The sequence below is a fragment of the Neoarius graeffei genome, chromosome 20 (assembly GCF_027579695.1).
Source record: "Neoarius graeffei isolate fNeoGra1 chromosome 20, fNeoGra1.pri, whole genome shotgun sequence".
Taxonomy (NCBI): domain Eukaryota; kingdom Metazoa; phylum Chordata; class Actinopteri; order Siluriformes; family Ariidae; genus Neoarius; species Neoarius graeffei.
Window position 1 is genome coordinate 54,473,862 of NC_083588.1, and position 57,788 is coordinate 54,531,649.

The following is a 57,788-nucleotide window of genomic DNA, read 5'->3' on the forward strand; positions in this document are numbered from 1 at the left end:
AGGCTGAAGAGTGAGTGTGAAGGGTGGGAGATGTCACCAGCGATGCTGATGGCTCTGCAGGTGAGACGGGAGTGATAGATGTCTGTAAGGGAGGGCTGAGGGGTACCGATGATCTTGCTGGCCGTGTTCACTATGCGTTGCAGAGTCTTCCGGCAGGAGGCACTGCAGCCTCCGTACCACACAGTGATGCAGCCAGTGAGGACACTCTCAATGGTGCCCCTGTAGAATGATCACATGATGGGGGGTGGGACTTGTGCACTCCTCAGTTTGCGGATAATAATAAGCATCCTTATGTGATCTCTCACAGGGGCGTAGTTGGGGGGGTCTTGGAGTGCCCATGACCCCCCCCCCCCCCCCCCCTTGTCGGACCATGCATTTTTTCAATAGCCGCATAAGAATATTAGAAAAGCGCCCACTGTAATTTTTCTAACATTTTTTAAAAACCAGATTGTCACCTCAGCCTCATTAAGGTTTCTATAAACTTGTATGGACTTCCTGTGTTTTGGACGCAAAAAACCCAGTTCTGTGCAAGCGCAACACGATCGCACTAGAAAGCATGGTCAAGCTGCCAGTGTCGCTGCAGTCTTTTTAGTTGCAAATTATGAGTATTTTCTCTTGTGTTAATAATTCGCCATGTCAAAACAAGTGAAACTTTCCTCCTTCTTTCGACGTGAAGAGGTAAGCAATTTATTATATATTTTTTTTCCATCAAAGTTGCATTTTGTGGCTTCAAAGCTAAGTTTTAGTGTGCTGTTTCAAGAACACAACATCAAGAAAACGTGGAAGAAACAGAAATAATGGAAGAGCCGGTTTCTAAGCTACCTAAAACTAGCAATGGTAATTATTTTTTTGTTACATATTTTTCATAGTTCTATTCTAGTACTAAGTCAATTTTTTGATCTGCATCGGTTGAGATCTGCATCGGTTGTCTAGGGTAAGATGTCGAGCTGCTATCCATACACTGCCGGATAAAGCTGATTTGGCCTAATCATTGTCCGACATCTCAACAGCTCACAACATGAGATGAAAGAATGATGCAAAGACCACGTTAATTTCTCAAATGTATTCAATGTATTTTTTCATTTACAAACCTGCAGGTATGTACTCAGACTGCCAGTCAGTGTGTGAACCCCCCCCCCCAAAAAAAATCCTAGCTACGCCCCTGTTTCAATCAATCATATTTTGATATCCTGACATTAATATTCTTGTGTTAAGGGGCAGTGGTGGTTCAATGGGTTAAGCTGCCAATGTTGGGCCCTTGGACAAGGCCTTTCCCTGGTGCAGGGAAAACAGCCTGATCCTGAACGTGGACAAAACTAAAGAGATCATTGTTGACTTCAGGAAAAACCAAGCCAGCCACACTCCACTTCTCATCAACAACGTGGCCGTGAAGGTGGTCAATAGCACCAAGTTCCTGGGGGTGCACATCACAGACAACTCGACAAAGGCTTGACAACATATCTGTTTAGTCAAGCCTTTTGTTAATAGTGTTTATGACAGGGGTCTTCAATCCTATCCACAAAGGGCCAGTGTGGCTGCAGACTTTCATTCCAACCAAGCAGGAGCTACACCTGATTTCACTTGTTTAATCATTTCACCCTCGTCTCCAGTCAACAATCAAGTGAGCCTCCAATTTGGCTGTAATGAAAGCCTGCAGCTACACCGGCCCTTTGCGGATAGGATTGAAGACCCCTGGTTTATGAGGTAAAGGTATAGATCTGGAGGGTCCTCAGACATAGAGTGTTTTGGTAAACTGGGATGTATGGATGCTGTCAGTCCCCCACTCGCTTGCTCATTCGAGTTTGTTGACAATGTACAGTAGTGGCTGCTGCTTTATGTCCCGGGGCTCCCTCATGCCCGTGTTACCTTCTGGCGCTCCCCTTTTAGTTATGCTGTCATAGTTAGTTTTGCCAGAATCACTGCTTGTACTCAGTGCAATATGTACACTGTTCCTACTTATTCAGGTGACAATGGGCATACCTAACAACCTGTGTTTTCTCTCTCTCTCTCTCTCTCTCTTCCCCCCCCCCCCCCCCCCCAAATCTGTCCCTCTGAGTTACATGTCAATCCTGAGATCGAGATGCTGACCTCTTCCGCTCCTCGGACCTGCCTGATCCATCCTGGTGCCCTGTGTCTGGTTGGAGTCTCATCACATCGCTCCTGTGGAGGATGGCCCCATGTGGACAGCTGAAAGTCACGCTTGGAAGATGCTCTGGACACTTACAGTAATGCTTTTATGGCTGAGGACTACAGTTGACTTGCTAACTTTAGGACTGCAGTTGTCATGAACAGTTTTGCACTCAAGTTTCCATCAATGAAGAGTTATAACATCAACGAAACTGTCTTCATGTTAAAACTATTAATGTTATAGTCATGTTGTCTGTTGTTGCCCAAATGAGGATGGGTTCCCTTTTGAGTCTGGTTCCTCTCAAGGTTTCTTCCTCATGTCATCTGAGGGAGTTTTTCCTTGCCACCGTCGCCGCAGGCTTGTTCATTGGGGATAGATTAGGGATAAAATTAGTTTGTGTCTTACGTCATTCAAATTCTCTAACGCTGCTTTGGGAAAATGTCTACTGTTAAAAGCGCTATACAAACAAACTTGACAACTTCACCTGGTCTGTGAACACCGCGTCACTGGTCAAGAAGGCACAGCAGCGTCTGCACTTCCTGCGTAGGATGAGGAAAGCCCACCTGCCCCCGCCCATCCTCACTACATTCTACAGAAGCACCATAGAGAGTGTTCTAACCAGCTGTGTGGTGTGGAGGCTGCAGTGCCTCTGACTGGAAGTCTGTGAGGAGAGTGGTGAGGACAGCTGAAAAAATCATTGGGACTTCTCTTCCCTCCATTCAGGACATTGCACCAAGGCGCTGCATGTCTCGAGCCAGTAACATCATCAGTGACCCCTCACACCCTCACTATGGACTGTTCTCCCCTCTGGCCTCTGGAAAGAGATTCCGCAGCATTCGGTGCAGGACCACCAGGTTCTGTAACAGCTTTTTCCTCCAGGTCACCAGACTGATGAACTCCAAATCCAAACTCTAAACTTCTATTTATAACTTGAACATTTCCTAATTCCACAGGTCACTTTATACGATTGCACTTTATAATATTTTTGCTGCTGCATAATTAAATTTAACACACTTCATATTTAATTCGGGCGGCACGGTGGTGTAGTGGTTAGCGCTGTCACCTCACAGCAAGAAGGTCCGGGTTCGAGCCCCATGGCCGGCGAGGGCCTTTCTGTGTGGAGTTTGCATGTTCTCCCCATGTCCGCGTGGGTTTCCTCCGGGTGCTCCGGTTTCCCCCACAGTCCAAAGACATGCAGGTTAGGTTAACTGGTGACTCTAAATTGACCGTAGGTGTGAATGTGAGTGTGAATGGTTGTCTGTGTCTATGTGTCAGCCCTGTGATGACCTGGTGACTTGTCCAGGGTGTACCCCGCCTTTTGCCCGTAGTCAGCTGGGATAGGCTCCGGCTTGCCTGCGACCCTGTAGAAGGATAAAGCGGCTAGAGATAATGAGATGAGATGAATTTCATTCCATGTACACTTGTTGCATACTGAATGGCAATAAAGGTTGTCTAAGTCTAACACTATTGATTCATCCTATCCAGATTGACCCCAAAGGAGAAAGATGGTTCAAGTACTTAATTGTTGTTGTGTTACACAATGAAATTACTTTTTGTGACAGCCCTCAAAGGTGCATTTAAGAAATGAAAGTGAAAGTGACAATTTAAAAGCAAGATTCAAATAGTTAACAAGTTCAAGTTCAAAGTGTTTATTGTCATATACACAGTAAGGACATGTCCTCTTGCATAATGAAATTCTTAGTTTGCTGTCCACCATGAATGCCAATTACAAATAAATAAATAGGCGGAAGAAATAATACAAAGTAAAGGCAATATAGTGCAAAATAAAAGCAACCCCCCCAAAACACCCAGTATAGTACAAAATAAAGGTAAATGTAGTGCAAAATAGTTAGCGTAATACAAAAATAAGGCAATGATCGGACGTAGCAGCAAAAAGGGCAGTAATGTGCAAACAATGCAATATATATTTTGTATTATTTATTGTAACAATACAATAAATAATACAAATAAGATCTAAAAACAGAATAATCATACAAAATATGTTCAAAATATTAGCAACAAAGCCATATACAGTATTAAGTGTTCAAGTAACCAGGACATTATTATTGCACCGATATACAGCATCATAGATTATTGTTGCACATATTAGTAAACAGTGTATTGCACATTACTAACAAAAATCTTATTGTGCATGTTCAATAAGACTAAGGAGATTCAGAGAAGAAGAACATCCTTCTAGAATATCGTTATTTATTCTATCCACAGGGCGGCACGGTGGTGTAGTGGTTAGCGCTGTCGCCTCACAGCAAGAAGGTCCGGGTTCAGGCCCCGTGGCCAATGAGGGCCTTTCTGTGCGGAGTTTGCATGTTCTCCCCGTGTCCGCGTGGGTTTCCTCCGGGTGCTCCGGTTTCCCCCACAGTCCAAAGACATGCAGGTTAGGTTAACTGGTGACTCTAAATTGACCGTAGGTGTGAATGTGAGTGTGAATGGTTGTCTGTGTCTATGTGTCAGCCCTGTGATGACCTGGCGACTTGTCCAGGGTGTACCCCGCCTTTCGCCCGTAGTCAGCTGGGATAGGCTCCAGCTTGCCTGCGACCCTGTAGAACAGGATAAAGCGGCTAGAGATAATGAGATGAGATGAGATTCTATCCACATTCACTGGATATAAGCAATCACGTGCTCTGATTGGCTACTCTACTACTCGGATATCAGCTCATATACCGTGAGGAGAGAAAAACAAAATGGTTCAGCAACAAAATGGTTGCTGAACCAACCGAGGACGAAATAAAAACTACTCAAAAACAAAAGCCCCAAAAAAGCAACAAAATATGGAATAAAAGTATTTGATGGGAAGAACATACAGTATATATATTTTTTTATTTTTTTGAAGAATTATTATTATGATTAGATTGCATTTTTCACAAATTGCTACTGTCATTTCACCAGTTTGTTTACATTCTAACCGGAAATGATTTTGTCGGATGTTTTGTATGAAGTTTTTATTTACTGAATTTGCAAAAAATAAAAGTAAAAATGCTCTATTTCTCAAAATCCAGTGAATGTGGACATAATACGTGCCTCGTCAACTATCATGTACGACTTGATTTTGTGGAATAATTGTTAAATATTGATGAATACTATCCTTGTGATAATCTTCAGTTTTATCCCCAAAGAACCAGTGAAATCAATCTGGAGCCGCACCTAATTCCACCTGTATTATCAATTTATTTTTGCCTTCAGTTATTATTAGCAGTTATTGTGTGGCTCCTGTTTGGTTTGAATAAAAGCCTGAAGCTACATTGCAGATAATGCAAACCATTCACTGGAAGAAAAGACTAAAGTCTGACATCCTCTCACACCTAAAAACAACGTGTTATTAGTCACAGAGTTATGCTGGCCTTACACCAAATGACTTTTCAAGGGATTATCTAGAATTTTGCAAAGACTGGGGATCTTGCTGGGGCACTGTTTGTATGAGCCAAGACTAAAGCTCAAATGACATTTCAAGAGATTTTACTACGCAGACAAATTTCCAATGTCAGAATAAAATCAGGAGAGTTTTGCTGGAGTTGGAACGTGCTCCTGTTATCTTGAACTTTTGGTGTAAGGTCATCAGGATAGCTGTCTCAGGATAAGTCAGTCTTTTTCTCATCTTGACGTTCCAATAAAATCAGCTGTGTTTAAAAATATCTTTAGTCTTGGCTCATGCAACTAGGGATACTGCGAGATCCCCATGCTTTGCAAAATCATAGATAATCGCTTGAAAAATAGTTTGGTGTCAGGCCAGCATAACTCTGTGACTAAGGACACCTTACTTTTCTTTAGATGTGAGATGGTGTCAGACTGTAGTATTTTAAAAGCTTTTTCAGCCCTTCAAAGTCTTCTAGTGTTAGCATAGAGAAAATATTAAACATGGTTGATTTTATCAGACCATCACAAATATCTTTTTGGTTTAAAAATTGTTGACATCCCTATGTATGTTTGGTCATCTCATTGCATCACCCATCATCTATTTCAGTTCAGGCGATGGAGCATTCGTCAGACATTTTCCTGTAAAATATCTTGATACAATATTTAATTTACTGTTTCGGTAATAACCGCAAGCAATCTGCGCCCTGATGCAAAACAACAATCCCACTGCAATGTATTTATTCTTTAAAATGTTTATTTATAATAACTGAGTGCAGGAATATAATTTAAGTGATCTGAATTAATGATTACTCCAAAGTATCATGCATGACAAATGGCAACAGCCAAATGAGCAAATGTAAATGTAAACTCAAACATTTCTCAGAAAAAAAAGTCGAAATTTGTATTATAGTATTAGAGCTAGCACTTGACATACACCAGCAACAGAATTATAGATCATTTTAGCAAAACATTTTATTAATGGCGACTTGTCCAGGGTGTACCCCGCCTTTCACCCGTAGTCAGCTGGGATAGGCTCCAGCTTGCCTGCGACCCTGTAGAACAGGATAAAGCGGCTAGAGATAATGAGATGAGATGAGTATTAGAGCTAGCACTTGACATACACCAGCAACAGAATTATAGATCATTTTAGCAAAACATTTTATTAATGGCGACTTGTCCAGGGTGTACCCCGCCTTTCACCCGTAGTCAGCTGGGATAGGCTCCAGCTTGCCTGCGACCCTGTAGAACAGGATAAAGCGGCTAGAGATAATGAAATGAGATGAGATTTTATTAATGGGTCTGTGCATTAAATTTAAATTTATCCCACAATTAGTAATAGTGCCTGTTCCACTACAACTCTTTACCACTAGGTGTCACCACTGGGCCCTGTGAATGGAGCTTCGGGTGAATAACAAGTCAATAATATAATGCATTCTGAGAAAAAGAATGTAGTTATTATGGTGTGTTAATGGTGTACCATTCAAAAGTTTGGGGTCACTTTGAAATTTCCTTATTTTTTGAAAGAAAAGCACTGTTCTTTTCAATGAAGATCACTTTACATTGATACATTGCTAATGTGGTAAACGACTATTCTAGCTGCAAATGTCTGGTTTTTGGTGCAATATCTCCATAGGTGTATAGAGGCCCATTTCCAGCAACTCTCACTCCAGTGTTCTAATGGTACAATGTGTTTGCTCATTGCCTCAGAAGGCTAATGGATGATTAGAAAACCCTTGTACAATCATGTTAGCACAGCTGAAAACAGTTGAGCTCTTTAGAGAAGCTATAAAACTGGCCTTCCTTTGAGCAGATTGAGTTTCTGGAGCATCACATTTGTGGGGTCGATTAAATGCTCAAAATGGCCAGAAAAATGTCTCGACTATATTTTCTATTCATTTTACAACTTATGGTGGTAAATAAAAGTGTGACTTTTCATGGAAAACACAAAATTGTCTGGGTGACCCCAAACTTTTGAACGGTAGTGTGTATATATATATATATATATATATATATATATATATATATATATACATTTTTAACAGGTTCCAGAAATTACACAATATAAATCAAATAAATCCTAAATTATGAAATCAAAATTATGAAAATTATGCAATCTTTGCAAAACATCTGAGTAGAACAGAAATTCTCACTCATAATCACAATACAAAAGTCCTTCCAAACTACTGCTAGAAGTGATTATCATGTTACAGACAGAGCACAGTCTCTATATCCGAAGTCATTATATTTAGATCCAGCTTGAGTGCAGAAATCGATTGCATATTTTATGACACTGTTTTTTTATTACACATTTTTGTGTGAACCTTCCAATGATTCCAGATAACCAAAACGACTCCTATAATTCTATCTAAAGTTGTGTTAACTGGCTGTTTTTCAGGTTGGTTGTGTTTGTTTGTTAATGTTTGTACTAATAGTGAACTAATCATGTTTGTAATTAGTTTTTAGCAATATATTTGTACTATATGGGTGGTACGGTGGTATAGTGGTTAGCACTGTCGTGTCGCAGCAAGAAGGTCTGGGTTCGAGCTCAGCGGCCAATGAGGGCCTTTCTGTGTGGAGTTTGCATGTTCTCCCTGTGTCTGCGTGGGTTTCCTCCGGGTGCTCCGGTTTCCCCCACAGTCCAAAGACATGCAGGTTAGGCTAATTGGTGGCTCTAAATTGACCGTAGGTGTAAATGGTTGTTTGTCTCTATGTGTTTGCCCTGCGATGACCTGGCAACTTGTCCAGGGTGTACCCTGCCTCTCGCCCATAGTCAGCTGGGATAGGCTCCAGCTTGCCTCTGACCCTGCACAGGATAAGTGGCTACAGATGGATGGATTTGTAATATACATTTAGCATATTTTAGTATTATTTTTTGTAGCATGTAGTAGTTAGCATATTTTAATTCAACTTATAGTTGTATAAATTATTTTTAATAGATATATTTTTGTGAGGCGGCACGGTGGTGTAGTGGTTAGCGCTGTCGCCTCACAGCAAGAAGGTCCTGGGTTCAAGCCCCGGGGCTGGCGAGGGCCTTTCTGTGTGGAGTTTGCATGTTCTCCCCGTGTCCGTGTGGGTTTCCTCCGGGTGCTCCGGTTTCCCCCACAGTCCAAAGACATGCAGGTTAGGTTAACTGGTGACTCTAAATTGACCGTAGGTGTGAATGTGAGTGTGAATGGTTGTCTGTGTCTATGTGTCAGCCCTGTGATGACCTGGCGACTTGTCCAGGGTGTACCCCGCCTTTCGCCCGTAGTCAGCTGGGATAGGCTCCGGCTTGCCTGCGACCCTGTAGAAGGATAAAGCGGCTAGAGATAATGAGATGAGATGAAATATTTTTGTGAAGCGCTGAGAACAATTATTGGTATAGGCACTATATACAACCCCAATTCCAAAAAAAAAGGGACACTGTGTAATAAAAACAGAATGTGAAGACTTACACATCATGGAAACCCTATATTTCATTGAAAATAGTACAAAGACATATCAAATGTTGAAACTGAGAAATGTTTTTGTTTTTTAAAAATATATGCTCATTTTGAATGTGATGTCAGCAACACGTTTCAGAAGAGTTGGGACAGGGGCAATAAAAGACTGAAAAAGTTGTGTAATGTAAAAAAAAAAAATTTGGTTAATTGGCAACAGTTCAGTAACATGATTGGGTATATAAAAAAATAGTATCCCAGAGAGGTGGAGTCTGTCAGAAGTACAGATGGTGAGGGGTTCACTGCTCTATGAAAGACTGCATGGGCAAACAGTGCAACAGTTTAAGAATAACGTTCCTCAATGTAAAATTGCAAAGAATTTGGGTATCACATCATCTATGGTCCACAATATCATGAAAAGATTCAGAGAATCTGGAGAAATATCTCTATGCAAGAGACAAGGCTGAAAACTGACAATGGATGCCTGTGATCTTCAGGCCCTCAGGCAACACTGCATTAAAAGCAGACACGTGTCTGTAGTGGAAATCACTGTATGGGCTCAGGAACACTTCAGAAAACCATCATCTGTGAAAACTGTTCTTTACTGCATCCACAAATGCATGTTAAAACCAGATATAAACAATATCCAGAAACACCGTCACTTTCTCTGGGCCTGAGCTCTTTTACGATGGACTGAGGTGAAGTGGAAAATTGTCCTGAGGTCTGACGAATCAAAAGTAGAAATTCTTTTTAGAAATCATGGACACCACATCCTCCAGGCTAAAGAGGAGAGTGACCATCCGGCTTGTTATCAGTGCACAGTTCAAAAGCCAGCATCTGTGATGGTATGAGGGTGCATTAGCGCACATGACATGGGTAGCTTGTACATCTGGGAAGGCATCATTAATGCTGAATGAGAAATAGCTGCCATCCAGACAAAATCTTTTTCAGGGAAGGCCTTCCTTCTTTCAGCAAGACAATGCCAAGCGCTTTCTGCACATATTAAAACTGCATGGCTCCATAGTAAAAGAGTCCAGGTGCTAAACTGGCCTGCCTGCAGTCCAGACCTGTCTCCCATTTAAAATATTTGGTGCATTATGAAGCGCAAAATATGACAAAGGAAACCCCGAACTGTTGAGCAACTGAAATTGTATATCAGGCAAGAACGGGAGAACATTTCTCTTTCAAAACTACCACAATTGGTCTCCTCAGTTCCCAAACGTTTAGTGTTGTTAAAAGTGCAACACAGTGGTAAACATGCCCCCGTCTTCACTTTTCTGAAACGTGTTGCTGACATCCAATTCAAAATGAGCATATATATTTTTCAAAAAAATAATTAAATAAATAAAATCGCAGTTTCAACATTTGATTCTGTTTTTATTTACAGTTTACACAACGTTCCAACTTTTTTGGAATTTGGGTTGTAAATAAAGCTTATTATTTCAGGGAAGGGGTCACTAAAGTCACAATCTCCTCACTGCTGCACATCAGTGAAAATCTGCTTCTAATCCAAACCCTGTATTAGAAATTTAAAAAAAAATTCCAGAAAAAATATTTCAGAAGAAAGAATCCATTTATTAAATCCTGGTACAGTCGGTCTGTTTACAAATGTATTCAAAGACGTAAAAATAGCACGCATGCGCAGTACAGATCAACTCAGGAGACGCGGTTGGGCAGAATAAAAAAAAAGTACGCATGCGCTATAATAGCACGCATGCGCAGTGAGAATAAACGCAGGTCGCTGCAGTTAGAGGGCGGAGCCTATTGATTTGGCTGTGGTTTGTTTACTTCCTGGATCTTGCAAGTGTTTTGGGAGTGTTGTGATGACACTAGTGTTAGGAAACTGGGCAGGATCGGTGCATATCGCTCTGACACTTGTGACATTACCGTTTACCGTTCGTGCGAGTGGATTGTGGTAAGTTTGTTGAATGAAATGCTTGGTGTAGTCCTGTGGAGCAATGCGACGTGGCTTGTAGATCTTTATCTCCTGTAGTGAAACACAACAGGGCGTGCTCTCACAGGCAATTAATCAGTGACTGATGGATGTGATCCTGAGGATGATTTGGAGTTGATATTACATTCATCTTATAGCCTAATATAGCAGTTTGCCCATGATTACAATTAATTAATTAATTACATGCCACCATGAACCAAGTTAGTTCCTGTCATCAATATATAGCAGCTATAAACAGTCGTTCTCTTATTGGTCTGTCTTTATCTGTTTGTATATAAAGCTATAAAGTTATTTGTGTTTCGAACATGCGAACAGTGTGATTCGTTCCTTGCAGAATCTGAAGCTGTAATTAGTCAAGATTATCACAGCACACACACAAGTAATGCATACAAAAATATATTGGATATTAGGGTGCATCAGTTGCCCTCACTTTCATAAAATCTGATGCATTTTTGTTTGGGTGTTCCTTTTCACCAATAAAGACATCCTGTAAAATTTTTTGACCATATTCAAAAGTCTAATGGTGGCACCATGAGGTTCTTTTTTTTTTTTTTTTGCCAAAAAACACTTATTTTATGTTTTCGCGTAAGGTTTGAATCACAATGTTGGACTCCATTTATTGATTTCTTGTGACCCAGAAATCACGTTATGAACCTTTGCAAGGGATTGAGAAGCATTAATGTGATTTCATAATACATTTGTATTGTTTAAAGGTAGTTGAACAATGATTCAATGAACAGCTAAAACTCAAACTGTGCTTGATAATATATTTAGAATATGTACTAAAAACGTGTATCTAAGATATTTGGTATACTCCTATAAGGTCCCATAATCTTTCATGAAAAGTGATCGAAATTTTGTCATAAAAGTCATAAAATAGCAGCTTTTTCCATAACTTTGAGCTCCTGGTGCCACCATTAAACTTTTGAATTTTGTCAAAATATTTCACCCAGTGTGTTTTCTTACCAAAAGGAACATAAAAACAAAAATGGATCATGATCGGAGGAACTTTTCATTTTTAGGGGGCAACTGATGCACCCTAGTGGATATTCTTTTATTCCTTCTTTGGCATGCTTTAATCTTGACTGATTTATATCTCTGTCTGTGCACAGTGAATCCTTCAGCACCAGAGCATCAAGTGTCTGTACGTTAAGTTCTGTCTCCATGTCGTCTGCAACACACATCAAGGCTCGTTGTGCAGTGTACCCAGGCTCAGACAAACAGCGCTTCCCTGTTTCAGATAGTAACGTGAGCTGGATGAGACTTTGGGCTGAGTACAATCCTGTGAACTACACTGCGCCGTCTGTGCTGAAGACACCTGCCTGGGCTGATCCAGACATCGGGTGAGTCAGTGTCTCTGCTGTATGCTTTTACGGTAGCTCGATTAAGTGTGCTGAAAATACAGAGCCTGGGTTAATGGAAAGGTTTGTACTATTGGCATTTCTGTCACTAATGAATCCATTTCACTTCCAGTTCTTTTTCTCCAAGGTTTAATGCACTTGATGGGTCTGTGGATAGGCGGAGCCATAACGGAGATTACAGTATACAGGATGGTCGTCCTCTGTAAGCCGAGCACTTAATCGTTAGTCTGTGCTTTTACACAAGCTCATGTTCCTTCGCAGCCATCTCAGACTCCATTTCCATTTTAACCTCTTTCAGTAACCCTAGAGGAAGGACTGGCCTGAGTGGACGGGGCCTTCTTGGCCGGTGGGGCCCTAACCATGCTGCTGATCCCATAATTACCAGGTACAGTGTATTTTTAACATAAAAGTACCCAAATTTATCAAAACAATTCATCGATTTCTTCACGAGTGACATGTAAAGATTTTTGTCACGGTTTTGGTTCTACATGTCCTGACTGGTGGACTTGTGTATTCAATTAATTTTGCAAAACATTCATTTGTTTTGCAAAATTAATTGAATAAAATTATATTTCCTTTGTTCCCTTGTCCCGTGTCAGCCAGTGGGCTCGAACCCAGAATCTTCTTGCCGTGAGGCGACAGTGCTAACCACTACACCACTGTGCTGCCCAAGTAATTGAGCTTTAAGAACATAATAGCTAAATCATGACTATAACAGTAGTACTTGATGATGATTATGATCATAATTATCATTAGATTAGATTCAACTTTGTCATTGCACATGTCACAGGTACAAGGCAATGAAATGCAGATTGCATCTAACCAGAAGTGCATAGCAGTAAATAACAAGTAAATAACAAGTAAATAACAAGTGTAATTCCTGTACATTTATACATAAATATAAATGTACAGGAATTACAGGGTATGGAATGATATAATGATACGATAGATGTTTACAGTACAGGGTGTCCATAAAGTCTCTTTACAATTAAAAAAAAATTATTACAAAGGCAGTTGTTGAGATATTGTAACTAGATTTATTTTATTTTAATTAGTGTTTATTAAATTTTTTTCAACTGCAGTTAATAGACCTCTATATGGGCACCATTAGTTGCACGAAGCACATCAAGACGGTACTCATCAAGACCAGGATACACATTGTGCCTTTTCTTGAGGAGTAGCCATTTTATAGGGGTTCCATCAACACAGTATCTGAAACACAAAATTGTAATGTGAATAACAACTTTAATAAACACTGATTAAAATACAATAAATCTAGTTACAATATCTCAACAACTGCCTTTGTAATAAATTTTTTAAATTGTAAAGAGACTTTATGGACACCCTGTATGTTCAAAATGTGCAATATGAATGAACTGTAGTGCAATGGTATGATACATAGATATTTGCAGTATATACAAAACACGGTATGAATAATCAGTAGTGCAAATAGTGATAGTGCAATGAAGTCAGTTCAAGTCAATTCAGATTGTTGGGGAGGGGGGGTTGTTGATGAGTGAGTGTGTGTGGGGGTGGAGTTCAGCAGTGAGACAGCTGAAGGAAAAAAAACTCTTCCTGAATCTGGTGGTTTTGGTCCGAAGGCTCCTGTAGCGCCTTCCAGAGGGCAAGAGAGTGAACAGTTTGTGTGCTGGATGGCAGGAGTCTTTGGCTACATCCACACGACAATGGCAACGAGATCTTTTTTTTTTTTAAATATCGCTGTGGCAGCGGGGGCGTGGTCAAGCACCGGTCTGTGACAGGAGGGCGGAGTTGGGGAAGGTAAGTGGCAGAATCGCTTCACCTGAGTGTCATTAACCTGTGTTTTGTGTGTTCTCCCCAGTAAACCGCCCTATTTAAGGAGGGAGAGCGAGAGCAGAGGAGATCATCCCCGGACGAGACGCTGTGTGTGTGTGTGTCTCTCTTGCTAGTTGAACGTTATTGTAACCCTGAAAAGTGTGGCAATAAAGCCGATAGTCAAACCTGATCTCTGTCCTGCCGTCCTCTGTGCTCCACCCACACGCGATTCTCGCTACAGTGGTGCCGAAACCCGGGATCGTGGAGCACCTGTCCTGCAGCCCCATGGAATCCTCCCCGTTCGCGGACTTGGTCCACGCCCTCGCCACGGCTCAGCAGAGCCAGCACCAGGCGCTCGTCACGCTCCGGAAGGAGCAGGAGCGCTGCTTCGAAGCCCTGGTGCTGGCTCAACAGGAAGACCGTGAGGCGTTCCGGCGCCTCCTCGCGTCGGCGGGGTCCACCAGCGCCCCGGCCGCGGGCCCATCTCCCATCACCTTGACTAAGATGGGCCCGCAGGATGACCCCGAGGCGTTCATCGCATTGTTCGAACAGGTCGCCGAAGCCTCGGGGTGGCCGATGGAACAGCGCGCGGCGCGCCTCCTCCCCCTCCTGACGGGAGAGGCGCAGTTAGCCGCACTACAGCTCCCCGCTGACCACCGGCTGGCCTACGCCGACCTTCGCCGGGCTGTCCTCCAGCGCGTGGGGCGCACGCCGGAGCAGCAGCGCCAGCGCTTCCGCGCGCTGCGAATGGAGGAAGTCGGCAGCCCGTTCGCGTTCGGCCAGCAGCTCCGGGACGCCTGCTGGCGGTGGCTGAGGGCCGAAGATCGCGACGCCGAGGGGATCATCGACCAGGTGGCGCTGGAGCAGTTCATCGCCCGCCTACCCGCCGGAACCGTGGAGTGGGTCCAGTGCCACCGCCCGGCGTCACTGGATCAGGCCGTAGGACTGGCGGAGGATCATCTGGCGGCTGTCCCGGCGGCAGGACAACGGATGTCATCTTCTCTCTCCTCTTCTCTCTCTCTCTCTCTCTCTCTCTCTCTCTTCCCCCTCCTCCCGTGTCCCGTCCTCGCCCCATTCCCCCACCACGGAGGCGGGGGCCGGCCCCACCCCAGCCGGCCCGCCGCACCCGTGGTGCCCTCCCGTTTCTCCCTTCTGTGTCTGTCTCTCCCCCCCCCCTCAGGTGAGTGACCCTCAATCCACAGCTGCAGAGGGGAGGCCCGGGCCGGTTTGCTGGCGCTGCGGGGAACCGGGCCACCTGCAGCAACAGTGTGCCGCGATGGAGGTGGGGGCGGTGGTGCGGATCCCCGACGCGCCAGAGGCTGCCTTCGATCAGGCCGGAGCATATCGCATACCGGTAAGTGTACAAGGGGCGACCTATCAGGCGTTGGTGGATTCGGGTTGCAACCAGACCTCGATCCGCCAAAGCCTGGTGCAAGACGAGGCATTGGGGGGAGCACAAGGGGTGAAGGTGTTGTGTGTGCACGGGGATGTTCACTGCTACCCGTTGGTGTCGGTCCACATACATTTCAGAGGGGACAAATCTATAGTAAAGGCGGCGGTTAATCCTCGCCTTACCCACTCTTTAATCTTGGGGACTGATTGGCCGGGATTCCGGGGGTTGATGGCACACCTAGTAAAGAGTGGGTCCTGCCGGTTAGCCGGGGGGGGTCCCGGTGTCGTTTTGGCTGGAGCTGCGGTCGCAGAGCCGTCTACGTCATCTCCGCGACAGAGTGAGGAGCCCCCGGCTCCTCCTCTTTCTATTGGGGAATCCCTCGCGGATTTCCCACTGGAACAATCGCGAGACGAAACTCTGCGACACGCGTTTGACCAAGTGAGAGTAATCGATGGTCAAACGCTCCAGCCGAATGCCACCCCGACCTTCCCCTATTTTTCCATTTTAAAGGATAGGTTATACCGAGTGACGCAGGACACTCAGACGAAGGAGCGTGTCACCCAGTTGTTAATTCCAAAGAGCCGCCGGGAATTGGTATTCCAGGCGGCTCACTTTAATCCCATGGCGGGACACCTCGGGCAGGATAAAACACTCGCCCGGATAATGGCCCGATTCTATTGGCCGGGGATTCGCGGCGACGTCCGTAAGTGGTGTACGGCGTGCCGCGAATGCCAGTTAGTAAATCCAGCGGCCATTCCAAAAGCGCCCTTGCGCCCCCTACCATTAATCGAGACCCCGTTTGAACGAATTGGGATGGATCTCGTTGGGCCATTAGATCGGTCAACATGAGGGTACCGCTTTATATTGGTTCTGGTGGACTATGCAACGCGATACCCGGAAGCGGTGCCTCTTCGCAATATCTCCGCACGTAGTATTGCAGAGGCCCTCTTCCACGTCATCTCCCGGGTCGGAATCCCGAAAGAGATTCTGACTGATCAAGGCACCTCGTTTATGTCACGAACACTGGCCGAACTGTATGGGCTACTGGGTATTAAGCCGATCCGCACCAGCGTGTATCACCCACAAACGGACGGTTTAGTCGAACGGTTCAACCGCACCCTCAAGAATATTATCAAAAAATTCGTAAGTGAGGACGCACGTAACTGGGATAAGTGGCTCGAACCCTTGTTGTTTGCAGTGCGAGAGGTCCCCCAAGCCTCCATAGGGTTCTCCCCATTTGAATTACTGTATGGGCGTAAGCCGCGCGGCATCTTAGATGTACTGCGGGAAAATTGGGAGGAGGGACCTTCGCAGAGCAAAAATGAAATTCAATACGTTATGGATCTGCGCGCAAAACTCCACACGCTCACCCACTTAACTCAGGAGAATTTGCGGCAGGCCCAGGAACGGCAAACCCGCCTGTACAACAAGGGCACGCGCCTTAGAGAGTTCACTCCGGGAGATAAGGTACTCGTCCTGTTGCCCACGTCGAGCTCCAAATTAATCGCCAAGTGGCAAGGGCCCTTCGAGGTCACACGGCGAGTCGGGGACGTCGACTATGAGGTTAGGCGAACGGACAGGGAGGGGGCGCTACAGATCTACCACCTCAATCTGCTGAAGCTCTGGAATGAGGAGGTCCCCGTGGTGTTGGTGTCGGTAGTTCCGGAGAAGGCGGAGCTGGGGACGGAGATCCAAAAAGGGTCATTGGCATCTCGCACCTCTCCGGTCCCCTGTGGAGACCACCTCTCCCCGACCCAACTCACGGAGGTCGCCCAGTTGCAGGCCGAGTTTTCGGATGTGTTCTCGCCCCGGCCCGGACGCACCAACCTCATAGAACACCACATAGAGACGCCCCCGGGGGTGGTAGTGCGTAGCCGTCCTTATAGATTACCCGAACACAAAAAAAAGGTGGTTCGGGAAGAACTTCAGGCCATGCTCGAAATGGGCATCGTCGAGGAGTCCCACAGTGACTGGAGCAGCCCGGTGGTCTTGGTTCCCAAGGCCGACGGCTCGGTCCGGTTCTGTGTGGACTATAGAAAAGTCAATGCGGTGTCTAAATTCGACGCGTACCCAATGCCTCGTATTGATGAGCTGCTCGATCGACTAGGCACGGCTCGCTTTTACTCGACACTGGATTTGACGAAGGGATATTGGCAGATCCCCTTGACTCCATTATCCCGGGAAAAACGGCCTTTTCCACACCGTTCGGCTTACACCAGTTCGTCACACTTCCGTTTGGGCTGTTTGGGGCGCCCGCTACGTTTCAGCGGCTGATGGACCGGATCCTTCGGCCCCACGCCACCTATGCGGCCGCGTACTTAGACGACATCATCATTTATAGTAATGACTGGCAGCGGCACCTGCAACACCTGAGGGCCGTCCTTAGGTCGCTGAGGTGGGCGGGGCTCACTGCCAACCCGAAGAAGTGTGCGATTGGGCGGGTGGAAGTACGGTATCTGGGCTTCCACTTGGGTAACGGGCAGGTGCGTCCCCAAATTAATAAGACAGCAGCGATTGCGGCCTGCCCGAGACCCAAGACCAAAAAGGGGGTGAGACAGTTCCTGGGGCTGGCTGGCTATTATCGTAGGTTTATACCTAATTATTCGGACGTCACCAGCCCGCTGACTGACCTCACTAAAAAGGGGGCGCCAGATCCGGTCCAGTGGACGGAGCAGTGCCAGCGGGCTTTCTCTGAGGTAAAGGCTGCACTGTGTGGGGGGCCACTTTTGCACTCCCCTGACTTCTCTCTCTCCCCTTTTTGTTGCAGACGGATGCGTCGGACAGAGGGCTGGGGGCCGTTTTGTCCCAGCAGGTGGGGGGAGAGGACCGCCCAGTGTTGTACGTCAGCCGGAAGCTGTCAGTGCGTGAGGGGTGCTACAGCACTATCGAAAAGGAGTGCCTGGCCATCAAGTGGGCGGTCCTCGCCCTCCGTTACTACCTGCTGGAGCGCTCTTTCACCCTCTGTTCGGACCACGCGCCCCTCCAGTGGCTCCACCGCATGAAGGATGCCAACGCGCGGATCACCCGTTGGTATCTGGCGCTCCAACCTTTCAACTTCAAGGTGGTCCACAGGCCGGGGGCGCAGATGGTCGTGGCGGACTTCCTCTCCCGTCAAGGGGGGGGGGGGGGGAGTCGGCTGCGGGCCGGACGGGCGCCCGGCCTGAGTCGGGCGGTGGGGGTATGTGGCAGCGGGGGCGTGGTCAAGCGCCGGTCTGTGACAGGAGGGCGGAGTTGGGGAAGGTAAGTGGCAGAATCGCTTCACCTGAGTGTCATTAACCTGTGTTTTGTGTGTTCTCCCCAGTAAACCGCCCTATTTAAGGAGGGAGAGCGAGAGCAGAGGAGATCATCCCCGGACGAGACGCTGTGTGTGTCTCTCTCGCTAGTTGAACGTTATTGTAACCCTGAAAAGTGTGGCAATAAAGCCGATAGTCAAACCTGATCTCTGTCCTGCCGTCCTCTGTGCTCCACCCACACGCGATTCTCGCTACAATCGCGTCCACATGGGCAACGGATCAGTAAAATATATCAGGTACATATGGCAACGCAACGCTTGCTGAAAACGATGCAATACACATGCCACACCTCTACGTGCGCTGTAAGACGGTCCCAATGGAGACACCAGAACAATAGAAGAAGTAGGACACATGCGCATAAACCACTTCTTCTGTAGCATCAGCCACATAAAGTTTTGATTATTAATCAGTAGCGTAAAACGAAAGATGCGGAAAGAGGAATGAATGGGGGTAGATGGAAGGCAGTACGCCAACATTCTGATATCCTCCAGAATTCTTTAATGGTCCGGAATAAATTGAATGCTACACGTTGATGGATTACTTTGTTCTTCTATGCCCTTTTTGAGGAATGTATTGTCGGACTTAAACCAACATCTGAAGAGGTGAGATCGCTCCTTTTTTTTCCCTATTTTTGCTGGCAGGATTGTTTGTTTTTGGAAAGCAGTGAAAATATTTTGTAAGTGCGTTTCATGAACCAAGTTATAGGATTTGTTGACAACTCGCATCGAGTTCGTTACACTTCTACCCGGCGTGAAGCACTGACAGTCATGTGGTTGTGATGTCATCGTAAACAAATCCGTTCTACTCATCCAGACGACTTCGCAACGGCGCCGTTGCCAGATTTTTCCACTCTGGAACCCATTCTCAAAAGATTTCGTTTTGGGGCACCCAAAACGCCGGTGCCGTGTGGACGCCAGGCCGAAACGATAAACAATTTTATCAGATTCACCTGAATCCGTTGCCGTGTGGACAGGGCCTTTGTTGATGTTTATGGCTCTCCTGAGACATTGCTTCCTGCAGACATCCTCAACAGCAGGAAGCAAGGCTCCCACGACACACTGGGCGATCTTCACCACCCTCTGCAGTGCCTTCCAGTCCGAGACACAACAGTTCCCATTCCACACTGTAATACAGTTGGTTAGGATGCTCTCGATGGTACAACGGTAGAAGGATATTATTCTCGACAGTCCATAGAGCTAAATTCCTCTATCGACTGAATGGATTATCAGAGCATCACCATCAACCTGTCCAAAGTTCACTAAACTACAGCTTGTACAAAGATACAGTGAACAAGAGCCAAGAAAAAGACTGTTTGTTTGTTATATTAGAATTATTGCATTGGATACCCGTGTCTTTGATGGAAATGTGGTGTTTTTGTGTAGTAGCAATTAACACAATGAGTATATGGAGGATAATGAACTTTTTTTTTTTTTTTTAAACGTGATGTTTTCTGTAAGGAGACCTTTAGTTAGCATTTATAGAAGGTCGCTCTAGTTTTTCATCCTGAGGCTCATGCGTAAATTTCTCTCTTGTTCTCTGTCCCAGATGGAAGCGGGACTCTGCAGGCAAGCCTGTTTCTCACGCTGTCTCTAAACGTCCTGTGCTGCAGTTTGTGTCCATTAAAAGGAAAGACTGTGGAGAATGGGCCATCCCAGGGGTCAGGATGCATTTTTCAAACTCGTTCATATAAAATTCAGTACAGATGGTGGTAATTATTTTTGAGCGATGAGTTGTGTATGTATTCTGGTGTTTCCTGATCTGTGTTCAGGGAATGGTCGACCCAGGAGAGTTGGTGTCTCAGACTCTGCAGCGTGAATTCGCAGAGGAAGCTTTGAACTTTCTCCAGGCTTCTCCAGAAGAGCGCAAACAGATCCATGAGCGGATCTCAAAGCTGTTCAGGTCACCTAGTTTTGAGGTTAGAAACTTGCCTTTTTTTTCCCTTAAAGAAAAAGAACAACAATAGAACTATTAAAATCTTCTTGTGTCGTATTGTCTTTTATTTTTCTTTTTTTTTGGGGGAGTAGGTGTATAAAGGTTACGTAGATGACCCAAGAAACACAGACAATTCCTGGATGGAAACTGTTGCTGTTAACTTTCATGATGAAACCGGTAAGAGACAATTTGCCTGTGAAAAAGTCTTAGGCACCCTGTTTTTTATTTCCCATCTAAACTTTATTATAGAGTTCTATTTTAGGACTTCTACATTATTGAGTAGGTACAAAAACATTTTCGAGTTTCAAACGTTCGTTTTCCAGCACAAAATTAAATGTTTAAAAATCTATCTGACTAGCATATTCCATAAGAGAGCACTTTTCAGATGAAAAAAACCCCAAAAAAACAGAACGAAGGCTACTGGGTTTTGGTGCAAAATGAAGACGCGAGTGGGACAGTCAGTGTCCAGAAGAACTGTGGCTGGTTCTGTAAGATGCTCAGTAAAACCTACAGCTCAGTTCCTTATAAAACGGCACTCATTGGACCCGAGACTCATCTCATCTCATTATCTCTAGCCGCTTTATCCTGTTCTACAGGGTCGCAGGCAAGCTGGAGCTTATCCCAGCTGACTATGGGCGAAAGGCGGGGTACACCCTGGACAAGTCGCCAGGTCATCACAGGGCTGACACATAGACACAGACAACCATTCACATTCACACCTACGGTCAATTTAGAGTCACCAGTTAACCTAACCTGCATGTCTTTGGACTGTGGGGGAAACCGGAGCACCCGGAGGAAACCCACGCGGACACGGGGAGAACATGCAAACTCCACACAGAAAGGCCCTCGCTGGCCACGGGGCTCGAACCCGGACCTTCTTGCTGTGAGGCGACAGCGCTAACCACTACACCACCATGCCGCCCGGACCTGAGACTATTAAAAAAAAAAAATTCTTTTTAGAGCAAAGGGTCGTCTTACACCAAATATTGACTTTGTTCCATTTATTATGGCTTACTGCTGTTTTATATTTAAAAAAAAAAATTTTTTTTGAAGCCATTTTTGGCCTACAACATTTCTTTACACGTGTCTAAGACTTTTGCACAGTATTTCATAATAGGGTGAAAGATATAATCACTACCCCGCCTTTCGCCCGTAGTCAGCTGGGATAGGCTCCAGCTTGCCTGCGACCCTGTAGAAGGATAAAGCGGCTAGAGATAATGAGATGAGATTTTTTTTTCTGTTAAATACTGTACATTTCCCATTATAATTGCTCATAAAGGTTTTAATATTTTATTAAATAAATACTGCATGGTTGGTTGACTGAAAATAGATCTGATGTACTGTTTTTGTTTTTTCCCCCAAATATTTAAATAATAATGGCTGGCGTTGAGTGGTATATCAGATATATTCCATTCAGCTAGCATGATATGGAACGAGTCAAAGACTCGTTCCATATCATGCTAGCTGAATGGAATATATCTGATATACCACTCAACGCCAGCCATTATTATTATTATTATTATTATTATTCACATTCCTTTTGGGTGTTCAACGCGTCTTTCTCTTTCAAAATTCTCTCAATCTTCCTTATTTAACAAAGCAAACGTGGTGGCCATGTTTGTTTCCAAATTGTCACAATCGCTCACTAGCGCGGAAGTTTTAGGTCTCCGACGTGTGACGTCATGTTGTCTTGACAACCATGCAATATCGTCAACCATATTCGGCGCTCCTTCTCTATTGGGTAGCGTGGCGTAATACACATAGGATAAGCGATATGCAAACAATATTGCATGCTATCAAACCAAATGAAGGGAACAAAATGTGTTTTTATTCTATCGAAAAAGTGTCCTGTATGTAAAATAATCAACAATAAGTGCTGAATGGCAGTTTGATTGGAAATAAAAATGTCTGACCTTTGCATAGTATCAGGCTTTCGTCTAAACAGGGGTACAGGGGTGCTGCGCCCTCTTACTCTTGGCGTGCGCCCTCTTACTCTCGGCGTGCGCCCCCTTACCGACTCCGTGAAAAGATCCCAGCAACACTACGTGACAATGTGTCTGATCATCAAATACGTTATAATTGCTCCAAAAATATTCCAATCATAGTAGATACACCGCCAGACGGTGCAAAAACAATCCGAATTGGCGTTTTCCAGACTGAGGCGCCATGTTGTTTAGTTGTTTACTTGTCGCGGCTGCTCTCACGAGATTTGACATGGGTTACATACAAGGTCAGCTGACTTGTAGAGCGAGATTTCTCGAGACTGAATGACCTTTCACCCACCGGCGCGGGAGCTTTTGACAGAAGTAGTTCGCGAGTTGTTTTTGTTGACACTTGGGCATTTAAAGATGTCATCCCGCGGCACGAAGCGGAAGAAAGCCAAAGACTGTCCGGGGCAGAAGAAGATTACTTCTTTCTTTTTCAATGTTGACAGACAATTAGTTACAATTTCCCTCTCAGATAGCCTCAGAATGTCCCATTGGAGCATTTTTCAAAGGCTTTGCACGGCGGGGGCACCATCTCCCCCCCCCGCTTCGCTCCCTCGCCATGATGAGCGCCCTCATACTAAATTTTTCTAGAAAAAACCCTGATGGTATGTAGCATGGGTGTATATGTGGCCGAATTCTGGCAAATAACCAAAAATAATGAAAAAAAAAAATCAGTTTTTGGCAAAAATGTGATTTTTCTGCTTAGTATTTTCCTACACACTTCTAACACCACTATCACGTACTTATCCCACTTTAGCTTTGAGAAACCATAAACGGGCTGTATTTCAACAAAATGATCTGGAAATATTTTTATTTATTTGACTACTTCCCTGCAAAGCTCCTAGCCGGTCAGGAGACAATTTAAAGTTGACAGCTCCGAGTACGAACAGCCATGTTCATTGTTTGCTTATTCATTATAGCCCCTTTTGCATACGAAATCCATTATTGTATGAGGTAAAGACAACGTGGAAAAGAGAAATTTTCATTCCCACTCAGGCTTCCATAACGGAAAACTAATGGATCTCACGTAGTCCCACCTGACTGTATTTAATGCTACAGGGTGCCAACCATGTTTGACGTATAATTCACAAGGTGGCAAGTGCATTGTTGTGAAAAGCCCAAGCCAAGACGTTAGCGGAGTGGCATGATTTGAGCTGCATCACGTCTCTGAGAATTCACTCTTCCTGTTTCTGAACATTTTTGTTCAAGCAAAGGTCATTCCTGACAGTTTTGCTTCTACAGTATCTGCTGACTTACTCAAGCATACAAGAATGACCCAAGAATGTTCCCACATAACCTCACACACCTGCTTTCACTTATTACTCCCCTTATTTAAAACCCCAACAACTTTTAGTTTGTCTTGTGTTAACCTCGGAGACAGAAACCATCTGGCAATGATTTTGTGTTACTTTGGTTTCAGCTTTCTATAAACCAGTGATTTAGACTTCATCTATTAAGCTTAACAGTTAAGTGGTAATCCAGCGCAAGCAAGCAGCCGTCCGCTCCTGCAGCCATGAGGGCGCTGGTCACGCACCTGCTTGTCACACTGGGGGTAAAAATGGCGACCGTGAAAAGTTAGAGAAGGAATGCGAGGGCGAGTGTGTCTCCCGGCAGTGACCTTCAGGGGGAAATGTTGCCTCAGCAACGGCCTAAACCAAGGCCGGTGCTGTCTCAGGGCGCCGAATGTCGAGAAGATATGAATTGTTTGGTCTTTCCAGACGCAGTCTTTGCATGTCCACACCGCTCATCCATATCTGTCCATTCTATTCAAATTGATCTCCGAAAAACGTATTCCTTGCAAAGCTGAAAGCTGCTCCGAGATAACAACCATTTTGTGGTTAAAGTTCTGAATGTCCACAGTCTGAGTGCCAACAGCTTTGCCCACCACTCCAGTCATATCGGGCAGCTTTGTGGGGCTTTGAACAGCTGTCACCGTTGTCCGAGTTCCTCGATATACCAGGGCAATGCCTAATCCAATCAGCAAAAGTCCTGTAATCATGGTTCCGAATAGGTAGATATCTTTAATGTCCTCCACAGAAAGAATCGCCAGGCACACGACCCGCCACCGCTCCCACGCATCCATCGTGTAACCAGCCGCAAACGTTCCGGCAGGACAGACGGGTTCCCCCAAACCCAAACTTCTCGTCGAGAAAACTGTGTCAATTTCGTTAGGAGACCAGTTTATCAATTCCATGCTTTTTTTTTTTTTAGTTTAGAAAGTAATGCAGGAAGAGTCTCTTCAAAAAGTAGAGCAGACAAGACACAGAAGCACAAGCAGGGGAAAAAAAAAAGGAGGGAGAGGGAGAGCAGAAAAATGCGACCGCCTTCCGTGGAAGCACGGAGAGAAAAACTAAACCCTATCAGAAAACAAATACTGGATTAAAGCTTCTGATAGTTTCTAAACTCTGTTTCTCCTTGTTACTCAGATGACAGTGTAGGCGAGCTGTGTCTGAAAGCAGGTGACGATGCAGGCCAGGTGAGCTGGTGCGACGTTGATTCTTCTCAACAGCTGTACGCCAGTCATTCAGATTTCCTCCAGACGGTTGCGGAGGCAAGACATGCACACTGGTAACTGAAGGGAAGTGACGAGTGCCTTCGGATATCCAATCAAGGCTATATCGTCTACTGTTCATTATATATTGTATATGTGTGACTTAAATAAATGAAGGTCAAGTCTTTAAGACGTACAAGATGAAATATAAAGCTCTTTTTCCTTAACTACAAATAATCTCAGCACTGAACATTGTCGCTGATATCTATATTAAATGCATCTTGAAGTCTCATTACCTAATCCAAGTCTTTGTATTTATTCCCTTTATCTGAATTAACTAATTTTTTATTTAAATATTTTTAATTTAGGTCATGGCACTGTACATTTTTGCATTTCTAATACTCTACTATAATGTCAGTGAAGTGGTGTTTGTTGGAGCGTAGAAGACAAATGAGTTGTACATCGGGTCTATGGGACCATGACAGATTTAAAAATTTTTCCCCACTCACTACACAGCTGTGGGGTTTGTTGTTTTAATCATGTACTGTAACTTTAGCAACTCTAAGTTTGCTAACAATTTTAGCTGGATTTTATAAAGATTTTGTAAATATGTGCACTTTCATCCGCGCCTGTGTGAAGATGCAACACTGGTTCTGATTTTAGAAATTCAGTGAAACGCTGCAGAATACAAAAAACTAGAAAGGCACGCGGTAGAGTGGATACCTCCATCAAGACCCATCAAAATCAAATCACATCACTCGAACCTCGGATAATACAAAAGCTGTACACCAAATTTCATCTCACTACTTTGTGTTATCTTGAACAGGACAATAATAATCCTGGATCCACATACATATCCAGATTTGTATCAAAATCTGTTCACTACTTTTCGAGTTACGTTGGGAACAAACAAAAATAAACGGAGGTAAAACTTTTCAGCCTTTAATAAAAATGCCCTTGAAGTGCTAGTGGCTCAGTAAACAAAAGACAAAATGATTAAGCTTAATTTTTTAATAATTTATTTTCAAAATAAGAATTACAGAAAAACATACAGCAAGTACTTTTAGACTACATGGAACCAACAAAGCTTAAACCTGGTTTGAAGTAGTTTCTCTATTAATCCAGTAGAGTTGCACCAAACTGCATCAGAATTGCATTAAACCATTTAAAGGAAAACTGAAGGCAAATTATCAAAATTCTCTCATTTTATTAAATACAGGAATGCATTTTCGATAGCTATTTTGTCACTGCTATAGCAAGTTATGAGTGTTTGAAATATGCTATGCAATATCAGTCCATATGTTAAAGCAACGGCCGTAAACGAGATTCGTTGAGACCTGTGCGAGACATCGTAGGACAGAAGTAAAACGTACAGCGGAAATAAAAGGCTACGTTCACACTGCAGGCTGAAGTGACTCAAATCCGATCTTTTCGCCCATATGTGACCTGTATCCGATCTTTTATTGACAATATGAACAACACAGATCCGATTTTTTCAAATCCGACCCAGGCCGTTTGGATATGTGGTCCTAATTCCGATCCCTATCCGCTCTTTTCATATGCGACTTCAGTCTGAACCGCCAGGTCGCGTTCATCCGACTTACACGTCATCAACAAGCCACAAACATCACTATTCTGCGCTGAAGTAGGCGGCGGGTCTCTCAAAAAAAGTTACAACAACATGGCGCATAATCACGGCCGCAGATAGAGGGGGGGACTCGTCCCACCCAGATTTAAATTCACCTTGTTCGGTCCCCCCCACTTATAGGGAGGAAAAAACGTCTATGCTGTCTTTCTTTGCATAAGGCAAACCTCACGGAAAAATCAAAAGACTAATTACCATTCGGTTTATTGAGGTGCACGGCAGTGTATACATAGTTGCAACAACTCACATAAAACAAAACAAAGACTGATATTCGGTTGGTTGAGCTGCGCAGACTGCACAGGTTGCGAGCTCGAGCTTGGTTGCTATGGTTACTAACAACAAGTTTGACAGGCATATCGGGGTTGGGGTTGGTTTGCTGGCAGCTTTGTCCCCCCCAGTTTTTTGTCCCTCCCGGTTCAAAAAACGTATCTGCGCCCCTGCGCATGACATCAATGCGAGGGACGCTTCGGGCTGTGAAGGTTCTGAATCTTCTCAATGGAAGGACGCAGAGGTTAGGGAGCTGATTTCCATTTGGGGGGATGCAGCTATTCAAGCTAGATTGGATGGGTCATACCGCAACCGGGCGGTTTTACTTCCGTAAACACTGGCCATGCTCACTGCGTGTGACGTCGTCGTATCCTGCAATGCGCATGCGGAACACTTTTAGGTCGCTTTTCGTTCATACTGAGGATCACATACAAGTCGCATATATTTGTTAATGTGAACGACCTCACAAAAAAATCGGAATTGAGCATTAAGCCTTGCAGTGTGAACGTAGCGAAAGTGACCGACATCTGCCAACGCTGTCAAAAGATGCGCGCGCCCTCTTTCGAATGCTGACATAATCAAGCTGGAAGTTGTGTTTGTTTTGATAGCAATCAGGAAAGTTTGAAAAAAAGTAGGCAGTAATCGTCATTTAAACTCGTTTTTGTGGAATATTTCGTTTGGAAAAGTTTTCAAAATGACGGCACTGACACCTGGCTGACACTTCACGTTTCGATGTCTCGCACAAGTCTCGTGAAGATTGCGCGGATAAGCGACGCCTGCCGTGGACCAAATGAACTAAATTCAACACGGCTAAAAACCGAATAGGCCGATAAGTATAATATTTAATTCCAATTAGTTGCCAATACGAGTCACGATATAAGGTTACTAAAACCAAAAACATAATTGAATAACATGTTAATTAAGAAATAAAGCAAGTTTAAAAATGACTTCAGTTCTCCTTTAATTCTGGTTTTAGTTCTACAGTAGACGAGTCACTTGAACCCTGATGCTCTACTTCCTTTACACCCAAATCAAAAGTTTCCATGAATTGGAGAAATGTTAACAAATAAATAAATACATTTTATGCCAGTTTTCAATCAAAAGGGTAAAAATCTGAATGAATCCTGGTCAATTTTGACGGCCTTCTGATTTGATAAAATCTGTGAAATTTGGTCATTGTGATATGTTTTGTTCTGTACTATCTCACAAAATTCTGTGGCTGGGAAGTTACTTAATTTGAGGGGATTCCCCGAGCAAATAATGTGCATGAAATTGCTCACTTCGCGCAGTCAAGCAGACAGAGGAAGTCCGTGTGTGTGCGCATGCGCAGGTTTACCTTTGAGCGTGCACTGACAGTTCCATCATTCTGTCGCTAAACGAACAGCTGAGCACCGATAATTATTAGTTTGGTCCTGCGTTTCCTTTCCTTCATATATAACATAACGTCTTTTCTTCTCGCTTTCTGTTACTGTAGTCGGTCTTTCATATTTCATTCGCACACTCACGTCCTCCATTTTTCCCTCCTGTTTCAAATTTGTATCCCACAATGCCTTGTGCGAACGGGGAAAGCCCACCACATGATGCAGTATCTTGAATTGGGTCATGGTGAAGCAGGAAAAAATAGCGGAGAATTTACGGCCATGTGGCCCTAAATTCATTAATTGTTCTATTTTTTTTAAAAAAAACTAATAAAATTTGATTCGAATTCAGAAGCTTTCGGTCCACTAAACAAAATAATTGGGTGTTGGAGAAAATTCTTTTTATGACCTATACTTAAAATCTGAAAGGCAGTCTAGCTTTAAATTGTTAATAATTTTTAAACTCAGAATGGCGGCAGCACAATTTGAATTAAAATAACTGAATTTACAAAAACAACTCAATTAGCTTTCAGCATTGTTCAACAAGAAAGGGGTTAGTGCAGCCCTCCCATGATGTTTATTATTATTATTATTATAGACTAAAATTATCTTGCTAAAACTAGCTCGTTGAGGACTACGTGGACAAGAACATTTAATAAGGCTTGTGTTCTAATGCCCTTAATTTCATATCGGTTTTTGTAAAACTCAGGCTGAGGAATCATTTAGAACAGCATTCAGGAAATTATCTCATCTCATTATCTCTAGCCGCTTTATCCTTCTACAGGGTCGCAGGCAAGCTGGAGCCTATCCCAGCTGACTACGGGCGAAAGGCGGGGTACACCCTGGACAAGTCGCCAGGTCATCACAGGGCTGACACATAGACACAGACAACCATTCACACTCACATTCACACCTACGGTCAATTTAGAGTCACCAGTTAACCTAACCTGCATGTCTTTGGACTGTGGGGGAAACCGGAGCACCCGGAGGAAACCCACGCGGACACGGGGAGAACATGCAAACTCCGCACAGAAAGGCCCTCGCCGGCCCCGGGTCTCGAACCCAGGACCTTCTTGCTGAGGCGACAGCGCTAACCACTACACCACCGTGCTGCCCGAAATTATTATTATTATTATTATTATTAATAACAGTCAGGCTAACAGTTAGCATTACCTCAGACAGAAATATGGAAACATCTAACAAGTACACAGTTTTTTTTTTTTACACTAAAGATTGTGTTTATATGAATCATGTTTAAAATTATGATTAAAATCAAAAGTGTATTTCTGAGCCAGAAAATAAGCCAAAGGAAAATAATGCATGAGCAAAATTCATGGTCAGTACATCGCCTTCATCATGGCTTTCACTCCAGTCAACTTCTCATTGCTTAAAGCTCGTGGTATACTTTAAACCAAACAGCGAAATAGTTATATGTACAGTTCAGCTTGATATGTACAGTTCTAAACCAGAAAAAAAAAAAAGTGTGCAATAATTTGACCTGGAAGTGTTGGTCATTAAGCTTAATAAACAAAAATGACTTCTGCACTATATATTTTATAAAATATCAGGTTTTGATTTGCAAAATGAACATCTCTGTCTGAAGCACTTGTGCCTCGATTACCACAGATGATTGATTTTTTTTTTTTGGATGATTTCAGTTTGATATGTTTGCCAGGTCTGCTTTAAAAGCAGCATAAAAAGACACCAGTACTCAAAACATGCCTCTTCCAAACTCTATACATTACCTTTTAAAGTCTAAGATAATGACTAGTCTTGTAAAGCGCACTGTAGCGTTCTCCATGGCTACGGTTCAGAATCTTGAGTAAAGCGACAGAAAATCGTTCACCCCATCACCAAGAAACTGTTAGCTCTCTCTTCCTTCAATCACAGTGACACTCGGCTATCGCAGGCGTTTGTGAGGTCATGTATGCAGAAACGGGTGGATAGCGCTTTCCTCAGAGTGTGTAATGCAGCCTGAGCTAAAGGAGATGCAGTTGGCTGGTTTCAGATTTCTCGGACGAACAAAATATGAACCTTTCCCTTCTGAGGTTGGTCGCTGGGTGGGAATTGTCAAAATGGGTTTTTTTGTGGCAAACATAACCTGGCAACCCCGCAATATTCTGAAGTCTGTTCACCTTAGTTGTGAACGTTGTAGAAAAATACACTAAAGATTGTTTTGAGTAAACTGACGAGTAGTTCTTCTTTTACTTCTTCCATTGTTCAAAGTATACCACCAACTTAAAGGCCTGAGCAAACTTAATATGGAGATGGAAAGCCCTTTGTGAGCCTACAAGCTCACATACCCACTAATTTGTTGATTTGCTTCTCAAAGTCCTCCATCTTGGAATGAATCAGCTTGAGTTGAACGTTGTCTCTACATGAAGTACGCCAAGACCTCCGTCCTTCCGTCTGTCTCCCTCACAGAGTGCAGAAGTAGTTGTGTATTGGAATGGCTGGTGCTGCAGACAAAGCGATGCCTATACTGTCTCCGACACTCGCTGCAGCCATCGCAAATTCCCTCTCACGGTCGCCAGTCTGGAACAAAACCCCACAACGTGTCTCTAAATAGTGCATGGTGCAAAAAAACAAAGCACCCTTCACTAGTCATGATAAACAAATTAAATGCACGCACCTTAACTCTGATTAAGTAGAAGATGTTCACGTAGGCGGCTCCGCCCAACAAACCTTCATACAGAACCATCACAAACACCAACCAAACATTTGGCCAGAACTGATAATACACCGAAAGAAGCAGCACAACTGCGTTCACACACTGAAACACACAAACAAGAGGTTATTTAATTAGTTTGAAACGTTTTCTGTTTAGATATACACACACATGTGCGCACACACACACCGGCCACTTTAATATGAACTTGTTCTTGATTCTAAGATTCCTGTTCTTGGCTGCAGGAGTGGAACCCAACGTGGTCTTTTGCTATTGCACACTGAGATGCTTTTCTGCTCACCGCAGTTGTTACGAGTTGCTATATCCGTCCTGGCCAAAAAGCTCGAACCAATCTGTCCATTTTCCTCTGACCTCTCTTATCAACAAGGCGTTTGTTTCCACCCACAGAACTGTCATTGCTCACTCAACTCAATATTTTTTGTTTTTCGCACCATTCTGTCTGTGTAAACTCTCGAGACTGTTGTGTGCGCAAACCCCAGGAGATCAGCAGGTTCTGAAATACTCAAACCAGTCCATTCCATCTGGCTCAAACCATGCCACAGTGAAAGTCAGTCACAGTTTGAGATCACAATTATTTTTCCCCATTCTGATGTTTGAAGTGAACATTAACTGAAGCTCTTGATTAGATGATCTGTATGATTAGATGCGTTGTGCTGCTGTGAAGGGATCGGCTGATTAGAGAACTGCATCAAACAACAGGTGGATGGGTGTTCCTAATAAAGTGGCCGATGAGTAATTATCTGGTAAATTATCGAGCTCGGACTTTGTGTTCTTCAAACTCAGGTGATTTCTAGATGCACTTAGGAAACGCTCGTTAGCCCTTTTTTTCATTATAGTATTTCTGATCAATCAGTGAAAAAGTTTTCCAGGGACGTTTACAGCCCGACATTTAACTCCAAGAAACCAAACAGACCAATTTCACTCGAACGGATTAGGGATGGCGAAAACTAAAAAAAATCTTGACCGACCACCGAGCCTCATTAGCCGGTTAAAGTCGGTTAACCTATGAGTTTAAACAGGGATGCAAACGGCACGCCTTTTTCACGGCTGAATCGTGCAGATCCGATTTTTTTTGGGGGGGGGGGCGTTGGAGTGTCTGAATAATTTCATCAGAGTAAATTCTGTATTAAAATTACTAAATAATTAATACATAATAATTAATAATTCATAATTTAATACAGAATTTACTCTGATGAAATTATTCAGACACTCCAACGCCCCCCCTAAAAAAAAAAAAAATCGGATCTGCGTGATTCAGCCGTGAAAAAGTCGGCATCTGCGCCTTTAGTTTGTGTGGAGAGATATGATCTGCAATAACATGCATTGTTGGCTACAGACCGAAACATACTTTCAGAATGCACTGGCCAAGGCAGGACTAAACTCCATGTGCCTTCTAATAATAATTAAAAAAAAAAAAACAGAATAGTAATTTGTAAGCTAAAAAGCCTGTGTCTACACTTTTTTCTTTCGCCGAGTGGCAGCTGTGTTCAACTGGGGCGGGACATGACTGAATGGGTATTTCTGATTTGTCAGCTGTCTTTAACTGGGGCGGGAGGGCAGGACATGACTGAATGGGTGTTTCTGATTTGTCAGCTGTCGTCCTTACACCGCATGGCATGCCCCATGCGTTTACAACACAGAATTCCAGGTTCTCCGCTCCAAAATCGGCAGCTTCAAAACGATTGATTTTTTTTTTTTAACCGACAACCAAAAAAAAATTAACTGGTTGACATTGATTCGGTCAACCACCGGTCAAACGGTCATCGGTTAACATCCCTAGAACGAATAGGTGTGAAAGTATCCTTAAAGCCTTTTAAAGGAGAACTGAAGTCATTTTTAAACTTTCTTTATTTCATAATTAACGCGTTATTCAATTACGTTTTCGGTTTTAGTAACCTTATATTGTGACTCGTATTGGCAACTAATTGCAATTAAATATTATAATTATCGGCCTATTCGGTTTTTAGCCATCTTGAATTTAGTTCGTTTGGTTCACGGCAGGCGTTGCTTATCCGCGCGATCTTCACGAGACTTGTGCGAGACTTCGAAGCGTGAAGTGTCAGCCAGGTGTCAGTGCCGCCATTTTGAAAACTTTTCCAAACGAAATATTGCACAAAAATGAGTTTAAATAACATAAACCATCAGCCTCTCCTCATTAATAACGTGTGTGTGGAAACAGTGAACTCATTCAAACTTCTGGGCATCCACATCACAGACAACATAACATGGTCACTAAACACACACGCAACTGTAAAGAAAGCTCAACAACGTCTTCACTTCCTGAGAGTACTCAGGAAAAACGATCTGTGTCAGAAGCTGTTGGTGTCTTTCTACAGGTCAACAATAGAAAGCATCCTGACATACTGCATCTCTGTGTGGTTCGCAGGGTGCTCTGCTGCTGATAAGAAAGCTCTGGAGAGAATCATAAAGGTAGCGGAGAAAATCATCGGCTGCCCCCTTCCCTCTCTGTCAGACATCGCACACTCCCGTATTCTCTCCAGAGCACGAACTATCATTGAGGACAATTCTCACCCAGGTCACCATCTGTTTGAACTGTTGCCCTCTGGCAGGCGTTATAGGTCCATCAAATCCAGAACCACTAGATTTATAAACAGTTTCTTCCCATATGCCATAACATACCTAAACAGACAGAAATGACAACTGCCTAAGCCACCCTCTCACTTATCAACTCTTCATGTTGTACTTTTTATTCTTGGTTGCATTCTGTATAGATGTTGTTGTTTTTCATGTTTTATTGTTCTATTTATTTTATTATTTATTGATGGTATTGAGTACCGAGTTGGAGTAGCAGCATAATTTCGTTGCACTTGACGTATAATGACAATAAAGGCACTGAATTGAATTAAATGACGATTACTGCGTACTTTTTTCAAACTTTCCCGATTGCTGTCAAAACAAACACAACTTCCAGCTTGATTACGTCAGCATTCGAAAGAGGGCACGCGCGTCTTTTGACAAAGCTGGCAGATGTTGGTCGCTTTGATTTCCGCTGTACGTTTTACTTCCGTCCTATGATGTCTTGCACAGGTCTCAAAGAATCTCGTTTATGGCCGTTGCTTTGACATATGGACTGATATATCTCATCTCATCTCATTATCTCTAGCCGCTTTATCCTTCTACAGGGTCGCAGGCAAGCTGGAGCCTATCCCAGCTGACTACGGGCGAAAGGCGGGGTACACCCTGGACAAGTCGCCAGGTCATCACAGGGCTGACACATAGACACAGACAACCATTCACACTCACATTCACACCTACGGTCAATTTAGAGTCACCAGTTAACCTAACCTGCATGTCTTTGGACTGTGGGGGAAACCGGAGCACCCGGAGGAAACCCACGCGGACACGGGGAGAACATGCAAACTCCACACAGAAAGGCCCTCGCCGGCCACGGGGCTCGAACCCAGACCTTCTTGCTGTGAGGCGACAGCGCTAACCACTACACCACCGTGCCGCCTGCAGACTGATATATTACAGAGCATATTTCAAACACTCATAACTTGCTCTAGCAGTGACAACAGCGATCAAAAATGCGTTCCTATATTTAATAAAATGAGATAAATAGAATTTTGATGATAAAAAATTTGCCTTCAGTTCTCCTTTAACTAGCCAAGCCTGTTCAAATGCATCATAGACTCCTGAAAACGATGGATCTAACATTTGCAGTCTTTTCTACTTCGAAGCTCAGCCCAGAAATGCTTTTCCTTACACTTCTTATACAGCGCATTAACTGGTTCATGTTCTGCGTTTCTTCTCCTCTCATGTTTGTCTTTATTGCGTGTTAACCCCGTATTAACAAGCTGCAAAAGGACTTAAAAATAAAAGAACTTATTCAATTGAGCGATTTTAACTCCAGACTGAGAGCACTTGAGACGGCGTCCCTGATTTGTAACTGTTTTAAATGATTTTTTTCTTTTTTCTTTAGACTTTTGTAAATTGTAATTTTAATTTTGTAACCTGTGCTGCCTCTTGGCCAGGACGCCCTTGTAAAAGAGATTATTAATCTCAATGGGTCTTCTTTCCTGGTAAAATAAAGGTTTAATAATAATAATAAAAATTGATCTAGTGTAAACTTTTAACACACCTGCAACAGCGGAAACACCCAGATTCTCCTGATCTTAAGGCAGTAGAGAGAGCTGCGGGATATGAACACACCAATCTGGTACAGAGTCTGATACCTGAAACAAATACATCGTTAACAATCACTCAGGTATACGCAAGAAAGGGGAAAAAAAACAACAATATATTCTGGGGTGTTTTCTGTGTTTTAGACAGTGGGAGCAGAGTGAAAAACTGAATCCTACCAACGATATTGTTCTGCGTGAGACAAACTGGAAGCAGGGAAGAAGAGCAACTCCAACTAGAGAGAGAGAGAGAGAGCGCGCGAATGAAAAAGGAGACAAAAGAAAATGAGAAAAAAAATTACTCTTAATATCAAGGCTTTTCGTGGTTCCTGATGGGATTGAAAGGAAAGTATAGATTAATTTCCACCACATAAAAACATGATGCTAATATTCTACAACTAGTTTCTTGCTTTTTTTTTTTTAATAATTCAGTACCTCGGTGAGAATGCATTCAGGCACTTACTAATCCCTGGTTGATGAAATATTCAGCAAAGTACACCACACAGAGAGGTACTGTATACTTTAGCAGATCCTGAAAGAGTGAAGAAAAACAAACTAAAATCAAAAACCACACCCACACCCGTGCGAAGTCAAGCTCGTGCAAGACTGGCTGCATTCTGACTCATCTCATCTCATTACCTCTAGCTGCTTTATCCTGTTCTACAGGGTCGCAGGCAAGCTGGAGCCTATCCCAGCTGACTACGGGCGAAAGGCAGGGTTCACCCTGGACAAGTCGCCAGGTCATCACAGGGCTGACACATAGACACAGACAACCATTCACACTCACATTCACACCTACGGTCAATTTAGAGTCACCAGTTAACCTAACCTGCATGTCTTTGGACTGTGGGGGAAACCGGAGCACCCGGAGGAAACCCACGCGGACACGGGGAGAACATGCAAAGTCCGCACAGAAAGGCCCTCGCCGGCCACGGGGCTCGAACCCAGGACCTTCTTGCTGTGAGGCGGCAGCGCTAACCACTACACCACCGTGCCGCCTGCATTCTGACTGATTACAGAAATTCATACACTAATACCAAGACCAAATACAAATGCACCCACAGGCAAACATAAGCAGTAAGCACTGGCATGTGCGCGCGCGCGCACACAAAAAAAACAAAACTCACCTTCAGGATGTCTAGTTTGTCTGAGAAGGTCAGGGGTCCAGTACGTTGGTCCTCTGTCAGGAAGGAGAAAGCATTTCCAGCACATTTATCTCAACAATTTACCATGAAAATCACATTATACACAAACACATTACACTCTTACAGTGCAAACGACATTCTCCTAAACAAACGCAGATTATTCTATCCACATTCCACTGGATATGAGCAATCGCATGCTCTGATTGGCTACTCTACTATTAGGATATCAGCTCATATACCATGAGTAGAGAAAAACAAAATGGCAGCGCATGTTGCTGAACCAACCGAGAATGAAATAAAAACTCTACTCGAAAACAAAACCCTAAAAATACAAAACAAACAAGAAGACAGTCATCTATATCCCCCGCCCGATATACCAACGAGATACCAAGTTTCAAGATATTATTTGTCACATTTTTCAAGTTCTGTTGCAGGAAACCAACCCTACCTCTTTACACTGACCTTAGCAGCCCATGGCATAAACCCACTGGACCTTTGGTCCAGCTGAGCTAAAAATTACAATTTCTCACATTTCTTATTATCAAAAGGCACGTATACATTACTTAATCAACACATATACCGACTTTCAAGACCATACCACTCATAGTTTTCAAGTTCTGCTCCGAAAACAAAACCTAAGACTAACCTGAGACCAAGTCTGAAGTTGTTTCCATGGAAACATGAAAAATTTAAATTTCTCAAATTTCTTAGTATGAAAAGGCACATCTACATCACCTTGTTAACATGTATACCAAGTTTCAAATCCGTATCATGAATAGTTTTGGATACATGTTCCGGAAACAAATATTGCTCTTAGAAACGAAGTCAAAATCTAATTTTTATTTTTATAAAAATTTGAAAAATCCTTTTTTAAAAAAAAAAAAAATCCAAAATAGTAAAAGGCACCAGTTCACACGGTATACAAAGTTTCATGAAGATATCTTCAGTAGTTTTAAAGATATGGCCCGGAAACGAAAATGTGACCGGACAGATAGCCGGATGGACGGAACCCGTTTCTATATCCGCCACCAAACTTAGTTTGGGCAGGAGATTAAAAAAAAAAACCAACAACAAAAGATGGAATGAAAGTATTTGATGGCAAGAATTTTTTTTTTTAATTTTCAAGCATTATTATTAACACATTTTTCACAAATTGCTCCTGTAATTTCACCAGTTTGTTTACATCCTTCATCTTTAAGCATTAAAATTTGTTGAATTTTTTTAGACTGGTTCAAGAGCTCAAAGAATTTTGAAAATTACAGAACTGAAATGTCCAAGGAAGAATTAAATAAATGTCTAAAGCTATTCTATACCTCGGCACGACAGCAAGACAGCACTTTCTCCAAAAAAAAGCAACACTAAAGTCAAGCCGTGCAGCCATCGATAGGTTTTTAAGAAGTCCTCCTAAGCGGAAATGATTTTGTCAGGCGTTTTGTATAAAAGTTTTTATTTATCGAATTTGCAAAAAAATAAAAATGCTCCGTTTCTCAAAATCCAGTGAATGTAGATAGAATAAAACAGTTCTTCCACTCAATCTCATCATACATGGCTTATAGCCAACTCGGCGCTATGCAACTCATCGGCGATCAGCTCATGTACGACTCGATTTCGTGGAATAACTGTTAAACATCCCACCTCTCCTTTTCTCATCTTGAACAAAGTCTTCATCATTATCGTTGTCTATTAAGGGGCGCCGTTCCTGAATGTCTCCCCCAGAGGAAAATCCAGACCCGGATCTCCACTGTGGGAACGATGGAGGGAAGGAGAGAAGGACAAAGTAACTGGAAAGAAAGAAAAGAGAAAGGGTGTGAGGCAGCAGGGTCCTGATTAGCACGTGATGTGATGTGATGTGATGTGATGCTAGTGGAACGTTGGAAGACTTGCTCTGACCTTATTAGCAGAATGGCAGGGATGATCAGCATGATCAGCAGCGTAACTCGGGGTGAAAGTCCAGCTTGTGTAAAAGCAGAATAAAGTAACGCACCAGCGACTCCTGCTCCTCCTGTACCTGATCCCCATCCGCTCAGCACATCACTGACAGAGAGATAGAGAAAATTAAAAAAAAAAAAAAGGAGAGAGAGAGAGGTCACAAGATGCTCCACAAGTACAACTTTTGGCTTTTTCACTGGCCACCAGATCAGGAAACAATGCTCCTCAGGACTGTTTTACTCCTGATCAGATCAGTTACCCATGCTGCATCATGTTTTATCAGCATCCGTTTGTTTTTTGTCTGTTTCAACAAACTGAATATCAGATTCATTTATCTAATTCATGTTCACCCAACTCCAGCCTCCACCACAACGGACTCAAACGGCACCTTCAAATTAACTGCTAATCCTAGGGGTTCACATACTTCTGCCGCTCACTAATATTCAATACTGGATCGTTTCCCTTAATACATAAATTACCAAGTATAATATTTCTGTCTCATTTGTTTAACTGGATTCTCTTTGTCTACTTTTAGGACTTGCAGGGTTTCCCCTAAAGCGTCATAACGTCGCGGCCCCGCTACGCTTAATTTATTGACCGATACGCTTAGTGACATGCTGCTACCCATTAAACCACCGCTGCTGCGACGTTTACGATTTAAGCCTATGGTATAAAGCTAGAATCAACAACTCATGTGTTTTGTAGCCTTTGAGCAGGTTATCAATGCAGTCCATGCAAACCCATGGCCCTGAACTTGACCCAAGTTCACAGCTGATGTCAGAGAAGGGTATTTTGTGTTGACTGGACGAACGATGCGCAATTAATATTCATAGGTAACTTGTGCAAAAATGGCAGAGCCTTCAAGCCAGGTACGAGTGAACAAAATGCCAATGGGTTGTAGCTTAATTACGAAGTTTTTCGCAAAGAAAACAACTCGGCAACAGTTGAGAGACCGCAGCGGCCAGTTCGCTGCATGTTGCTGACCGGCTCGAGTCTGACAGCGAGAGTATTTAGTCATCCGGACTATTGCCAAAATTTAACGATCAGTATTTTGAACAACTTGTGCTATGTTGCATCACCATTCATTTCGTTTGATGTGAAATAAACTGCCGTCTCCTTTGGAACATGATACTGCTTGTGAAATGCAAGTGGGTATTGGATTGACTGGTTTTTTTTCTGTTTTTAGGGTGGGAATGCAGTAAAATTATAAGTATAGCTTTTCCTCCCTGCCAACATGCTGAACTGGTAAAAATCAGCTCTAGATGTCTCCAGAAGCCACAAAATTAACCTTAGATTTAAAAAATTCACAGGGGAGCATGTCCCAACTTACACACCGCCAAAACTGACATGTTCTGTCCCTGGGGGGGTAGGGGGAGACGGGACACACACACACACACACACACACACACACACACACACACACACACAACTCTTTCCAGTTTTTCTCGATGAAACTCTGACTTTTTATCTGCTGATTATCTTCCGATACTATGAAGTTATAACGAGGTTTCTTTTATTTCGTTTCTGGCTCTGATTGGTTCTGAAGTTTATCAAGAAGTAGAACGGGTAATCGAACTTGATCAGGATAAGTGCTGATTGGTTACGAAGTTTCGCTATTGTTACACTCATTCTTACAACACGATGACATTGTGACTTTGCCACTCGTTCTGGTGTACCTTTGATAACGCGAGATCAACTGTTCGTATCGTGAGATCACGATTCGCTGCTCTGGTGATTGTAATGCTTATGCGTATACGCAGTGCGCTATTGTTACACTCGTTCTTACAACACGATGACATAGTGGCTCCGCCTCTACGAGGCAGTAGCCACAAAAATCCGATGATGTTTTGGGTCATATTTAGGCAGAAATATAGAAGATTCTGAAGGGTTCACAAACTTTCTAGCACATATAGTAAACATGCATGTGCACTGTACAAAAGTCTGTGGAATATCCATCAGATAAAAACTTCTAGCACACACAAAAGTGTCGCAAGTTCTCCCTTCCTTTAAAATTCTTCAACACTGCCCAGCTGACATGCAAAGCTTGATTCAGATCGCCTTTTGAACCGATTCAGAAAATGATTCCTTCGTGATTCAGACTTAAGAAGCTGAATGTCTGAGCATGTTTAGGCAATGAGACCAGAAACACCTCCAAAGAATTATAACGGAACTCATCTCATCTCATTATCTCTAGCCGCTTTATCCGGTTCTACAGGGTCGCAGGCAAGCTGGAGCCTATCCCAGCTGACTACGGGCGAAAGGCGGGGTACACCCTGGACAAGTCGCCAGGTCATCACAGGGCTGACACATAGACACAGACAACCATTCACACTCACATTCACACCTACGGTCAATTTAGAGTCACCAGTTAACCTAACCTGCATGTCTTTGGACTGTGGGGGAAACCGGAGCACCCGGAGGAAACCCATGCGGACACGGGGAGAACATGCAAACTCCGCACAGAAAGGCCCTCGCCGGCCACGGGGCTCAAACCCGGACCTTCTTGCTGTGAGGCGACAGTGCTAACCACTACACCACCGTGCCACCTATAACGGAACTGTTTTAACAAAATAAATATCCTTGTTCCATTTTACTCGGTTCAAAAAGCCAGTGGATGCCGACAGGAAACTCCTACGGGCTGATCGAAAACATTTTTAATTTCTGTTGGTTTTGCTGAGTAATGCATTTCTTTAGTGGGACGTACCTGCTGAAATAGACCGTGAGGGAGAGGAAGGAGAGCTCGCCCAGTCCTGAACTCACACTGGCAAAGATCACGCCTACAAACACAACCAGTAACACGTCACTCAGCACAGATATGTACAAAAGAAACACACACATACAGAGATATGCACATTACCGATTATGCTCATCCACACAGCTGTAGAAAATGACACCATGAAGAAGCTCATCATTGCCGTGGCGACACACACCAGAACACGGAAACTGTCAATCAAAAGTACAAGGAGATGGAATCGAGGAGTTTATACGTCCACACACAGCAATAACAAAAGTCAGTAGCATACAAAGCGTCCCACTTGTGTTCATTTACTATTGATTTACTGTAATGTGCAGCCAAATCCTAATATAACAGAGTAGATTATAGATTTTAGAATTCCTAGCTGCCCGAGAGACCAGTTACAACTACAGTGGTGCTTGAAAGTTTGTGAACCCTTTAGAATTTTCTATATTTCTGCATAAATATGACCTAAAACATCATCAGATTTTCACACAAGTCCTAAAAGTAGATAAAGAGAACCCAGTTAAACAAATGAGACAAAAATATTCTACTTGGTCATTTATTTATTGAGGAAAATGATCCAATATTATATATCTGTGAGTGGCAAAAGTATGTGAACCTCTAGGATTAGCAGTTAATTTGAAGGTGAAATTAGAGTCAGGTGTTTTCAATCAATGGGATGACAATCAGGTGTGAGTGGGCACCCTGTTTTATTTAAAGAACAGGGATCTATCAAAGTCTGATCTTCACAACACATGTTTGTGGAAGTGTATCATGGCACAAAAAAAAAGGAGATTTCTGAGGACCTCAGAAAAAGCATTGTTGATGCTGCTCAGGCTGGAAAAGGTTACAAAACCATCTCTAAAGAGTTTGGACTCCACCAATCTACAGTCAGACAGATTGTGTACAAATGGAGGAAATTCAAGACCATTATTACCCTCCCCAGGAGTGGTCGACCAACAAAGATCACTCCAAGAGCAAGGCGTGTAATAGTCGGCGAAGTCACAAAGGACCCCAGGGTAACTTCTAAGCAACTGAAGGCCTTTCTCACATTGGCTAATGTTAATGTTCATGAGTCCACCATCAGGAGAACACTGAACAACAATGGTGTGCATGGCAGGGTTGCAAGGAGAAAGCCACTGCTCTCCAAAAAGAACATTGCTGCGCGTCTGCAGTTTGTTAAAGATCACGTGGACAAGCCAGAAGGCTATTGGAAAAATGTTTTGTGGACGGATGAGACCAAAATAGAACTTTTTGGTTTAAATGAGAAACGGTATGTTTGGAGAAAGGAAAACACTGCATTCCAGCATAAGAACCTTATCCCATCTGTGAAACATGGTGGTGGTAGTATCATGGTTTGGGCCTGTTTTGCTGCATCTGGGCCAGGACGGCTTGCCATCATTGATGGAACAATGAATTCTGAATTATACCAGCGAATTCTAAAGGAAAATGTCAGGACATCTGTCCATGAACTGAATCTCAAGAGAAGGTGGGTCATGCAGGAAGACAACGACCCTAAGCACACAAGTCGTTCTACCAAAGAATGGTTAAAGAAGAATAAAGTTAATGTTTTGGAATGGCCAAGTCAAAGTCCTGACCTTAATCTGATCGAAATGTTGTGGAAGGACCTGAAGCGAGCAGTTCATGAGAGGAAACCCACCAACATCCCAGAGTTGAAGCTGTTTTGTACAGAGGAACGGGCTAAAATTCCTCCAAGCCGGTGTGCAGGACTGATCAACAGTTACCGGAAACGTTTAGTTGCAGTTATTGCTGCACAAGGGGGTCACACCAGATACTGAAAGCAAAGGTTCACATACTTTTGCCACTCACAGATATGTAATATTGGATCATTTTCCTCAATAAATAAATGACCAAGTCTAATATTTTTGTCTCATTTGTTTAACTGGGTTCTCTTTATCTACTTTTAGGACTTGTGTGAAAATCTGATGATGTTTTAGGTCATATTTATGGAGAAATATAGAAAATTCTAAAGGGTTCACAAACTTTCAAGCACCACTGTAAAACGAAGAGCTTATCGAACAAACAAAAGCCTGAAAAAATAAAAGAAACTAGTGAGCACTGCTGCATGCCAATGTTGCCAATGATATTTGATAAACTGTTATATCAGCAAAGGTGTAAAAATGACAAACTGCATTTCTAAATGATGTCCACGGACAGTGTGTGTGTGTGTGTGTGTGTGTGTGTGGAAGGCAGTACCCATAAGGCACTTTGTGTATGAAAAACGGCGCTGTCGATTTGATCAGTAGAGTGGGTAAAATGTCAGCCAGAAGAACAGCCTGCAAACAAAGAAATAATTAATACAACAAAACAAGGACAGTCACGAACCTATGAAGCAAACACATTAGTGGTGAAATGCAGCACAGAAAAACATCTTGTGATTGATAAATAACTGATAAGTGACAGAGATGGAGTGACAGATTTAAAGGTTTCTGTGGACTGATGTGGATTCAACAACGCCAGCAAACAGTGGACCTGCAGTGTGGGAAATAAAGCCGGCCTGGCGGACATTGACCGGTAATTTTCGCATTTGTCCGTCTGTATTTCAAAAGCATCAAACTGGATGGCCCATGAAAAATTGTAAAGATATGGGTCTAATCTACTTCTAATTTTCTTCCAAATGTTACATGGGGCGAATACATTATGTCGTAACACGGCCTGTGATTGGCCGACCGCAGACGCCCTCGATGAATGACTCAATGTAAAGGCCAATTTATGCTGACAACGCAGTCCTCGCAGATGGCGTCGCAGATGGCGTCTACGAAGCCCCCCCCTTCGCAGACGCTCTGCACGCACCTCCCAAAAATTGTGACCACCACAGACAGCCTCGCAGACAGCATCGCAGACAAGAGGGCTCTGATTGGTCCACTCTACATCCGCTGTACACGCACTTCCGCTTCCCTACTTTCCCGGTTTGGTTTGTTTTCACGACCGCCATTTTTAAAAACACGAGCGAAGATGGAGCAGCACAAAGAGCGGTTGATCGAGGAAGCACGTACATCTATACGACTCCAGTTCTAGTCATTATAAGTAACCGGAGGATAAACACTCCACTAACCACACCCACCAACTACTCCTAGCGATTTCGCGACTTCGCACCCCCTTGCGTTGTGGCGGTGAATAACATCGCGCACGCCTATTACTCCCCGCTCAACGATAAATTACAACTGTCTGCGAAAAGCTATCTGCGAAAGCCTTGTCGCAAGAGCATGCAGAGGCCTTAAGGCCAATTTATGCTGACAACGCAGTCCTCGCAGATAGTGTCGCAGATGGCATCTGCGAAGCCCCTCCCCCTTCGCAGACGCTCTGCACGCACCTCCCAAAAATTGTGACCACCGCAGACAGCCTCGCAGACAAGAGGGCTCTGATTGGTCCACTCTACATCCGCTGTACACGCACTTCCGCTTCCCTACTTTCCCGGTTTGTTTTGTTTTCATGACCGCCATTTTTAAAAACACGAGCGAAGATGGAGCAGCACGAAGAGCGGTTGATCAAGGAAGTGAGGAAGTACGTGCATCTATACGACTCCAGTTCTAGTCATTATAAGTAACCGGAGGATAAACACTCCACTAACCACACCCACCAACTACTCCTTGCGATTTCGCGCCCCCTTGCATTGTGGCGGTGAATAACATCGCGCACGCCTATTACTCCCCGCTCAACGATAAATTACAACTGTCTGCGAAAAGCTATCTGCGAAAGCCTTGTCGCAAGAGCATGCAGAGGCTTAACGTTAAGAGAAAAATAGACGACTACAGGTTTTGGACCCTGACAAAGCTCCCCCCCATCATATTTTAACATATGCTTTGTAGGATGTAGATTTATATTTTAATAGAGTTTTTATTTTCTTCTATTTTCTAGGTTCTAGTCCAGCAGATTTTAGTCTGAATGCCAAATGACATCACAGTGTCTAGTTTTGAGTCGTTTTAAAAGTCATATTGTTCCAAAGTTACTTGGAATCTCGTCCTCAAAATTTTAACTCTTATGTAGGAAGAGTTGTGTTGTTAATTACTAAATTTCTTATAGACTTATTATAAACATAGTATAAAAATAGTCATTGTTGACATAATGTTGCATGAGTGTTATAATAGTACCTATACAGTTGTGATCAGAAGTTTACATACAGCAACATGAATGTCACCTTGGTTATGAATGTCATGGCAATATTGGGGCTTTCAGTCATTTCTTTGAACTGTTCTTTTTCTGTCTCAGAATGATTGTACAGCATACAGCTTTAATTAAAAAAAAAAACCACTAAAATTTGGTGCACAAGTTTTAATTCTCTTTGGGTTTTCTGAAATCAACACAAGGTCAAAAATATATATACAGCACACCTAATATTTGGGTAAAATGTCTCTTCGCAAGATTCACCTTGACCAAACATTTTTGTTTACCATGAACAAACTTCTGGCAGAATTCTGGTTGGATCTTTCACGACTCTTCATGGTAGAATTCAATTAAATTTTTTTTTTCTTGGCATGGACTCTACTTCTAAGCATGGTCCATATATTTTCAATAGGGTTGAAGTCAGGACTTGTTTTAAGCTTCATGTTAGCCTGCTTTTAGCCAAAGCCTCCACAACCAGCTTTGATGCGTGTTTGGGTTCATTGTCCTATTGTAAGTTTCAAGTCGTGTTCAAGTTTCTGATGGTTTATGCTGAAGAATTCTGAGGTAGTCCACCTTCTTCCATCCACTTTGTGCAATGAACCAGTTCCACTGGCAGCAAAACAGCCCCAGAGCATGATTATGCTACCACCACCACCAGCTGGTACAGTGTCCCTCTGTACATGGTGGTCATTGTGACCAAACAACTCAAGCTTTGTCTCATCTGACCATACAGCTATCCTCCAGAAGGCTTTTTTCTTTGTCCATGTGGTCAGCTTCAAACTTTAGTTAAGTTTGAAGGTGTCAATTTTGGAGCAGGGGGTTATTTCTTGGATAGCAGCCTCTTAGTCCATGGTGATCTGAACTGTAGACAGTGATCCATCAGCTTCCAGTTCATGGCAGGGCTGTGCCATGGTGGTTCCCAGGTTGTTCCTGACCATCCAAACCAATTTCCTTTCAGCTGAGGGTGACAGTTTGGGTATTCTTGAAGCAAAGTGGCTTGGCAAAGCAACTACACCTCACAATAACTTGGAGGTAATTGTGTGAACTGATCTTGGAATTTAGAAATGGCTCCAAGAGACATTCCGAAGTTGTGTACATCTGTGATCCTCTTTCTCAGATCTGCACTGAGCTCCTTGGACTCTCCCATTTTACTGTGTGTTGGTCAATCCAGTGAGTGCTGTAAACAAACCCTTTTTATGAAGGCACAGAGAAGCTACCAGCTGTAGTCAATCATGATCACTAACAGGAAGTTAAGAGACCTTGGCCTTGACAAGATAAGAGACATTTTGGAAGTTTCAGCATCTCTAAATTAATAATCTAAGTGAGCGTATGTAAATTTTTGACACAGTATGTATAATTTTGACCCTGTGTTAATTTCAGAAAACCCGAAGAAAATTAAAACTTGTGCACCAAATTCTCATCTCATCTTATCTCATTATCTCAAGCCGCTTTATCCTTCTACAGGGTCGCAGGCAAGCTGGAGCCTATCCCAGCTAACTACGGGCGAAAGGCGGGGTACACCCTGGACAAGTCGCCAGGTCATCACAGGGCTGACACATAGACACAGACAACCATTCACACTCACATTCACACCTACGGTCAATTTAGAGTCACCAGTTAACCTAACCTGCATGTCTTTGGACTGTGGGGGAAACCGGAGCACCCGGAGGAAACCCACGCGGACACGGGGAGAACATGCAAACTCCACACAGAAAGGCCCTCGCCGGCCCCGGGGCTCGAACCCAGGACCTTCTTGCTGTGAGGCAACAGCGCTAACCACTACACCACTGTGCCGCCCCTGCACCAAATTCTAGTGGGGTTTTTTTTTAATTAAAGATGTACGCTGTACAATCATTCTGCCACAGAAAAAGAACAGTTCAAAGAAATTACTGAAAACCCAAATATTGCCATGACATTCATATCCAAGATGGCATTCATGTCACTGTATGTAAACTTCTGACCACAACTGTATATGAGTACCAGTACGTTGTAACCAACTGGAACATCCTTGGCCCCCCAGACTTTTTTCTAGACATGGAACTGACCTGTATGTGCTACTGTTTTCTTGGGTAGAACTTTAAGCATGTTTTTCTTGAATCTTCTGACTTTTTCTTGTAAATCAGACTCAATTTGCAGAGGTGGACAGTAACAAAGTACATTTACTTGAGTACTGTACTTAAGTACACTTTTTGAGTATCTGCACTTTACTTGAGTATTATTTTTTTTTAAACTTCTGACTTTAACTTCACTACATTTGAAAGACAAATATCATACTTTTTACTCCACTACATTTCTATCAAGGTCCTCGTTACTCGTTACTATGAAGCAGCTTTGAAAGTGGATGTTTTTTTCTTTTCTTTTCTAAAACGTGATTGGTTTTTTCGCAGGTGACACTGAGACACTATCAGTAATCACTAGGGTCACGTCACGTCCATAGACTGGATAAAATCAAGTTCAATGATTTCTCAACAGCGTTATTTAACACGATCAGTTGATGGCAGAATGGAAGGAGGCGGTTCTTCTGGAGAATGCACGCACCCATGGCCATACCGAGAACCCATGTTTCAGTTTTCTGAAAGGAATAAAGATTCATTTCGTTTTAAATGTTTGTCGAAAACGAACCACATCACGGCCTACAAAAATTCGCCATCCGACCTGTGGAAGCATATTGAGGAATATTAACGTTTTATTCCAAGAGAAAGCTTGTAACCAAGTTGTCTGTGCTTTTAGAGCTAGCGATAACGTTGCAATAGCTATGCAGTCTGGTTAGTCAAATGACTTTCTATGGATTTGCCCACCAAGTTGCCATAGCCTTGTTCACGGCTAACAATAACACATAGCTAGTTAACTTGGACGCTGTTAGTTAGCATGTAAAAATGGAGTTACGCTAACATGAATAACATTAACTAACCTGAAGTCTTTTCAGAAATACGTTTTAGCATAATCTTGCCAGGGCGGCACGGTGGTGTAGTGGTTAGCGCTGTCGCCTCACAGCAAGAAGGTCCTGGGTTCGAGCCCCGGGGCCGGCGAGGGCCTTTCTGTGTGGAGTTTGCATGTTCTCCCCGTGTCCGCGTGGGTTTCCTCCGGGTGCTCCGGTTTCCCCCACAGTCCAAAGACATGCAGGTTAGGTTAACTGGTGACTCTAAATTGACCGTAGGTGTGAATGTGAGTGTGAATGGTTGTCTGTGTCTATGTGTCAGCCCTGTGATGACCTGGCGACTTGTCCAGGGTGTACCCCGCCTTTCGCCCGTAGTCAGCTGGGATAGGCTCCGGCTTGCCTGCGACCCTGTAGAAGGATAAAGCGGCTAGAGATAATGAGATGAGATAATCTTGCCAAATAAACAATGTAGAAATCTTTCTTTTCTAGTAGCGTTAGCTACCCAATATGATTCTGAGTTTGAATAGAGTTTGCTAGCATGTCAGATGGAGGTACTAGTTAAACCACCATGATGGCACGGCATGCGTTCATTTTGTGAATTCACATTTCTGTCTTTGGTAACGGCATTAGGTTTTGTAAGCGTTGTGGCAATAATACAACAATGCGTTGACAGAAAATGTACTTTTAATACTTAAGTATTTTTAATAGCAAGTACTTCAGTACTTTAACTTAAGTAAAAATTTGACTGGACAACTTTCACTTGTATCGGCGTAACATTTGACCAGCGGGATCTGTACTTTGACTTAAGTAATGAAGTTGGGTACTTTGTCCACCCCTGGAAATTTGTAGTGTAATTAGCAACTAATGTCTAGTGTAATTTGGCCTTTGAAGATCACAAAAACGTGCCTGGAAATAGCTGAGAAGCCATCTCCAGGCATCCAAAGCCCTTCAGCTTCCAGGGCCCTAAGGTGGGCCCCGGACCCCCAGCTGCATTGTTCTGGGCTTTTGGCCCGTCATTTGGACTGTCTGAAATTTGGACCATCGGACAACATTTCAGACTCGTCTGTCCTTTGACAGTCTGTTTAAAATTCCTTATTTCCCACACTGGACCTGCAGATCAAACTGCCGATCACCGGACCAATCACAGATTGGAAAGAGGAAAGTGTTAAAAATCCCAATCTATTCTGAAACCACAGTATTTTTCTTACTTTTCTCAAAATGCCTTTTTTTTCCACTTAAAGTTTACCACCAGTTTAAATCAAAGTGCAGGAATCTGTGTGTTAAAGACTTACGGCAGTAGACACTGGGTTGCAGTCATAGCGGCTACTGTTGCTGCTGTTTCCGCTGCGCGAATGTAGGAGGCCTGGAGTCTACAAAACCAAAGAACATAAACTACACATCAATAAGGATACAAAATTTATTTTTCCAAGCTGGAAGTACATCACTTTCTGAGCAATGCTGCTTCAAATGTAGCGTTCTCAAGCAGATTAATTTCACGGTTCTCACATTGATAATCATAACAGCTCGGTTCACTGACATGGTAGAAAACAAACATGAAAATGAAGGGGGGGGGGACTTAAATAAATACATACATACCAGCACTGTTGCATTCTGAGATTCTTGTTGTTTTAAAATGTCATGAGCAGCACTCAGCATCACCACGTAAGCAAAGTTATTACACAGACCAAGCAACCTGGATTACAAGGGATAGACAACAAGAGAGAGTGTGTGAGTGCGCATGTGTGAGAGAGAAAACTTGACCCAATGTCCATATTTATTCTGTAGAACCTTTGAGCTTCTGCCACGAGCTGACAATTTACATCCAGGAATTATTTATGTATATACTAAAACAAGGATATAAACTAATTTACTTCTACTCAAATCATAGTGTCTGCGGTGTACTGTAGGGGTCCGTGGCATACCGTCGGGGTCCGTGCTGTATTATTTGGGTCTGCGGAGTACCGTAGGGGTCTGTGGAGTACTGTAGGGGTCTGTGCTGTATTATTTGGGTCTGCGGTGTACTGTAGGGATTTGTGCTGTTTTATTTGGGTCTGCGGCATACAGTAGGGGTCCGTGCTGTTTTATTTGGATCTGCAGAGTACCGTAGGGGTCCGTGCTGTTTTATTTGGATCTGTGGCATACCGTAGGGGTCTGTGCTGTATTATTTGGGTCTGCGGAGTGCTGTAGGGGTCTGTGCTGTATTATTTGGGTCTCCATAATACCATAGGGGTCCGTGCTGTATTATTTGGGTCTGTGGCATACCGTGGGGTCCATGCTGTATTATTTGGGTCTGCGGAGTACCGTAGGGTCTGCAGAGTACTGTAGGGGTCTGTGCTGTATTATTTGGGTCTGCAGAATACCATAGGGGTTCGTGCTGTATTATTTGGGTCTGTGGCATACCGTAGGGGTCCGTGCTGTATTATTTGGGTCTGCGGAGTACCGTAGGGGTCTGTGGCATACTGTAGGGGTCTGTGCCGTATTATTTGGGTCTACGGCATACCGTAGGGGTCCGTGCTGTATTATTTGGGTCTGCGGAGTACTGTAGGGGCCCGTGCTGTATTATTTGGGTCTGCTGAGTACTGTAGGGGTCCGTGCTGTATTATTTGGGTCTGTGGAGTACTTGAGGGGTCCGTGCAGTATTATTTGGATCTGTGGAGTACTGTAGGGGTCCGTGCTGTATTATTTGGGTCTGTGGAGTACTGGAGGGGTCAGTGCTGTATTATTTGGGTCTGTGGCGTACTGTAGAGGTCCGTGCTGTATTATTTGGGTCTGTGGCGTACTGTAGGGGTCCGTGCTGTATTATTTGGGTCTGTGGAGTACTGTAGGGGTCCGTGCTGTATTATTTGGGTCTGTGGAGTACTGTAGGGGTCCGTGCTGTATTATTTGGGTCTGTGGAGTACTGTAGGGGTCCGTGCTGTATTATTTGGGTCTGTGGAGTACTGTAGGGGTCCGTGCTGTATTATTTGGGTCTGTGGAGTACTGTAGGGGTCCGTGCTGTATTATTTGGGTCTGTGGAGTACTGTAGGGGTCCGTGCTGTATTATTTGGGTCTGTGGAGTACTGTAGGGGTCCGTGCTGTATTATTTGGATCTGTGGAGTACTGTAGGGGTCTGTGCTGTATTATTTGGGTCTGTGGCGTACTGTAGGGGTCCGTGCTGTATTATTTGGGTCTGTGGAGTACTGTAGGGGTCCGTGCTGTATTATTTGGATCTGTGGAGTACTGTAGGGGTCCGTGCTGTATTATTTGGGTCTGTGGAGTACTGTAGGGGTCCGTGCTGTATTATTTGGGTCTGTGGAGTACTGTAGGGGTCCGTGCTGTATTATTTGGGTCTGTGGCGTACTGTAGGGGTCCGTACTGTATTATTTGGGTCTGTGGCGTACTGTAGGGGTCCGTGCTGTATTATTTGGATCTGTGGCGTACTGTAGGGGTCCGTGCTGTATTATTTGGATCTGTGGAGTACTGTAGGGGTCCGTACTGTATTATTTGGATCTGTGGAGTACTGTAGGGGTCCGTGCTGTATTATTTGGATCTGTGGAGTACTGTAGGGGTCCGTACTGTATTATTTGGATCTGTGGAGTACTGTCTGAAAAGTAGGTCACTACTCTGGAAACCTGGATGTCTTTTTAAATCAGTTTATTTCGTGATACGACAAAAGGGACACACTCACCAAAACCCGCATTGATTCCTCCATCGCTGACAGCGGCCTACTGACAAAACACACACACACACACACACACAAAAAAAAAATAAAGTTTTGGACAAATGTAAAACACGCTAGTTTATTGAGTTACTTACGTTCAAAGTCAGTCGATATTTCATCACCAGCATTAACACTGTGATCCATAGTGAAGCCAAAAATCACACAAACATCACATAAGATCACACAAAGATCACATAAAACACAGATTTTTTTTGCAGCGAACCAATAACGAAAACAAACTTCTTTCTTCCAGATTCATGATCTCAAGTTTCGACTTGTCAGATGAAAGCTCAGCGTTTCATGTTTACCCTGACAACGCCCGCCTCCTGCGCTTTGATTGGCTAACAACTTGTACTCAGCAACACTGCACCAATCGTATCTGAGATTTATGAACAATTCGCCAATCATAGTGCAGGGGGTGTGACGAAAAGTAGGGAAAACAATGCAGCCATACTTCTGTGCAACAAGAAAATACTTCCCTACTAATCCGGAATAGGAGATAACTGTTCCGCATTTTCGAGTCCCGAAGTAGATGTCCCTCAACAGCAAAACTCTCACGCGTTGTTCATTTGGTTTGCAATTATGCTAAAGTACACTTTAATACAAGATGATCAAAGCCAGGCAAGTTTATTTATACAGCGCATTTCATACACAGTGGCAGCTCAATGTGCTTTACAGAGGTAAAAGCAAGACAGTAAACAATAGAAAATAAAATTACATAAAATAAAGGGGGAAGAAGAGAGAAAAAATAATAAGAATTAAACAATAGTAGAAATAAAATAATAAAATGAAGTAAAAGTTCAGTAAAAAACAGCAGAATAAAATAGAATAAAAGTTAAGTAAAGTTTAAAACATGCAGAGACTGTAAAAGTTAAGTAAAGTTTAAAACATGTAAAGATGACGATATTTATCAGTTAGCAGAAAGCATCTGAGAACAGCTTGGTCTTTAGTCTAGATTTGAAGCAGCCAACAGCAGGAGCATTTTTAATGTCCTCTGGCAGTTGGTTCCATAGCTGTACTGCATAGTAGCTAAAAGCTGCTTCACCATACTTTGTTTTAACAACAGGTTTTAACAGTAAATTTTGCTGCTGCGATCTGGTAGATCTGATTGGGTTAGGCCGCTGCAACATATCAGAGAGGTAATTGGGCCCTGTACCATTTAGAGATTTGTACACCAGCAGCAATGCTTTAAAGTCAATTCTGTAGCTTACTGGAAGCCAGTGAAGGGACCTTAGAATTGGAGTAATGCGCTCTGTTCTTTTTGTTCGTGTGAGAACCCTAGCCGCTGCATTTTGAACCAGCTGAAGTCGTTTGATGGTCTTTTTTGGCAGGCCTGTGAAAAGGCCATTGCAGTAATCAACCCTACTAGAGATGAAGGCATGTATAAGTTTTTCCAGATCATTTTTTGACACAAGTCCTCTTAGTTTGGAAATGTTTTTTAGGTGATAAAATGCCGATTTAGTGATTGCTTTCATGTGACTGTCAAAGTTTAGCTCGCTGTCAATGAAAACACCAAGATTTTTAACCGTATCTTTTGTTTTAATCCCCTTTGTGTCAAAAATAGTGGTAATCCTGAGTCTTTCATCTTTTTTCCCCAAATAGAATTACTTCTGTTTTATCTGTGTTCAGCTGAAGAAAATTTTGTGACATCCAGTTGTTGATTTGGTCGATACACTGGTAGAGACATTCAAGGGGGGCATAATCATTAGGTGATAGAGCAAAGTAAATTTGGGTGTCACCTGCATAGCAGTGATACAAAATTGAGTTGTTCTTGATAATTTGTCCAAGTGGGAGCATATAAAGGTTGAATAGTAATGGTCCAAGGATCGACCCTTGGGGGACACCACAGGTCAAGGACATTGATGTTGAGGTACAATTTCCCATGGTAACAAAGAAGCTTCTATCTTTTAAGTATGATTTTAACCAATTGATAACTTTACCAGTCAACCCAACCCAGTGTTCAAGTCGATATAGCACTATGTTGTGATCAACAGTATCAAAAGCTGCACTGAGGTCCAGTAACACCAGGACCGATGTTTTGCCTGCATCAGTATTAAGACGTATGTCATTTATAACTTTAATCAGTGCTGTTTCAGTGCTATGATTGGCATGAAATCCTGACTGAAAGTTATCAAAACAGCTGTTTGATATCAAGAAGGCAGTTAATTGATTGAAGATCATTTTTTCAAGGATTTTCCCGATGAATGGTAGATTTGATATTGGCCCGTAGTTGTTTAATACTGAAGCATCCAGATTATTCTTTTTAAGTAGGGGCTTTACAACGGCTTTTTTCAGGGACACAGGAACAATGCCAGTCTCTAGGGATGTGTGTGTGTATATGTATGTATGTATGTACAGTGGTGCTTGAAAGTTTGTGAACCCTTTAGAATTTTCTATATTTCTGCATAAATATGACCTAAAACATCATCAGATTTTCACACAAGTGAAAATTTCAAACAAATGAGACAAAAGTATTATACTTGGTCATTTATTTATTGAGGAAAATGATCCAATATTACATATCTGTGAGTGGCAAAAGTATGTGAACCTTTGCTTTCAATATCTGGTGTGACCCCCTTGTGCAGCAATAACTACAACTAAATGTTTGCGGTAACTGTTGATCAGTCCTGCACACCGGCTTGGAGGAATTTTAGCCCATTGCTCTGTACAGAAAAGCTTCAACTCTGGGATGTTGGTTGGTTTCCTCACATGAACTGCTCGCTTCAGGTCCTTCCACAACATTTCGATTGGATTAAGATCAGGACTTTGATTTGGCCATTCCAAAACATTAACTTTATTCTTCTTTAACCATTCTTTGGTAGAACGACTTGTGTGTTTAGGGTCGTTGTCTTGCTGCATGACCCACCTTCTCTTGAGATTCAGTTCATGGACAGATGTCCTGACATTTTCCTTTAGAATTCATTGTTCCATCAATGATGACAAGCCGTCCTGGCCCAGATGCAGCAAAACAGGCCCAAACCATGATACTACCACCATCATGTTTCACAGATGGGATGAGGTTCTTATGCTGGAATGCAGTGTTTTTCCTTTCTCCAAACATAACGCTTCTCATTTAAACCAAAAAGTTCTATTTTGGTCTCATCCGTCCACAAAACATTTTTCCAATAGCCTTCTGGCTTGTCCACGTGATCTTTAGCAAACTGCAGACGAGCAGCAAGGTTCTTTTTGGAGAGCGGTGGCTTTCTCCTTGCAACCCTGCCATGCACACCATTGTTGTTCAGTGTTCTCCTGATGGTGGACTCATGAACATTAACATTAGCCAATGTGAGAGAGGCCTTCAGTCGCTTAGAAGTTACCCTGGGGTCCTTTGTGACTTCACCGACTATTACACGCCTTGCTCTTGGAGTGATCTTTGTTGGTCGACCACTCCTGGGGAGGGTAACAATGGTTTTGAATTTCCTCCATTTGTACACAATCTGTCTGACTGTGGATTGGCGGAGTCCAAACTCTTTAGAGATGGCTTTGTAACCTTTTCCAACCTGATGAGCATCAACAATGCTTTTTCTGAGGTCCTCAGAAATCTTCTTTGTTTGTGCCATGATACACTTCCACAAACGTGTGTTGTGAAGATCAGACTTTGATAGATCCCTGTTCTTTAAATAAAACAGGGTGCCCACTCACACCTAACTGTTATCCCATTGATTGAAAACACCTGACTCTAATTTCACCTTCAAATTAACTGCTAATCCTAGAGGTTCACATACTTTTGCCACTCACAGATATGTCATATTGGATCATTTTCCTCAATAAATAAATGACCAAGTATAATATTTTTGTCTCATTTGTTTAACTGGGTTCTCTTTATCTACTTTTAGGACTTGTGTGAAAATCTGATGATGTTTTAGGCCATATTTATGCAGAAATATAGAAAATTCTAAAGGGTTCACAAACTTTCAAGCACAACTGTATGTATGTGTGTGTATATATATATATATGTGTGTATGTCAGGGGCAATTTCTCAGAGACAACAAGGGAAGCCGAGCTTCCCCTAAAATTCTCTCCCCAAACTGCGGCGTCTACGACGTTGAATTCTCATTAAAACAATAACTTGCATAACATAATATATGCCCAAGATTGTATTTATGTTCATAACTATCCTGTAACTTATTTGAGTGATGTCTGACGAACTTGCAGTTCGCTACGAGAATCACCTTTGCTGCCAGGCTGTAACCAGCGTTGCCAGATACTGCTGACGTTTTCCAGCCAAAATATATTCAAAACCCGCCAAAATCCACTTAAAACCGCCCAATCTGGCAACACTGGCTGTAACCTTTCTTATTTCAATGGGCTCTATGGACTGGCAGCAGTGTTGCCAGATTGGGCGGTTTTAAGTGCATTTTGGCGGGTTTTGAACATATTTCGGGATGGAAAACGTCAGCAGTATCTGGCAACACTGACTGGCAGCCGGGTATCCGTTGCAGTCTACGAGACGGCTCTGAACAGCCAATTTCGGCTAGTTGTTATTGGTTAAAATCAACAAAATCGTCACTTCCAGGGAAGCCGGGCTTCTCTGGGACTAAACGAGACAGTGGGAGGGACAAGAAGCCGGGCTGATAAAGGATTATTGGAGGTAGTGTTTGAAAGACATGAGGAGGGCGGTACTTTGGCGAGGAACACGGAAGTATGATCAGTCAGTCCCTAGTGGATGTCGAGAAAGTGTAGTCGTGTGCCAAAGTGCTGTCCGAATTTCTTTTCATATAAACGTTTCTTCTCATTGATGCCTCTGTACATTACTCTGTAAATAAATGTAAATATTACTCATTGTGCTCCGTTAACTTTCATCCATTCTATCAGTTTGATCATTCGTGAATTCACTCATTTATTTCATTTGTAGTTCAATCTGGTTGTAGGCTAGCTTGAGCCTTATTGGGATCTGCAGTGCTAGCTGCTAACAGAAATTGGTGAAGTCTCTGGAAAGCACAACCAGCTGGTATGACAGGGTCACAGACCATTTTCTGGAAAAGGAGCGGAGGGCAGAATTTGTGTATAAATAGTGTTCATGTTCATGAATCTGAAGTGTGTATATTGTTCAGTAATGTTAAGAGAATGGTGGGCTCTGTGTTATAGGTTATACCTGGGTATAATATTCAAGGTTCTGTGTGTTGCATAGCCTACCTGGTTATGAATTTCCAGACTGTGTTGCAGAAGATGTTCAAGGATGTGTTGCACAGCTGGGTGTTGTGTTAAAGACTCTGTGTTGCATATCAGGGTATGATGTTCAAGGCTCTTCGTTGAATAGCCAGTGATTTTTGGATGTTTGATATTTTTGATTAAGGATATGAGGCACTATCCTGGCAAGCCAGACTATAACATGAAATGTACAAGCAAAAATACTTTCTGCCACTAGGTAGGGTTGTCTAGTTCACTATGCTAATGGGGCACACCTTTCTATGTTTTGATATCCAGCCTACAGGTTTTACGATGAATGCGTAAAATGGGCTTCCCCTGTTTTAAAAACCAGCAGCCGCCACTGATATATATATATATATATATATATATATATATATATATATATATTGTAGAATAGTTCAGTTTGTCCCCCCTCCCTCCCCCTACGGGATATGCGTTGCAGTGTTCTGATTGGCTACTGCGCTCTGGTGGCCATACTAGTTAGTGAATGTTCGCGTTGAATTAGTCAGTCTTTAGTTTTTTGATTGTGTGGCTCGTAGCTCATCGCATGGACAGAAGAAACATTCCTGTTCTGTGCCCGAGCAAGAGCCGACAAGTTAACCACCCGAGACAATCGTTTGCACTGTTGTAATTGTTATATTTAAGACCTCAGTAAACGTTCGCCAAAGAAGATATTTCCTTGTCGTGTGAATCTTTACCTACGTCTCACCACACTGAGGAGAACGCGCAGCATGACAACTGGTGTCAGAAGTGGGATTAAAATCATCAGTCTGAACTTTGAAGTCAAAGGAAATCTACAGTCCGTGAGTCTAAAAGAAAGCACTGAAATGTTATGAAGATATAGCTAACTTGCTGAAGAGTGTATCCGCCTAAGTTAAACCTGCAATACTGCCGCTA

At 43.1% G+C, this 57,788-nt stretch overlaps 2 protein-coding genes across 4 annotated transcripts; one reads left to right on the forward strand and one right to left on the reverse strand.

Moving 5' to 3' along the window:
• The first annotated feature begins 10,657 nt into the window (after window positions 1–10,657).
• On the forward strand, window positions 10,658–25,420 carry nudt9 (nudix (nucleoside diphosphate linked moiety X)-type motif 9). 2 transcript variants are annotated; one of them, XM_060902018.1, is made up of 8 exons: window positions 10,658–10,834; window positions 11,986–12,216; window positions 12,362–12,436; window positions 12,533–12,619; window positions 20,260–20,371; window positions 20,483–20,629; window positions 20,739–20,823; window positions 25,061–25,420. In XM_060902018.1, the coding sequence occupies exons 1-8, from the start codon at window positions 10,743–10,745 to the stop codon at window positions 25,204–25,206; spliced, it is 975 nt and encodes a 324-aa protein (XP_060758001.1). In that variant the 5' UTR covers window positions 10,658–10,742; the 3' UTR covers window positions 25,207–25,420. The 2 variants fall into 2 exon arrangements, with proteins under 2 accessions (XP_060758001.1, XP_060757999.1); XM_060902016.1 differs by having other exon boundaries at window positions 10,659–10,834; window positions 12,347–12,436.
• Window positions 25,421–29,355: 3,935 nt separating this feature from the next.
• cln3 (CLN3 lysosomal/endosomal transmembrane protein, battenin) lies at window positions 29,356–52,057 on the reverse strand. Of its 2 annotated transcripts, none has more exons than XM_060902020.1 (15): window positions 51,836–52,057; window positions 51,708–51,744; window positions 49,637–49,733; window positions 49,333–49,410; window positions 43,255–43,334; window positions 41,158–41,243; window positions 41,005–41,077; window positions 38,262–38,405; window positions 38,007–38,152; window positions 36,354–36,406; window positions 35,690–35,758; window positions 35,407–35,462; window positions 35,187–35,280; window positions 31,028–31,168; window positions 29,356–30,930 (listed from the first exon to the last, which is right to left on the reverse strand). In XM_060902020.1, the coding sequence occupies exons 1-15, from the start codon at window positions 51,882–51,884 to the stop codon at window positions 30,814–30,816; spliced, it is 1,320 nt and encodes a 439-aa protein (XP_060758003.1). In that variant the 5' UTR covers window positions 51,885–52,057; the 3' UTR covers window positions 29,356–30,813. The 2 variants fall into 2 exon arrangements, with proteins under 2 accessions (XP_060758003.1, XP_060758002.1); XM_060902019.1 differs by having other exon boundaries at window positions 51,708–51,747.
• Between the last annotated feature and the right edge of the window lie 5,731 nt (window positions 52,058–57,788).

Bases quoted from the DNA above. Each gene is read 5' to 3' on its own strand.
- nudt9 (XM_060902016.1), top strand. From the start codon at position 10,743: ATGACACTAGTGTTAGGAAACTGGGCAGGATCGGTGCATATCGCTCTG. The intron at 12,217-12,346 runs GTGAGTCAGTGT...TTTCACTTCCAG, and splicing joins TGGGCTGATCCAGACATCGG to TTCTTTTTCTCCAAGGTTTA. The intron at 20,630-20,738 runs GTTAGAAACTTG...TTGGGGGAGTAG, and splicing joins TCAGGTCACCTAGTTTTGAG to GTGTATAAAGGTTACGTAGA.
- cln3 (XM_060902019.1), bottom strand. From the start codon at position 51,884: ATGGATCACAGTGTTAATGCTGGTGATGAAATATCGACTGACTTTGAA. The intron at 49,734-51,707 runs GTGAGTGTGTCC...CTTGTAATCCAG, and splicing joins AGGAATCAATGCGGGTTTTG to GTTGCTTGGTCTGTGTAATA. The intron at 30,931-31,027 runs GTGCGTGCATTT...GTTTTGTTCCAG, and splicing joins TCTACTTAATCAGAGTTAAG to ACTGGCGACCGTGAGAGGGA.